This window comes from Perissodus microlepis, chromosome 6, assembly GCF_051167445.1.
Source record: "Perissodus microlepis isolate ML-2025 ecotype Zambia chromosome 6, ASM5116744v1, whole genome shotgun sequence".
Taxonomy (NCBI): domain Eukaryota; kingdom Metazoa; phylum Chordata; class Actinopteri; order Cichliformes; family Cichlidae; genus Perissodus; species Perissodus microlepis.
The window spans coordinates 10,504,498-10,569,835 of NC_140466.1; the positions used below are offsets into that span (position 1 = coordinate 10,504,498).

The window sequence follows — 65,338 nt, forward strand, 5'->3', positions numbered from 1 at the left end:
GGAGTGTTTTAACTCTGATGGCAATCTCTCCCTAACAAGTCCACTTTATTGTGTGCTCATTTTTTCCTATTAGTGGCTCATACGTATATGATTAGGAAACATGCATTAAGTGGACTAATTTCTCACGCTTATCAGTGGCTCATGGTTGCTTAAGGCCTATGTCTGTACTTGACCACAGAGGCAGAGCATCATTCAACCTACCAACTGCCTATCTTGGGAGCTTTTCAAGGATGACAGACTCCACTTTCTCTGCAGCAAGACAGCTCATAACTTTTTTACAGTGTCTCCCTGTCCTCATACTTCTATATATTCTTCTGTAATAGATAACTATACACTATCATTGCAATCTACACTACAGCTCAAAAGTTTGAAGTCAATTTTCCCCTGGTTTATAACCATGTGATCTGTCCACACAAGAGTGATTGTTACTAGAAATGAGCCCATGTATAACTGTGTTGACATTTCCTAATGCATCATTGTTGATTTAACATAAGTGATTCATTAAACACACATCTGTGAAAACATTACTGATAAATTTCATGTAATATTATGTTAAAGTAAATGTAAATTATTAATTAAAAAGACGACAGTTTGAATCTGACAACAAACTTTTGAGCAGTAGTGTGTGTTGTATGCATGTGTCTGTCTGTATCTGATCAGGATTTTGTCATCAGTGTCAACAAAACGCTCATTTTTTTAGCTGTGTCTGTCATCAAAATTGAGTTGGAGTGTTTTAACTCTGATGGCAATCTCTCCCTAACAAGTCCACTTTATTGCGTGCTCATTTTCTCCTATTAGTGGCTCATACGTATATGATTAGGAAACATGCATTAAGTGGACTAATTTCTCACGCTTATCAGTGGCTCATGGTTGCTTAAGGCCTATGTCTGTACTTGACCACAGAGGCAGAGCATCATTCAACCTGCCAGCTGCCTATCTTGGGAGCTTTTCAAGGATGACAGACTCCACTTTCTCTGCAGCAAGACAGCTCATAACTTTTTTACAGTGTCTCCCTGTCCTCATACTTCTATATATTCTTCTGTAATAGATAACTATACACTATCATTGCAATCTACACTACAGCTCAAAAGTTTGAAGTCAATTTTCACCTGGTTTATAACCATGTGATCGGTCCACACAGCAGTGATGGTTACTAAAAATTGGCCCATGTATAACTGTGTTGACATTTCCTAATGCATCATGGGTGATTTAACATAAATGATTCATTAAACACACATCTGTGTAAACATTACTGATAAATTTCATGTAATATTATGTTAAAGTAAATGTAAATTATTAATTAAAAAGACGACAGTTTGAATCTGACAACAAACTTTTGAGCAGTAGTGTGTGTTGTATGCATGTGTCTGTCTGTATCTGACCAGGATTTTGTCATCAGTGTCAACAAAACGCTCATTTTTTTTAGCTGTGTCTATCATCAAAAATTGAGCTGGAGTGTTTTAACTCTGATGGCAATCTCTCCCTAACAAGTCCACTTTATTGCGTGCTCATTTTCGCCTATTAGTGGCTCATAGGAGTCTAACTAATGAACTGTATGCATGTTTCCTAATCTGTCACACTTATCAGTGGCTCATGGTTGCTTAAGGCCTATGTCTGTAATTGACCACAGAGGCAGAGCATCATTCAACCTGCCAGCTGCCTATCTTGGGAGCTTTTCAAGGATGACAGACTCCACTTTCTCTGCAGCAAGACAGCTCATAACTTTTTTACAGTGTCTCCCTGTCCTCATACTTCTATATATTCTTCTGTAATAGATAACTATACACTATCATTGCAATCTACACTACAGCTCAAAAGTTTGAAGTCAATTTTCACCTGGTTTATAACCATGTGATTGGTCCACACAGCAGTGATTGTTTTTAAAATTTGGTGCACGTATAAATGTGTAGACATTTCTTAATGAATCATGAGTGATTTAACATAAATGATTCATTAAAAACACATCTGTGAAAACATTTCTGATAATTTTCCTGTAATATTATGTTAAAGTAAATGTAAATTATTAATTAAAAGACGACTGTTTCAGTCTGACAACAAACTTTTGAGCAGCAGTGTGTGTTGTATGCATGTGTCTGTCTGTATCTGATCAGGATTTTGTCATCAGTGTCAACAAAACGCTCATTTTTTTAGCTGTGTCTATCATCAAAATTGAGCTGGAGTGTTTTAACTCTGATGGCAATCTCTCCCTAACAAGTCCACTTTATTGCGTGCTCATTTTCTCCTATTAGTGGCTCATAGGAGTCTAACTAATGAACTGTATGCATGTTTCCTAATCTGTCACGCTTATCAGTGGCTCATGGTTGCTTAAGGCCTATGTCTGTACTTGACCACAGAGGCAGAGCATCATTCAACCTGCCAGCTGCCAATCAGGGAGCTTTTCAAGGATGACAGACTCCACTTTCTCTGCAGCAAGACAGCTCATAACTTTTTTACAGTGTCTCCCTGTCCTCATACTTCTATATATTCTTCTGTAATAGATAACTATACACTATCATTGCAATCTACACTACAGCTCAAAAGTTTGAAGTCAATTTTCCCCTGGTTTATAACCATGTGATCGGTCCACACAAGAGTGATTGTTACTAAAAATGAGCCCATGTATAACTGTGTTGACATTTCCTAATGCATCATGGTTTATTTAACATAAATGATTCATTAAACACACATCTGTGTAAACATTTCTGATAAATTTCATGTAATATTATGTTAAAGTAAATGTAAATTATTAATTAAAAAGACGACAGTTTGAATCTGACAACAAACTTTTGAGCAGTAGTGTGTGTTGTATGCATGTGTCTGTCTGTATCTGATCAGGATTTTGTCATCAGTGTCAACAAAACGCTCATTTTTTTAGCTGTGTCTGTCATCAAAATTGAGTTGGAGTGTTTTAACTCTGATGGCAATCTCTCCCTAACAAGTCCACTTTATTGCGTGCTCATTTTCTCCTATTAGTGGCTCATAGGAGTCTAACTAATGAACTGTATGCATGTTTCCTAATCTGTCACGCTTATCAGTGGCTCATGGTTGCTTAAGGCCTATGTCTGTAATTGACCACAGAGGCAGAGCATCATTCAACCTACCAGCTGCCTATCTTGGGAGCTTTTCAAGGATGACAGACTCCACTTTCTCTGCAGCAAGACAGCTCATAACTTTTTTACAGTGTCTCCCTGTCCTCATACTTCTATATATTCTTCTGTAATAGATAACTACACTATCATTGCAATCAATCTACACTACAGCTCAAAAGTTTGAAGTCAATTTTCACCTGGTTTATAACCATGTGATCGGTCCACACAGGAGCAATTGTTACTAAAAATTGGCCCATGTATAAGTGTGTAGACATTTCCTAATGCATCATGGGCGATTTAACATAAATGATTCATTAAACACACATCTGTGAAAACATTACTGATAAATTTCATGTAATATTATGTTAAAGTAAATGTAAATTATTAATTAAAAGACGACTGATTCAGTCTGACCACAAACTTTTGAGCAGTAGTGTGTGTTGTATGCATGTGTCTGTCTGTATCTGATCAGGATTTTGTCATCAGTGTCAACAAAACGCTCAATTTTTTTAGCTGTGTCTGTCATCAAAATTGAGTTGGAGTGTTTTAACTCTGATGGCAATCTCTCCCTAACAAGTCCACTTTATTGCGTGCTCATTTTCTCCTATTAGTGGCTCATACGTATATGATTAGGAAACATGCATTAAGTGGACTAATTTCTCACGCTTATCAGTGGCTCATGGTTGCTTAAGGCCTATGTCTGTACTTGACCACAGAGGCAGAGCATCATTCAACCTGCCAGCTGCCTATCTTGGGAGCTTTTCAAAGATGACAGACTCCACTTTCTCTACAGCAAGACAGCTCATAACTTTTTTTACAGTGTCTCCCTGTCCTCATACTTCTATATATTCTTCTGTAATAGATAACTATACACTATCATTGCAATCTACACTACAGCTCAAAAGTTTGAAGTCAATTTTCCCCTGGTTTATAACCATGTGATCGGTCCACACAGCAGTGATTGTTACTAAAAATGGGCCCATGTATAACTGTGTAAACATTTCCTAATGCATCATGGGTGATTTAACATAAATGATTCATTAAACACACATCTGTGAAAACATTACTGGTAAGCTTTGTGTAATATTATGTTAAAGTAAATGTAAGTTATTAATTAAAAGACGATTGTTTCAGTCTGACCACAAACTTTTGAGCAGTAGTGTGTGTTGTATGCATGTGTCTGTCTGTATCTGATACGGATTTTGTCATCAGTGTCAACAAAACGCTCATTTTTTTAGCTGTGTCTGTCATCAAAATTGAGTTCATGGCAAACTCTCCCTAACATGTTCACTTTATTGCGTGCTCATCAATCTACTCTACAGCTCAAAAAAGGTTGAAGTCAATTAGAAACGTCTTTTTTTCTTAAAAAAACAAGATTCGCTTTTAGATTTTGCAAATTAATTGGGAATGCAAATAAATATTATTCCTTAAAACTTGCATAGATCACCAATTATGAATGATGATTGATTAAATATTAACTGTTGTATGGGTTACAACAATAATAGCGAGTGTGTAGATTATATTACCTTTCCTCAGTTTTTCACATTAAATCTCACCTTACTAGTGACCCAGCATTTTTCTAAGTACAGAAGCGCTAACCAACATCATTTTTTCAAGTAATATAAAAATCATCTTTATATATTACCTTTTTAAACATCCCATTTTTCTTTCTAATGTCATTAAAACAAGTTTGAATAACAGTAGTCAGACCTCCAGATCTTTTAAGCTTTCAGTTTTTTTCTCAGTGTCACACATGGATTAGTTTTCGTCTCTTTCAATAAGAAAGTCAAATCTTCAAACCCTAAAGCAATCTTTGTTTCTTTCAATCATTCCAATATTTTTCATCTCCTGTTATATAATTGCAGTTAACCAGGGCTTAGCTACTCTGATCTACAGCAATTTTGGGGGTGTGGATACCTATTTTCTTTTTTTCACAGGTGCGGAGCCTTTTTCTACAAAATTACGAATAAACTGCATTTTTTAAAAGTACCTTTAACATAAATGTAGACTGACAAGTAACTCAACCTTTAACACAGTGATCAGTAGAGAAGAAAGAAAATAACCCATTTCAAAATTTCTAGTTCAGATCAAAATTATTGTTCTGATTAAGGAAACAGTAAATCTGGCCACATTATTGTCCCGATCTTCCAATTTTCCCTTTCCAATGTGACTAAATAAAATTCAACTTTTTTTAAAAATAAAAGCAGTTGCACACCCAGGTATTTCTTACAGTAAGAATCCTCCAACAACCTTTCAAAAGAAAATTTTTTGTCTTTCCTCAATTTTGAGACCAACTGAACCCACAAACCTGAAGCTGCAGACCCCAAACTAACCAAATTTAATGTTTCCTTAATCAGCACAGTAATTTTTAAGTCTTTATGTGTTATGTTTACTCACAGTTTTGATGCTTGCTTCTTCGACTTGATCCACGATTAGCTCTGCACCATCGCTCTGCTGTTTTCTTTCTCCTCATGCTTCTCCTTCGTGCGTCCTGTCCTCAGATATAATCCAACCTGCCTCCTTGTTTCCTCCTTGACTTGTATTCGCAAAATTTCCAGTTAAATTAAGAGTAATCCAGAAAAGTTTTCCTGCTTCAAAAGCTCTTCCAGTTGCCTGTCTTCTTGTCCTCCTTCAAATGTGCATTTTATGTATTTGTATTTATTTGACTTCATATTGCCATGACAACATAACACAGAGCATCATGGTAGATTAAAGCAGGTGGTTCTGTCCTCTACAGAAATGCTGGTGTTCCATAGTGATGTAAAAGTACGCTGTAAAATGTAATATTGTGTTTAATTAAAAATATTAAATAGGCTGAACTCAGTTTTTTATCAATTTGTTATTAGAACTCGATTTAAATAAGTTACCAGCACATTTTATGCAAAAACGCTGATAAACTCAATTTATTTGAGTTGTCTTAACTTAGAAAAACTAAGTAAGATGGAAGTTTTTCTTCTCAGTGCGGAAGGATGAAAGATGTGTAGTGATGCCACGTCACTACCGTCCTCCTCCCTAGCACGGATCAGTCCGCATGTTCATGGTGCCAGCATTTTTTATGGAATATGTTGAGCAAACCTAGAAAAGCGTCAGCTCAAGAGATTATTGTTGTCATTGCTGTGGATCTTTACCTGATACACTGACTTGGTGAGTAAATGTTTACTCTTATTCAAACTGATTTTGTGGCTTCTCTTAGTTTAGCACCAGGTTTATAATCGTGCTAGCTAGTTAGTGTTAGCCTAGCGTTGCTGCTGCGGCTGGGCTCATGTTACTTAAAAATTAACACCACAGCCTTAAAAACCTTATATAAAAATATGTCTGTGAAATTTTCTGTTGATTGTTTGAAATAAAAAAGTGAGATAAGAGCCCAGACAAAATTCTTCGGGGGGGGGGGTGAAAACAATAAGCCAGGAGATAGCTGTGCTCGCGGACTGTTATCAAGCCTTGACCTCCCGGTCAGCTATCGCGCTGGTGGATAACAGAGCTCTCTGAAAACGTGGAGGCACTTTTGCAAATATGTGATATTTTGATAAATTAAGTAGATATTTGAGCATTACACAGCTACATTCTCCGCTGAAAATATCTTAAAAGGTTATTTTGTGACCCAGAAAGGGTAATCTGGGGAAAAGGAGGATCGCATTTGTCGGCCACGGTTGTCGGAGCCTGTGCGTACTTGTAAGCGCTGCAATGGCGGAGGAGCGCGGCTGAAAAACTTATTACTTTTTCTGGGTCACAAAATCAACTTTTAAGATATTTTCAGGCGAGAATGTAGCTGTCGAAAGTTCAAATATCTGCTCGATTTATCAAGACATCACATATTTGCAAAAATGCTCCGACGTTTTCAGAGACGTCCATTTTTTTCATGCTTTGTGGCAGCTTGAACATCTGTGGCATCTATTAATGTCAAATCTAGCCTTTATTTAACAACATAAGCAAACTCTATGTTACAATGATTGCACAGCCATTAAGGATAAAATCGGTTTCTGAAAAATGTTCTGTTTTTTCTCCTTCTGCTTGCTTCTTACTGTCTTTGAGGCTCGAGATCAGCACTCCTGCTGTTGGACAGAAAGACATCAACTCAGTGGTAAGTATTTTGGTTTTCCAATATATTAGCAACTGTCAGTGACATTTATATTAATCAGGCTGAACTTTAATCATACTTTAGATCAGTTTTACTTATACTTTAGTTTTACTTATTGTTTTATTTGTTTTTTGGTTTGGGGAAGTTGTTTCTTTACTGATCTTTTCCTGTCTTCTGTTATTAGACTTGAGATATGACTGCGCTATGCTGTTGCTGGTGACTCCAGTTAATTCTACAAGACATGCTGTGTAAGTAAACAAACAACAACAGTTTGGTCTGCATTTCTTGAAAGATCACATCCCCCAAACTTAGTTTAGAGGGTCTACACTGTATATAGTGAAGTCTGCAAGTTTTCTAACAGCAAAATTTGTTTTGTACCCAAATCATTTTGCACATCATTACAATGAAAGTTATTGGCCATGTTTGCATAGCCCTTTTTAAAATGATGCTTTCATGACATTATTGTGTGTCGGGTGGGGGTCAGGGATATCCAGACTGACAATTGGGACATTGAATGTCACCTCTCCGGTGGGGAGGGAGCCTGAGATTGTCTAAATTGGAGTCTGTTTTATACCAAATGCAGAAAAAAATGTTTTAAGAAAGCAATTCAGCAGTTCATGTTCCAAAAAATATGATTGTTTGCTTGCAGGACACCAGGAAAGATGAGTCCTCCGTCACAGATGGTGTGGTCAGTGAAGATGGTCGCCTGCAGGTTCAAGCTCATTGGATCTCCAACCCACATCCACTGCCACTGTACTTAAGGGAAGTTAAAGACTTTCTTCTGCACCTACATTTGGATCACCTCGATCCATGATAGTCATTCAGGCAGTAATGCCTGGACTGGAAACAAGCCATCCTTAAAATATTACAACATTCCAGCTCCTGTGTTGGAATGCAAAACAAATGTGTTGTTTAAATCAGAGACTGCACTTGTGACAGAACAATAAATATTTTATTTTGATTATATAAGTAATGTAAGTACAAAACAAAGTTGTGGTAGGCCTAAACTTATTTTCAGAATAATTACATCTGTGACTTTGTTTCATTGTAAGATTATACCAGTGATGGCAATATAATTGTTTGTTGTTCAGCAGAACAGTTTCCAGTATGTTGGCTGTTATACTTTGTTGTGTTTGAAAATAAAAGTTGGTCTGATTTTAACATCATTACAAAAAGTGTTGTTAATTATTTTTAATCATATTCAGGTTACCACAAATTGTTTTTTCATTTAGTTGAACTTGAAATGTTTGTCAGTAGGTAAACAATTAGTATTGTACAGTCAGAAATATCAAGTTATTCTTAATACTGCAGACTTGCACTGTATAAGTTGTCCTAACAGTCATCTTAAGTAAGCTTTACTTAGTTTTTTTGAGGCAATGAGTTTCCTTAATTTTTTTGAGTTCTGGGAACTAACAAGGCTGTACAGTGTACTCAAAATGAATAAGTTGCCCTAACTTGGTCATCTTACGTAAACTTGATCCAATTTTCTTGAGTTCTGGGAACAAACGAGCTTGTACAGAGTACTCAAAATAAACAAGTTGTCCTAATTTAGTCATTTTTAGCTAAGCTTTACTCAATTGTTTTGAGGCAACGAGTTTCCTCAATTTTTTTTGAGTTCTGGGAACTAATTAGATTTTACAGTGTGTAAGAGCAGGAATTTAACTACAAACCCTCATAGTTCCCATCAGTATCATTCATTCTGCTCTGCCTCAATGGTCACAGTGGCTAGTTTAAGTACGTTTGCCCCATAGAAATCCATTGAGTCCCTTTGATACATGTTTAGACCTTTATAATTTTCAGGGTGCATGAGTGTTATATCTCCATCTCATCCTAAACATTTTACCAACATGTAAAAGGCATACATCCACAAGATTTTGATTTGTTTAATTTTAATTGAAACTTGTTTTATTCTGAATAAATGTGTGAGATGGCCCTCAGGGCCCTATTTCAGGAAGCCGGTTTAGAAAACTCAGAGTGAAAAATGATACTCAGGGTTGAGTAACCCCGAACTGTCCAACTTGGAATATTCGGTTTCAGAAAGGCTGATAACAATTAGTTCAATCAACGCGGAGTTGCGTCAACCCCAAGTTAAGCGCGCGCACGAGGATACATAAAGCCCTGATCAGTGGAGCACAGATCAAGCGAGTCACCATGGAGACGGAGGGAAAGAAGGTGCGGTCGACGTATTTCACAGCGCTTGAGGCCGAAACCCTGATGGCAGCATATGCCGACAACATGCACATCTTGCAGAAAAAAAGTAACACAGCCACAGCTGCAAAAGAAAGGGAGCATGCATGGCAAAACATAGCCGACAGAGTCAATGCGTGAGTGCAAATGTAAACATTGATCTAGGGATCTCCACCCATTTAACACGGTAATGTACTATATCCTATCTATTATCATTGTATACATTTAATGTTGTGATGTGATGTGAGCGCAGGTGCAACCCAACAGGCCCCAAACGTTCCTGGCAGCAAGTAAAAATGAAATACAAAAATATAGTCCAAACAGGTGAGGTGTAATTGTATTACGAGCCATGGTGCTTGGTCTGTTTGTCCCATGCAAATCAATTGCAGTTAGAGGCTACATTCATTGTCCTTCTGTAAGCACTCATTGAAATTATCTGAGCACATTACAAGTACATATTTGCTTACTCTGTATGCTCAAATGTGAGCCGTTATAGCCAACAGAAAAAAAGCGGAAGCCCGAAAAACAGGTGGGGGTCCTCCACCACCACCACTCACAGAGGCTGAGCAGTTGGCCCTCAGCCAAAACAGTGGGCGCCCAGTGGCTGAAGGCATCTCTGCGGGGACATCCTCTGAGGCAATAACCCCGCAAGACACAAGTGCCTACATAAGGGGTAAATCCAAAACAATACATGATGTGCATACATCCTTTCTTCACAGTCACCTTTGCAGTGCGACACATTCATTTGATGAACTCCTTACCAAAATGAACTATGTTGTAGTGAAGTTATTGTCCTACTGATTTTGCCTTCCCTCAGTGTCGGTTGTCTTTGAGAGCATAATGACAATGAGGTGTACGGTGATTGGTATGTCTGTTAATTGCCAGTTGGGCCCTTGTAAGTTATGAGTGACCTGTATGAACCTCATATTCTTTCAGTTGATGGTGATGGTGTACTGCATCTGGTGCAGCCCCCTGTTGAGCCAGACCAACATGCAGTTGTGAGTACTCGTAATACTCCACAGACTACATGTGTCAACAGTAGAACAGCAATGTTGTTAATGTCTCCACTACAGGCAAATGATGACGAAACAGTGACAGCTGTTACAGAGGAGGAAGCAACAGAGACACACCATGAGGTTTACATCTTACAGTGGAAAATATAACAACTGAATACAATGTGGTACTATGATAACACCATGGACGTACTATGTCCCTGACAGAGTGATGATGGAAATGAAGAGGAAGAGGGTCCAGCCACTCCTCCAACAAACCTTTCCACAGTAGGATGTTCAGCACTGAGTCACAACCAACCTAAGTAGGCATGTACTATGGATGTCAATGCTATGTCCTGTGTTGCAATAGCTCCCTGTAAAGCAGCTGTACAAGACATATTTGGTCAAGAAAATACAGAAGTGCGACATGGAAATGGTACACCTCGAGCAGCAGATCCAAAAGTCCAAGTTGGAGATTTTACTGCTGGAACAACAGTTAAGGGTGGGTGAAGTGGTCAGAGATGGACGAATTATGTCAGTGTTTGTACAACATACTAATATACCTTTTTATACCTTGTGTACAGGACATACAGGGCGACCAATAAAGCCAGTTGACCAAAAAATATGTGTATTCGTCTTGTAACATGTTGAGGTGACGGGTCACAGGAAATGGTTGTGACATATGGTGTCTCTGACTACTCTTCCATCCTTTATGTTCGTGGGTGGGTCAGGATGTACATCGTGTGGATCACTGCTGATGTCTGGTTCAGATGGACAGTGTTCTCCTCTAATTGTGGCAATGTTGTGAAGAATCACACATGCCACAATAATGTCACATGCCCTTTCTGGGGCGACCCTGAGTCTTTGCAGGCACTGGAACCGGGCCTTGAGCATTCCGATGGTCATTTCAACTCTGGCCCGTGTCCTGCAATGGGCCAGATTATATCGCTGCTGTGGGCCCGGTTCAGGGTCAGGGTAAGGGGTAAGCAAATAGGGTAAACATGGATACCCCCTATCACCAAGCAAGTGGCCAGTGAACTCTCCTAGGACAGAAGGATACACGTCAGTGCAAACGTCCCTGTAGCAATTGGTCTCTGTATATTTCAAAGTATTTTCGACCCACCATGTCCAAATTTGGTGCTCAGTGTACATTCACGGAAAATTCGTGAGTCATGAACAGAGCCTGGCCACTTGGCTTCCACATTTGTGATGATGTTGGCAGCATCACATATGATCTTCACAGTGCAGAGAACACAAATTAGCATCCATTACTATAATGACATCACTTGTTAGTGTGAAATGCTACAGGGAACTATGTACCTGTACATTGATGCTGTGGAAAGACTTCCTGTTCACATAGTCCCCTTCATTTACTGAGGGTGCAATGATTGGAATGTGGGTGCCATCTATACAGCCAATCACGCCTGGGAACCCTGAAAATAGCTGCAACATGTAAGTAGTAGTTCAAGTATCACCACATCATGGATTAGGTTTTGTTCATCCTGATACCTGCAATTTTGTGGAATCCCTCTTTGATGAATCTTGTGGGTCTGTGACCGGGGAACACCACAAACGAGTGCAGGAGACGTTTCAGTGCAACTGTAACATTCCTGACTGCCCGACAGACGGTAGCCTTGGAAACGTGCTCAGCGTCACCAATATTGTACAGAAAGCTCCCGTTTGCAAAAAACGGAGTGCAGTACAAATAATATGTAATGAACTGAGAGCATGTCCGCGATGTGTCACATGAGCAATATATGGCCTGAGGATGTTATCCAAATAAATTATGGATTGTGCTGAGAAACGGTAACGTTCACACAGGAAATCATCAGGGAATGATAATATGTCCAAACGCGCTCTAACCACTCTCTCCCGGCGGAGAGCTCTGCGGAGAATTTGGGCTCCAACATCTACTGGCTCTTCAAGGAAGGGGCACGCCATGTCTGACACTTCCTACAGTCAGGTTTCCGACAAAGAGGCGGGGACAGTCAGGGTTAGTTGCAGTAAAGCTGCTAGGGGGCAGGTTAGCTTCACGGAGTGTGTCGTCATGGTGACTCACTCAGGCTTCATCTGAACTCGCTTTGTGAAACCGAAGACCCAGAGTTTTCGTTCACTCAGGGTGTAATTACTCAGAGTTTGCACTAAACCGGCTTCCTGAAATAGGGCCCAGGCCTCTAAATCCACATCCAGGTTTGGGTGACTTCTTGGATTAGGGGAGTATTATTTAGAGCAATGTTTGTCACTTTGGTTAATTGCTAAACTCAGGCCGTTTTTGTTCAGTCTTTTTCTAACTGAACTTTCACATTTAACATGCTAACTGAAGCCTGTAGAGTCTGAGCTGTAGCTCTTTTATTTTCTGTATTGTACAGTCTGACTTAGGGGTGAATTTGCTGGGATTGGTGACTGCGTTGCATGTTTTGAATAATCTTCTTCAGAGTAGACTTTTGGTGTAAGCTGATAGTGAATGAAGAAAACTATAAAAAGCTGCTGTGGTTTTAATTTTCCAAGAGAGGTAATGCACATAATGCAGAGACGAGCGCACGGGGGATATCCAAATTCTAGGAAGGCAGCCTGCTGCTGTACACAGGCGGATTCTTCTCAGTCATAGTTCTTAACAACTTGACTGTTTTCTCAAACCACACAAAGAGTGCTGTTTCCATTCTGGGAAGTCTACTCATTGGTGTAGGCAGCTCTTCAAATTATAAGTAGCTATATATGAGCAGCTATATTAGCTTTGACTTATCATATGTTAAATATTATACTTTCCTGTTTTAAAATTTATGATGGCTCAAAATTCAAACCTTACAAATTAAAACCCTGAATCATCACCACCTGTGTGAACTACAAGGGTGCCATCATTTTTCTTTTCAATCCATTAAGTACCACATTTTACACACTGAGCAAGAAAGGAAGTGAGCTCTTCATGGTGACCCCAGAAATTTTAAACTAGCATACTACTGACACTGCTCAACATCTCTTTTTTTTTTTTGCCTGTCCTGTTTGGTTCTTTTGCCATCAGAATTATTGTGTAAAGACAAAGAAAGATGCCCAACAGATTTACTTTACCAAATGGACCATCCCAGTCTTGCCATATTGATCTATTTGATTCACCTTTGCTTTTGTTGTTTATTTTGTTTTATTTTCACTTGCTAAACATGGGACAGATTTGACTGGGGGAAAGAAAACGGAGAAAGAAAGAGGAAAAGAAAAACAGCGGGGAAGAGTAACATGATAAAGGACAAAAAAGAAAAACCAACAAAACAAACAGACAAAAAAAATACATATATCAATCACCTGGATCACCTGTCAGGAAAGAAAAAAGAGAAAACGAGCAAAAAAAAGAGAGCAATATAATAAATAACATCATCGCGATGATCTATGTGAATATAACAGTAAATACTAAATATTGAATATTATTGTGCAGCACGTAAGATCAACAGCGCACAGTGTGCTTTGAGGTAGGAGCCAGAGTGACCGAGGGGGGGGTGTCACTGCTCGACATCTCACAGTACAGTATAAGAGTCCCGCCACAAGGAGACACTAAAGGCTTTCAAACCAACAGTTTCTGCTTCCAAAGTGGCGCCAACCGTCACCGCCGATCATTGTACTTATGTAACATAGACTGTGGATGCATGTTTAAGTTGATACATCACTTAAAGCCACCACTGTTCAGGCATCACATCTGTCCATTAGGTTTCCCTTTCATACTCAACATTTTTATCCCTGGGTACTAACTTTTTTGTTTTTGCTGACTGTTTATTTATTTGTTTGTTTGTCTAATGCTCTTGTTGCACTGCTAAATAGGCTGTAGCCAACATGATTTATAAAATGATTATAAAATCTAAGAAATTACTGCATTATTTCACCTACTCTTATTAAACTCACTTTCCTACAAACTGATTGCAGCTTCTACTTTGTTTAGTCAATGTTATGTCTCTAAATTATTTCATATCATTCATGGGAGATATGTTTGATAAATGATAAGTTAACAAGTCACTGCTACCAGCCTAATCAATTCATTGGGGCGACCTGCGTGTTGTGTTGCATTGTCTGATTTGGTCATAGTGTGTAAACACCTCTAGAGGCCACTGTTATATAGCTGCTGCAAACTGAACGTGCCCGTACCAGAGGTTATACTTAAAATGGCAGCTGCCAGGAAGTCTCTTTGGACATTTGTGTTCGCCCTTTATGAAATAGATATGTTGTATTACAAGGTACTAATGCACCCTTGCATTGGTAAAATAAATTCTACTAGAATAGCTAATACTCCCTTACAGAAGATTTATTTTGACCTTTCTAAAGCCTTCTTTAAAAATTAGAAAATAAAATGAAAACAGGCATATCAAAAAAAGCCTACTAGAAATACTACTCTGCATTACATCCTAACACTTGGCTAAATCCTAATATGTAATTCTGGTTTAATAGTTTATTACACTAAATGTGATTATGCACTAAAAAAAACATGTTGGGTTTACTTAATTCAATAGTGGACACTGGTTGCACACAGATGTTTTGCTTTGGCAGGAGCTTAAACAACTGAGGTGAAGTTATTCATATTCAATAAACCTGTGCAATTTGTGTTGATAAAGTTTGATTGAAACAAAATATCCAATTTGAGCTCCTGGATATTTTAATCCTTCACAATTTTCACACTTTATTCCAACACTATTCAGTGACTTTTACCCAAATACTATTTGGTCACTGAAATACTATATGTTATCTTGTCTGTGAAGGTTCTCAGTCATCCAGGTCATCGTAGTCAAAGGAGCTTGCAACTTCTTTAAGTTACGTCTTCAAGTAACTTAAAGAAGTCCAGACGCTTTTCTTTGCAAGCTCCTTTGACTATATGTTATCTTCAAATTACATGTTGGTATTACATTCCAAATACACAATTTTCCAATGAAGGCCTTATAACAGATTGTATTGTTCTCTTCCAAGATTGTTGCCAGCATCCACTAGTAACCTTTCAAAACAAAAACGCTAATATCACTGCAGTGACAGTAGGTAAACCAGGGGTCTCAAACTGGCGGCTCGGGGGCCACTTGCGGCCCACGTCACCCCTACTTGCCACCCCTACTGTTGACGTGAAGAAAGGAAATACAATTTGGCCCTTGAAGTTAGTTTTTGTTACGGGGGATTTTGTTGTTGAGTGCAATTTGAAAATAAGTTGTTTAAAAAGCAAAAATGTTTTAAAATGAGGGCAATATGAGCAGAGTAAAAACATGTTGAGGGATTGGCTGTATTAGTTCAGTGAGAGAGTTATATGTGAAGAAAACAATTTTCACTAGCAGTCAAAAACTAATGTGTTCACTTATGTCTACATTTTTATTTTGTTAAATATGGACAAAACTATAGTAGAAATGCTTCCACGTGTCTGGCCAGAAAGAGAGTATCTTTCCTTTTTATTTGTTAGTTCAATAAGAAGGTTTCAGTTAGTTACGAGTGAGAAGTTTTTTGCATTCGCATTTGCAGTTTTGTTATACAATATTTGAAACTTAAAACAAACAAACAAAACACTACATTTTCTGAAAGATTTGTGGGTGTTTTCTTGTTTGTTTGTTTTTGTACTACTTGAACACTAAAGTGGCCCTCCAATGACATGACAGTACCAGCAGTGGCCCACAGCTCATTTAAGATTGACACCCCTGCTTTAAGGTGTTATTATGTGGATATGTTGGTTTTATTTAGTTGCTGTCAACAAGTGGAAGGTAACCTAATGAAGCCTGTTATTTCTTTCTGTGGCTCAGAAGTTGGAAATTTCAATAACAGTGCGTTATCCAATTACTCAGATTGTCAGAGGAGTTCACTATACAGGGAGTGCAGAATTATTAGGCAAATGAGTATTTTGTCCACATCATCCTCTTCATGCATGTTGTCTTACTCCAAGCTGTATAGGCTCGAAAGCCTACTACCAATTAAGCATATTAGGTGATGTGCATCTCTGTAATGAGAAGGGGTGTGGTCTAATGACATCAACACCCTATATCAGGTGTGCATAATTATTAGGCAACTTCCTTTCCTTTGGCAAAATGGGTCAAAAGAAGGACTTGACAGGCACAGAAAAGTCAAAAATAGTGAGATATCTTGCAGAGGGATGCAGCAGTCTCAAAATTGCAAAGCTTCTGAAGCGTGATCATCGAACAATCAAGCGTTTCATTCAAAATAGTCAACAGGGTCGCAAGAAGCGTGTGGAAAAACCAAGGCGCAAAATAACTGCCCATGAACTGAGAAAAGTCAAGCGTGCAGCTGCCAAGATGCCACTTGCCACCAGTTTGGCCATATTTCAGAGCTGCAACATCACTGGAGTGCCCAAAAGCACAAGGTGTGCAATACTCAGAGACATGGCCAAGGTAAGAAAGGCTGAAAGACGACCACCACTGAACAAGACACACAAGCTGAAACGTCAAGACTGGGCCAAGAAATATCTCAAGACTGGTTTTTCTAAGGTTTTATGGACTGATGAAATGAGAGTGAGTCTTGATGGGCCAGATGGATGGGCCCGTGGCTGGATTGGTAAAGGGCAGAGAGCTCCAGTCCGACTCAGACGCCAGCAAGGTGGAGGTGGAGTACTGGTTTGGGCTGGTATCATCAAAGATGAGCTTGTGGGGCCTTTTCGGGTTGAGGATGGAGTCAAGCTCAACTCCCAGTCCTACTGCCAGTTTCTGGAAGACACCTTCTTCAAGCAGTGGTACAGGAAGAAGTCTGCATCCTTCAAGAAAAACATGATTTTCATGCAGGACAATGCTCCATCACACGCGTCCAAGTACTCCACAGCGTGGCTGGCAAGAAAGGGTATAAAAGAAGAAAAACTAATGACATGGCCTCCTTGTTCACCTGATCTGAACCCCATTGAGAACCTGTGGTCCATCATCAAATGTGAGATTTACAAGGAGGGACAACAGTACACCTCTCTGAACAGTGTCTGGGAGGCTGTGGTTGCTGCTGCACGCAATGTTGATGGTGAACAGATCAAAACACTGACAGAATCCATGGATGGCAGGCTTTTGAGTGTCCTTGCAAAGAAAGGTGGCTATATTGGTCGCTGATTTGTTTTTGTTTTGTTTTTGAATGTCAGAAATGTATATTTGTGAATGTGGAGATGTTATATTGGTTTCACTGGTAAAAATAAATAATTGAAATGGGTATATATTTGTTTTTTGTTAAGTTGCCTAATAATTATGCACAGTAATAGTCACCTGCACACACAGATATCCTCCTAAAATAGCTAAAACTAAAAACAAACTAAAAACTACTTCCAAAAACATCCGAGAAGCTTCTTCAGTTCTAAGGTCAAATGGTGGAGAGTCCCAGATATAAACCTAGTGGGAGTATCCCCCCACAGAGGGACAAAAGGACCCCCTGATGATCCTCTAATCGCCTGAGCCAAGGTGTGAAAGCGGGTGTGGGTCCCAATCAGCCAGAGTTTCGGGTGTGTTCATTGTGAAACCTGGCCCCACCTTATCATGCGAATTCCTGAGGTCAGATGGCCCAGGATGTGAGTGGGCGTTAAGGCGTCTGGGAAGGGATCTCAAAACTGGATTATAGATGGCAGAGAGTTGGTGTCGTAAACCCCCGCCTCTGTTCAAAGATGGTCGCTCACAGTGGACATAGATGGCTTCTTTCACTCCTCTTTCAAACCATCTGTCCTCTCTGTCCAAAATGTGAACATTGGCATCCTCGAAAGAGTGTCCTTTATCCTTAAGATGCAGATGGACTGCTGAGTCTTGTCCTGTGGAGGTGGCTCTTCTGTGTTGTGCCATGCGCTTGTGAAGTGGCTGTTTGGTCTCTCCAATGTAGAGGTCTGGGCATTTCTCGCTGCACTGTACAGCATACACCACATTGTTAAGTCTGTGTTTTGGCGTTTTGTCTTTCGGGTGAACCAGTTTTTGTCTGAGCGTGTTGCTGGGTCTGAAATGCACCGGGATGTCATGCTTGGAGAAAACTCTCACAACACAGAAGAGCCACCTCCACAGGACAAGACTCAGCAGTCCATCTGCATCTTAAGGATAAAGGACACTCTTTCGAGGATGCCAATGTTCACATTTTGGACAGAGAGGACAGATGGTTTGAAAGAGGAGTGAAAGAAGCCATCTATGTCCACTGTGAGCGACCATCTTTGAACAGAGGCGGGGGTTTACGACACCAACTCTCTGCCATCTATAATCCAGTTTTGAGATCCCTTCCCAGACGCCTTAACGCCCACTCACATCCTGGGCCATCTGACCTCAGGAATTCGCATGATAAGGTGGGGCCAGGTTTCACAATGAACACACCCGAAACTCTGGCTGATTGGGACCCACACCCGCTTTCACACCTTGGCTCAGGCGATTAGAGGATCATCAGGGGGTCCTTTTGTCCCTCTGTGGGGGGATACTCCCACTAGGTTTATATCTGGGACTCTCCACCATTTGACCTTAGAACTGAAGAAGCTTCTCGGATGAGAGGTGAAACGTCTTCAAGTAACTTAAAGAAGTCCAGACGCTTTTCTTTGCAAGCTCCTTTGACTACGATGACCTGGATGACTGAGAACCTTCACAGACATACTTCCAAAAACATTCAGCTTTGATATTAATGAGTTTTTGGGTTCATTGAGAACATGGTTGTTGTTCAATAATAACATTATTCCTCAAAAATACAACTTGCCTAATAATTCTGCACTCCCTGTATACTCGATTAAAATACTCCATCTTCGATCCATCCCATACAGGTCACCCTGACAACACTGAGCAGTCCCTTCAGTGACAGGCTGCTGCTGCTGTCAGACTGTACACTGCACAACAGCAGTGAATGTACACCACATATGAACACACTGGGGTCTTTACATATATCAGTGTGCAATACTAAATACCTGCTACTATTAACACCCAAACACTGCACTATGTTTCATTCTTCTTCTACTAGTAATCTGTATAATTGCATCATATATGTGTATATATGTATGTCTGTATATGTATGTGTGTGTATTTGTGTGTGTGTGTGTACATGTGTGTGTATGTGTAGATAGATAGATAGATAGATAGATAGATAGAGTGATTTACATATATAAGTACATATCTATTCATTGTACCTGCATAGTCTATATTTCTTCTATTTTTGCAAAGCATTATTGCTGTTAGGTATGTTGCATGTGTTCATTTGTTCCTGCCTTGTGTACTCTGCTGCAGTAACAATTTGAATTTCCCAACTTATCTGAACTGTATCTAAACCCAGCTGATATCTGGCTAAATTTTCTGGTGAGCATCCAAATCACACTGGACTGAAGTTTACACTGTATAATGCCTGATTTCTTGTAAATATTTAACGAAATATATATTGATAAAATGCTTAACCCTTGTGCTCCCCTTCGGGGCAGCTCCGGACCCCGGGGGTCCCAGAGTACCCCTGGGTCGCATTTCACAGGCCGCGCATCAGGGTTGGCTCCCGCGCCCCGTACACCCACGTTTCCCTCCCTGAATGCCACTCCCGTTTCAATTTTTCTCCTAGTTTCAGGCAGGCTCTATCACGTTCGTCCATGGGAGGCCGCTGTTAACCCTTGTGCTCCCCTTCGGGGCAGCCCCAGACCCCGGGGGTCCCAGAGTACCCCACCCTCAGTAGAGACAGGTGAATGAAAATGAAAAAAAAAACAGAACGATCATTTGGGGTCGTCGAGTGCCCCAGAGCGATTCTAACCCTTGTGCTCCCCTTCGGGGCAGCCCCAGACCCCGGGGGTCCCAGAGTACCCCACCCTCAGTAGAGACAGGTGAATGAAAATGAAAAAAAAACAGAACGATCATTTGGGGTCGTCGAGTGCCCCAGAGCAATTCTAATGGGTTTCGTCAGGGGATCGGGAAAGAAAACGTAGCACTTGGGGGCCACGCACAGAAGCTGCTGCGGCAGCGTGGGGGTCATTGATACCCCAGTACATGAAAATGAAGCATAATCACAATAATGATAATCACAATAATGATAATAATAATAATAATAATAAGAAGAAGAAGAAGAAGAAGAAGAATACAACACACAGACGCTCCTGAGTTTTATTTTATTTTATTTGAAATTACACTCACGATACAACTGAGGCAATCTGGAAGGCAAAATAAAAGTCAACAACGGGGTTGAATCAGCCTTTCAAGACAAACGAATCTCAGTAGATATGTCAAGAACAGGTTTACATGAAAAAAAAAGGTTTACATGAAAAAATATCAACAAACTGTCCGTGTTTCAGGCGCTCGGTGCTGTACAGCGCCTCCTGTGGACGAACGTCATAGAGCCTGCCCGAAACTAGGAGAAAAATTGAAACGGGAGTGGCAGCCACAGAGGGAAATGATGACCTATCCATACCATTTAGGGACATGCGCAATAGGGGGGGTGCGTTTTTTTCATGTTGCGGGCGATCAGGAGACGTTGAATGGAAGGAATGAAACGAGGCGTAAGGAGTCTTTTCCTGATGCTGTAATAATGTTCAGCGTAAAAGTCATCGTCCAAGACTCGCAGACACTCGTGTTGTCTCTGGCTGGGGTGATTGGTCTTGCACCCGTTGCACGCTTCGGTGCGGTACTCGTTGATCACTAGGTCGAGTAGGTGATACACCGCAGTTTTCACGGTATCGACGAGTAAAGAAGACGCCCAACCGTCAAGCTTGGCGTCTTGCCGCTCGCCACCGCCGCCGCATCACACTCCGCGTCGGACAGTATCTCCCCCTCTTCCGAGGAACTGTCAGTTGTGCCGTCTGAGGAACGGTCCTCCTCGTCGCGACTTAGGGGTGCAGAGTCCATCTTTTTCTATTTTTTTTGTTGTTTTATAGCAACTTCATAGAACAGCTACAGCATAGGCAAACATTCAGTGAGTAAGTAAGTAAGTAAGTAAGTAAGTACATAGACTGCATTGGAACTAGAAATCCTAGAAAACAAGTGAAATGAAACTCAGCCTTCATAGTTTAACAAGGAGAAACAGGGTGGGTTTAGCTAAGCGAACATTGACAGTGTACAATTTAACTGAGAATATCCAAGGGCTCCACCGAGCCCCATGAGAACATAAGATGTAAAGTACGCTCCTGCGCCAAATAATCCCAAGGAAGGGAGGCCGAAGAATTTACACCGCTCCTTCAATTCGATCCTCTCCTCTTCTTCCCTTTTTCTTTGTTCTTTCTCCTTTCTCCCCTTCAGCCTTTGTCCTTCTAGTTTCCTCTGGGCCGCCTTATACATCTCGTCGGTGTAGTGGTTTCCTCCACTGAAATCCACCATTTCATCTATTTCATCCAGAAGACAGCCCCGGAGTGTCGATCACAGCGATGTTTCTTCCGTCTTTGCCCTCTGCCTCTTTTCTCAGACAGCTGTCGGTGACAGACTCGGGCGAAACGTCTTCTTTGAAAGCGTTCGCATCCCCCAGGATGGTGTTTCCGGACGCACTCTTTCCCGATCCTGTTTTACCGACCAGAAGGAGTCTCAGTTCTTCACGGGTCGCAGAGCCTGCGGGGTTGGGGAAATGATGGTAACATTTGAATCATTCTAGAAAAAACCCCCATAAAACACTACGTTACACTAGGCTATTCTTTTGTTATCTTTCTATTGATGTTGACAGCAAGCAGTTTGTCCACATAAAGCGAGTACCACAAGCAGCACACAACCCTGGGATTGCACTTTACCTTTGTATCGATGTTGACAGCGAGTAGTTTGCCCACATAACGCCAGTAGCACAAGCAGCACACATCCCTAGATCCGGCCTTTGGTCGCCAATATTTTCAGTAAGCTAAGAAAAGAAGAAAGAAAAAAGAGGTGAAATTAAGGCACATTCAAGGAAAGTATTTCAGATCAGATTAGCAAGTTAAACCACACTGAAAATACACATTGAATAAACCATGGCCCCAAACTGGTTGGTTGTCCCATGTGTTTCCCCCGTAGCTGCTCCGGGCACACACACAATGAGCCCTGGTTTCGCGACGCAGGCGTAGCAACAACCTCCTTCTACTCCTCACTGCCTCCTGTGTGTGTGTGTGTGTGTGTGGGAGGTACTGGGTTCCTCACAGACGGTGGTGTTCGCAAAACCCGCCCTCCCCAAAGCTAAGGGCTCGCCAGCGGGGCCTGTGAGAGTGAGGGTCCGAGGTCCAAATGGAGGGTTGTGTTCGCGTAACCCGCCCTCCGCAGACCTAAGCGTACGCTACCGAGGCGCTTGAGAACGATGTAGAGTGCGCAAGGATGAGGAGGAGGCAAGGAGTGTCTGAAGTCCAAATGGAGGGCGGTGTTCGCGTAATAGGCAGGCCACAGAGCTGCTCTTTCACTAGCGAGGCGCTTGAGAACGATGTAGAGGGAGTAAGGAGTACGAGGAGCAATGGAGATCCCAAGGTCTTCACCGAAGGGGGTGTTCGCGAAACCCACCCTCTGCAAACCTAAGCGTACTCTAGCGAGGAGCGTGACAAGGATGTAGAGGGAGCAAGGAGGATGAGGAGGCACGGAGAGCCTGAGGTCAAACTGGAGGGTGGTGTTCGCGTAATAGGCAGGCCAAGCAGCTGCTCTTTCACTAGCGAGGCGCAGGAGAACGATGGAGAAGGAGCAAGGAAGACGAGGAGCAACGGAGAGCCCAAGGTCCTCACTTAGGCCGGTTTACGCGTAACCCGGGGCCCATCCGGCTAAGCCCTCCCCTGCGAGGAGCAGGAGAACGGAGCAGAAGGAGGTCGCAGGACGGGGAGGCAGGGAGAGTCCGAAGTCCTCACTTAGGCCGGTTTACGCAAACACTGCCGAGAAGGAGACATTGATGATGATGATGATGATATGAAGTTGAGAGTTGTTTCCTCCGGCGGTTCGGGGTCCCTCCAGACCCCAGTGTTTGCCATCGTAACTTACGAATGTGCATTGGGGTTGCGAAATACCCATCGTGGGTACACTTTGACCCCATAGTAATCGTGGAGTAGAGAGCATCCCCGGTCCTCGCGAAGACCGGTTTACGCGTAACCCGAGGCCCATAAGGCTAAGCACTCACCTGCGAGGAGCAGGAGAACGGAGCAGAAGGAGGAAGGAGGACTAGGAGGCAGGGAGAGTCCGAGGTCCTCACTGAGGCCCGTTTATGCGAACACTGCCGAAAAGGAGACGATGATGATGATGATGATAATGATGTGAAGTTGAGAGTTGTTTCCTCCGGCGGTTCGGGGTCCCTCCAGACCCCAGTGTTTGCCATCGTAACTTACGAATGTGCATTGGGGTTGCGAAATACCCCATCGTGATTACTAAGGGGTCACACAGTACCCACGGAACACAGAGCGCCCGAGGTCCCCACTGAGGCCGGTTTACGCGTAACTCGGGGCCCATCCGCCTGAGCGCTCGCCTGCGAGGAACAGGAGAACGGAGCAGAAGGAGGTAGGAGGACTGGGAGGCAGAGAGATTCCCCGGTCCTCACTTAGGCCGGTTTACGCGAATACCGCCCTCTGTAAAGCTGAGCGTTCAGAAGCGCGGGGCAGAAGGACCAAGGAGAAGGAGGACGAGAAGGAGGCGATGATGATGATGATGATGATGATGATGATGACGATGATGTGAAGTTGAGAGTTGTTTGCCCCGGTGGTTCGGGGTCCCTCCAGACCCCAGTGTTTGCCATCGTAACTTACGAATGTGCGTTGGGGTGGCGAAATGTCCCCCATTGTGGCTACTAAGGGGTCGGCAAATACCCCCGAGGTGATGAGACAGGGGTAACGAAATACCCTGATGTGAGTAACGCGGGGTAGCGAAATACCCCACCGCAACATCGGTAAAGGTAGCGATATACGAGTTACTAAGCGTGTCGGGGTTGCGGACAAATTGCCAGCCAGAAAGACAGAAAGAGAGCACACCACCGACAAGGACATGTCCCGCACCAGGCCATGGGTGGCGAGGAGGGATCGAGGCGTAGCAGCATCAACGGCATCAACATCTGTGTCAGCGTCGCAAACCTCTTGGGGAAACCGCGGCTCCTTCAGCGGAAGAAACTTAGGCACATCGTGCACTGCTGCTGCTGCTGCTCCTGCTACTCTATTACGACCCGCTACATTTCATTATCAAGGCCTAGCCAGCAAAGACGCAGAAGACAACACGGTCGCCGGTGGTCACGTAATAGACAGGTCCGAACACGAAATCTTCTCCAGAAAGACAGAAGAAGAAGAAGAAGTCAGTGTCCATCTAACTGACGAGGTTGAACATGACGAGAAAATTGCCTTTGTTTGGTCCGAGGCACAAGCATCCGGCTTTGAAATCTCATCGCAAAATTACCAGGGTGACGACTCGGAAGATGACTCGGAAAAAGAGTCGCAAGATGACAACGAGCACTCTGAGGCCGAGCTTCGTGACGAGGATGCTATGGGGGGCACTGAGGATGGCGGTGATGATGGTCGCGATGATAATTACGGTGAAGACGACGACGTAGATTACGACGAAGCTGTAGGTGATTGCCACGAAGGTGACGGCGATGACGGTGATGACGGTGATGACGATTACCACGAAGATGGTAGCGACGAAGATGACACCGACGACTACGATGGAGAAGAAGAAGAAGAAGAAGAAGAGGACGAGGACGAGCAATCGTCGCGGTCGATTTATCCCAAACCCCGCGACCTCGAGCAGCGAAGAGGCCCCACCAAAGAGGCTCTAGCCGCGGTCCGAGACGAGGCGTCCTCGTTCATGGCGTACTTTCCGCCCGAGATAGAGGACGCCGTGGTCGCGATGACCAACCTGGAAGCGTCCAGGCGCCGCACCGCCATCGACGGTTGGAAGCCCATGGGCCGCGCCGAGTTCCAGGCCTACGTGGGGCTGCTGATACTCGCCGGCGTGTACAGGTCGCGAGGCGAGGCCTGCGAGAGCCTGTGGGATGCAGAGAGCGGCAGGTCTGTGTTCAGAGCCACGATGCCGCTCAAGACCTTCCGGGCTTACTCGAGCGCCCTGCGGTTCGACGACCAAGAGACCAGAGAGGCCAGGCGTCGCAACGACCGCGGTCAATACGACAAGCTGGCCCCGGTCAGAGCGGTGTGGGATGAGTGGTGCGGGCGCTTGCCTCTCATGTACCGACCGGGATCCGAGGTCACCGTGGACGAGAGACTGGTGCCGTTTAGAGGTTTGTGTGATGATGATGATGATGATGGGACGTATGGGATGGATACTCGGTTTTCCTCAATGTATTTTTTTTTGTACTTTTTGTATTTTTTTTGGGGGGGGGGGGGCGTTTTTCTCCCTGTGTGCTTGTGAAACTGAGATACGTTCTGAACTTTTTCACTCTCTTGGTGCATGTGTGTCCGACTGTCTCTCTGTGGTGATTTTTTTGTGTACTTTTATTTGGTTTTCTGCCTGCGTGTTTGTGAAACTCGGACACCTTCTGAACTCTCTCTTGGTTTCTTGTCGTATCACCCACAGGAAGGTGTCCGTTCAGGCAGTACATGCCCAGCAAACCGGCCAGGTACGGGATCAAGATATGGGTCGCGTGCGACGCCCGGTCCAGCTACGCGTGGAAAATGCAGGTGTACGCCGGCAAGCCCGACAAGCTCGGTCCTCCCGAAAAGAACCTGGCCGCCCGAGTGGTCATGGACCTCACCGAGGGACTGGCGCCTGGACGCAACGTCACCTGCGACAACTTCTTCACGTCGCGCGAGCTCGTGACGAGGCTTTTTCGCGAAAGAGGCCACACAATGCTGGGCACCCTCCGAGCCAACAGGCCCGAGATCCCCAGAGAGCTGCGCTGCATCAAGGGCAGGGCCGTCGGCTCCGCCGAGGCCGCGGTGCTCCGCGGCGGCCCGGACGGCTGGTCGCCCAACGCGGTCGTCCTGTCCTACGTGGCAAAGAAGAACAAGAACGTGCTGCTCCTCACCACCTCTCCCCGCTACGTCGGGCCCTCCAGGTCGCTGCTGGAGCCGAGCAGCAACCCCGGCGGCGGCCCCGCGAAACCCTCAATGGTGCTGCATTACAATCACACCAAGGGAGGCGTCGACAACCTAGACAAGGTTGTGGGGACCTACAGCTGCAGGAGAAAGACTTCTAGGTAGCCCGTGGCCCTTTTCCACAACATGGTGGACGTGGCGGCCTACAACGCATTCGTCCTCTGGAGGGAGATCCACCCGGACTGGATGTCGGGCAAACTCAACAAACGAAGGCTGTTCCTCGAGCGACTGGGCAAAGCGCTCGTTCTCCCGATGCTCGAGGCCAGGCGACGACGAGGAACGCGAGGAGGAAGGCAAGAAGGAGAGGCCTTCTCCGCTCCCGATTCCCGCTGCGACGAGCCGCGGGAAACCCCGGTCAAGAGGCAGAGGTTCCGCGTCTGTCCCAGGAGCAAGGACGTCAAGACCGATCGTTTGCTTCGCCTGCCGCGTGCATGTGTGCTCGAGGTGCGCGCTCACGTACTGCCCCAACTGCGCCGCGGCCCGCCCTCCGGTTTTGCGACGAGACCCCTCCGACGGCGAGCACCGGGGCCCACCGGTGTCCGCTTGACCCCTCTTTCTTTCTCTGTCTTTCTCTCTCTCCCTCTCCACCACCGAAGATGGTCGAGAAAAGCTACCTATTGACACAACGACTACTCGTAGGCCGAGCGCGTCTGCGTCGACGACTCGGGACATTTACGAGCTCTTTCTCCAAAGCTCACATCACTGGGAATGGACCCGTTCGGTCGCGACGGCAGCAACGACGGCGAGAACGGCGACGAGGGGATCCCGGTCTCCGAATCGGACCAATCAGAGAACGCGAACCGGGGGAGGAGCGATCGTTGCGGAAACCGAACGAGCGTCCCCGTGTTGTTCAGGGGTCACCCGGCAGTCGCTACTGGGACAGACACAAAAGAAACGCACCGGTTCAAGCCGTGGCTCCGTTTGACGGGACGTGCGCGTGTTCCGTTTGCAAAGCCGAGAAAACCCGCCGCGCTTCAAACGCCACCCCAGAAACAACGAGATACACAGCGAGAGACGTCTTCCGACACTATGCGTGGATTTTCGATCCGCGCGGCCGCCGTCGCGATCGATGGAGGGCTACAGACATTTAGGTGTCTTTGTCTGATGCTGCGACGAGACCCGCTTTAGCCGGGGGTCCGCCTGACCCCCACCTCCACCACCCCGAGCCGCCGCCGCAGCCCTTTTTCCCGTTTCGCCTGCGTGACCCCGCTCCCTGAGCGTTTTCTTTTTTTTTCTTTTGGTCCAGGCCCAGGGCTGCACATGGGTTAAATCTTTCAGTAGAAGACGGATTATATTGATAGAGTTTCTGTAAAAAGTCTACAGTGCTTAATTGTATAAACAACCAATTTGGGGCATGATTTATTCAACATATATTTTCAGTGTAGTTCAACATTTACTTGCGATCTGATTAGAAAGACTTTCCTTTAATGCTTTTCCTTTTTTCGTTTCTATGTAAAGTTTTTTGCTAGTTTACTAAAATGTTGGCAGCAAAAGCCTGGATCCAAGGATGCATCCTGCTTGTGTTACTGACATTATGTGGACAAACTGCTCACTGCCAAAGTCAATACAAAGGTAAGCAGAATAATAACTTGTACAGCTGGTTTGCCATGAATACATAAACATAACAAGTGTTCACCTATGTTGTAGTATAAATGACTTAATTTGAAGAAGATTTGTTTATAATATATTTTATTGTGTTTATTTAAATATATTTTTAGTGAACACATATGAACAACTAACCTAGTGTTGGACTTTGCCTCGTTCATCCAACATATCTGTTTTTGGAGTCAGGCTTTTTTTCAGTGAACATCTACAACAACTTTAATTTAAGTGGTCACCAGCATATAAAAGCTGCAAGTATGAGACTACAGAATCACTAGTGTCAGTGAACCTACCTGGAAAGCTTCAACTGTATCAGAGACTTTTCTCACTTTACCCTAAGACAAGTTTTTAAAAAGTCACGTCAGTCATGCACACTCCTTCAAATATTTCAGATGTTACCATTATTTTCCACAGACTCTACAAATCATGAAGAACTGAGAATCATCCTGGTTGGTAAAACAGGATCAGGAAAGAGTGCATCTGGAAACACCATTCTGGGGGATTCAAATGCTTTCAAAGAGGACATTTCACCTGAGTCTGTTACTGACGGCTGTCTCAGAAAAGAGGTAGAAAAAGGTGGAAGAAAAATTGTTGTGATTGACACTCCAGGGCTGTTTGACACAAGCAAAACACAAGATGAAGTGAAAGTAAAAATTGAGGAGTGCATTGAACAGTCAGTTCCTGGACCCCATGCTTTCCTTTTAGTCATCAGCCTGAAGTCAAGGTTCACACAAGAGGAACAGGATGCTGTCACGTGGATTGAAGATAACTTTGGTTCCGAAGCTTCCCTATACATCATAGTTCTGTTTACACATGGTGACCTGCTGCAGGATAAATCAGTGGAAGACTATTATAAAGAAAGCATACATCTTAGAACACTGATAAACAAGTGTGGAGGAAGGTACCATTCACTCATCAATAATCAGAAAGAAAGCAGAAAACAGGTCAAAAATCTTCTAGATAAAATAGAGGAAATGGTGGAATTGAATGGAGGAAGTCACTACACCAATGAGATGTATGAGACAGCCCAGAAGAGGCTTGAAGAAGAAAGGGAAAAGAGGAGGAGGGAGGAAGAGCAAAGAAAAAGGGAAGAAGAGGAGAGGATCAAATTAAACGAGTGGTGTAAATTGCTTGGTATCGCTTCCGTGGGATTATTTGGTACAGGAGCATACCTTTCATCATATGCTCTCATGGCAATAGGGGGAGCACTTGGATATTCTCAGTTAAATTGCACAATGGAAATGTTTACTTAAGTGTATGAGATAGGACCACTAAACCTACACCACTCCTCCAGCAAAGAAAAAAATAAGTCATGCATCCAGTGATGATTGTACTTTTTATTATATAATACTGTGGTGCGATTTCTGACCAATCACTTGACAGGGTTTGTGTTACATAAAACTGACTACTTAATAAACAAATAGTTTGTAGTCTGTTCATATAGCATATTTACTTTACTCTACTGAGTCATTTATATGATCCTTAGTATAACTCAACTTCTATCATCTTCTGTCATATAGACAGAGGAACTTGGAAGGAAATTAAAAAAAAAGATCCAGGAGTGAGTTTAGAAATAGTTTTCAGCAATCACTACTTGAACTACTACTTTGTTAATTTTAAAATAAAATTAAAATGTGCATGCTTTCTCTGTTAGGGGCAGGGGTTTGTTTATTCAAAGGTTTCTCAGTGTATAATTTTGCAACAATAAAATAAATGTTTAAATTATAATGGCTGGTTTTCATTTTCATACTTAGCCTCCCCAGTCAGTCATTCCTCATTGGTTTAAGTAGTGTTTTTCAGTGAAATTAATGTGTGTCGTGAAAGTTGCTGACCTAACAGCTCACTGCACACCCGAGGAAGCACTTGGACCGGTACTTTCAAAATAAAACATTTAAATATTTTGATAGATGAACGATTCCTGCACTGCAATTGAATTCAACAGTTGTTTCAAAACTGGTGAAGCTACCGCTGATACAAACCTATCACCTTCCTGCTGCTGCTGCTTCATATTAAAAGCTTCACAGCGCCAAACAAGCTGGAGGTTTTTTTGTGAAGTGCGGACAGAACTCGTTAGGAACTTTTGCAAACGTGGTGGAAATTAACAGAGGTATGTGGCAACCTGCCGAAACACTTGTTTTATAACGTCTCTTCACCATTAGTGAGTTAAAAGGGCCTGGTGTTATGTTCGTAAGGCTCCTGGCTGTGTTGCACAGCTCTTAGAAATAGATGTACGTCGTCTTTAGTGGTAACACCGTTTACCTTGACGTAGCATTTAGCCCGGATCACTTAGTTCATCAGCTTGTGTGCCCTGTGCGCAATCTCCATTAGGGGAGGAACAAGGTGTTTAATGTTTTGTCAACTGATAGCAGTAATAGTATTAGTAGAATATCAATTTAACAACAGTTCAGACTGCCAGCTTTGTACATTGGGCGATTGGTGCACGCGCATTTAAAGTTCTGTAAGTGAGCGAAGCGGGCGTTACTTGTTTTTTTCAAACATTTATCCGATCCGTGAAGCTCACCTTAATAAATTTTGCGTAAATAGTCACTATTAATTTAGGTTCGGAGGGAAGCATTTGTTGAATAATTTTACGTATTGTCAAATTGCTTCATATTTGTGTATGTGGATGGGTGCACGCATTTGTGAGTCCTCAGAAGTTACACACAAATGACTGTACACATTTCTAAATCTCAGTTTATGCCTGTGGATCATATTGTACGCCAGTGTATGTTCATAAACTTTTACTTGCTATCTGGTTTGAAAGACTTTCCTTTAACGTTTTTCCTTTTTTTCTTTTCTTGGTCAAGTTTTTGAGCGTTTACTGAAATGTTGGCAGCAAAAGCTTGGATCCAAGGATCCATCCTTATGTGGACAAACTGCTCACTGGCAAAATCAACACAAAGGTAAGTAGAATAAGAACTTGTATAGCCGGTTTGTCATGAATACATAAACATAACAAGTGTTCACATATGTTGCAGTATAAATGACTTCATTTGCAGAAAATTTGTTTATAACATGTTATAAACATATATTTTATTTAACACGTTATTAGCAAATTAGTTTCGTACTTTGCCTTGTTCATCTATAAAATCTGTTTTCTGGAGTCAGTTTAATGTTTCTGAATTTGAAAACATATATTTATGTATATAAAACAAATAAAGTTGAATGTTGTTTCTTAAGATGAACAGTCAAACTCACTTTAATGGCAAGTCTCAAGACTATACAGTGAAGTGCCTTCAGCCACTTATTTGTGCAGTTATTAACTTCTACAGTAACATTAAGAGGTTACTAGGACATAAAAACTGCAAGCACAGAATCACTGTCAAAAGTCGTGTCAGTCATGCACACTCCTTCACATAATTCAAATGTTATCATTAATTTTCCACAGACTCTGCATATCATAAAGAACTGAGACTCATCCTGGTCGGTAAAACAGGATCAGGAAAGAGTGCGTCTGGAAACACCATTCTGGGGGATACAAATGCTTTCAAAGAGGACATTTCACCTGAGTCTGTTACTGACAGCTGTCTCAGAAAAGAGGTAGACAAAAGTGGAAGAAAAATTGTTGTGATTGACACTCTGGGACTGTTTGGCACAAGCAAAACACAAGATGAAGTGAAAGCAAAAATTGAGGAGTGCATTGAACAGTCAGTTCCTGGACCCCATGCTTTCCTTTTAGTCATCAGCCTGAAGTCAAGGTTCACACAAGAGGAACAGGATGCTGTCACGTGGATTGAAGATAACTTTGGTTCCGAAGCTTCCCTATACATCATAGTTCTGTTTACACATGGTGACCTGCTGCAGGATAAATCAGTGGAAGACTATTATAAAGAAAGCATACATCTTAGAACACTGATAAACAAGTGTGGAGGAAGGTACCATTCACTCATCAATAATCAGAAAGAAAGCAGAAAACAGGTCAAAAATCTTCTAGATAAAATAGAGGAAATGGTGGAATTGAATGGAGGAAGTCACTACACCAATGAGATGTATGAGACAGCCCAGAAGAGGCTTGAAGAAGAAAGGTAAACGAGGAGGAGGGAGGAAGAGCAAAGAAAAAGGGAAGAAGAGGAGAGGATCAAATTAAAAGAGTGGTGTAAAATGATATTATATACATCTGCAGCACTTTTGGGTGCAGGGCTGTTTTATACCTCACCTTTTCTCGTGGCAGTAGCTTCAGGACTTGGCTTTAATTGCATAATAAGTATGCTTACTCGGGCCTTACACCTTTACAAAACAAAAAGGCCAATATATAATGGCTAACACACTGGGCATCAAATCTTTGTCATTTGGGATTAGGTGGTTTTAAATTACGTTTCAATTCACTTTATATTTACTTTATGTTGTGTTTATTTCTAATCTAATGTGACTGTTTTTTAATAGAGTATTTTTTGTCAAATCACAATTTAAGAATATGTGAAACAACTGTGAAACAGATTTGTAGATATATTAATATTTTAAATTCATCGCACCGTAACAATGTACCACAGTAGAACCATCCTCATTTAGTTCAGTTCAAATTTATGTATATAGTGCCAATTCAAAACCGCATTTTCCTCCAGGTGGTGTATATTCTAAGACAGTGTTTCCCAACCATTTGGAGCCACTGCACATATTTCACATTAGAAAAATCACACGGCACACCACCAAACAAATATGTAATTTTTCTCTGCACACCAGGCATAGTGAAATTGGCTTGATTTGAAAAAATAAGCTTTTATTTGTATATTTTGAAATAGGAATAGATATTAAATAATATTATTGTATATTATCTTACATTAAATCTGAAACATAATGCTACAAAATGTCTTTAGCTTTACTGTACATTTTTGCTGTGTGAAACAAACAGCGGTGGTAGGGAGCTGGAGTAAAGAGGATAACAGTGGAGGAATTATATCCTTGAACTTAATTATAGCACTTTCAGAAAGACCTCTAATGTCTCCGCCACTCATTTGTACTAGTTAGGGCACACTGAGCTACTTTTTATTAAGATGATTCATAAGCTTACACTCTTTGTAAGTGATGATATCTATTTAATTCTAGATTATATTTGGTTGGTTTTTTAAGTGTATCAGTTCAACAGTAGAGTTGCAGACTTTCTGAATTATTCTGTAGCACACCATTCAGTGGCAAAGATGAAGTGACAGTAAACACTGAGGAGTGTATTGAGCAATCAGTTCTTGGACATCACACTTTCCTTTTAGTGATCAGTCTGAACTGAGGTTCAGACAAGAGTAGCAGGACACTGTGAAGCGGATTCAGGATACTGTTGTTGCAGATGCTTCCACATAAACCATAGTCCTGCTTACAGATGCTGTTTTGCTTGAGGGTAAATCCTTTGATGGTTATGTGAAAGAGAACAAAAATTTAAAGAAACTAATATGTGACTCAGAGAAGATATTCTCTCTTTAATGACCCGAGTTAGAATCGATTCCAAGTCAGGGAAATTCTAGGTTAAACAGAGAACATAGTAATATTCAATGGATGGTATTACTACATCAATAAGATAGGAAACCTAGAGTAAATGTGCAGGGGGAAGCAAAGACTAGAGCGAGGACTTGCCAGGGACCTTTTGGTGTAGAAGCATGTTGCCCCTCATATGTTCTGGTGACATTAGTTGAAGCACTTGGACACATTCAATTAAATGGCACAATGGACCTTTTTCCTTAGGTATGAGTTCTATGATGGAAAAAAGTGAAAATAATGGCTAAGAATGTGGCAAATAATAACTTTCAATAACATGTACTTTTAAAATGTTTGTGCATTCCATCCATCCGCATGAAAGTAATTTTTGAATACACTTGTTTTCCATTCTTATTTACCTATTGACTGTTTGTTTATAGTTTCGCTTTTTTTGTCAATTAAAATGGGAAACAAAAAAGAGACTGATCGTGGCTCAAGAGTTGGCAGTTCATCTTGTAATCGGAAGGTTGCCAGTTCGAGCCCCGGCTCGCACAGTCTCGGTCGTTGTGTCCTTGGGCAAGACACTTCACCTACTGCCTACTGGTGATGACCAGAGGGGCCGATGGCGTGATATGGCAGCCTACCCCAGGGCAGCTGTGGCTACAACTGTAGCTTGTCTTCACCAGTGTGTGAATGAATAGTGGAATTGTAAAGTGCTTTGAGGGTCTTGAAAAGCGCTACATAAATGCAATCTGTCATTATTATTACTTCAAATACCAAACATCTACCAAAGTAAAACCATTTTCATCTGTACTGACCTACAACTCTAGGCTCAGACAGATCCTTTTCTTTTATTTTAAATTTCTTTACATTTATATTTTAAAAAGAATAAGATGCACTTGAGAGATATTCTTGACCCCCTCATGCTCCTTTAAAAAGAGAGCAAAGTCATTATAGAGTTATTGTAAAATATATACATTTTATATAAATAATAAAATATTCTTATGCGATTAAATGAGAAACCTTAATATTTTTGTTGGTTTGCTATGAAAACTTCTCAGCAATGTCTAAACACAAACCTGTTAACCATATTTAGAGGGCTGCGGACAGCCTACACAGACAGTTTTCACATTTCAAACTGAAGACAATACAAGGAAATGGGAAGCCCCCAGTGCCTAGGCTTCCAGAAGTTTCCCACAAAACTAATGTGAAATGTGTCGAGACACAGTCTACGTTTGTCTTGTCTAAGTTCAGAACTCAGGTCTGAAAAAACTGACTTGGCCACCTGGGACATATAAAGGAAGATTTGAAGTAATGGCTGAAGGTAAGATCATCTCTCTGAACTAGTTTAAAAATGCACTAATTATTTAATTAGTCTAGGATGTGATATTGATACACTGAAAAGGGCAAAAGAGGCAAAGTCAAAAAGATACAGACCTTCTTAAAGATGTCAGTGACTAATCTTACCTTTTTTCTCTCTCAATGGTGTAACTTGTGACAGAAATACAACTCAGAGAAAAGAAGCAGAAAACTCTACCTCGGTCTGATGGGTGTGGTCTGAAAAACTTTGATGGTATGCTCCTTCATTTTCTCTCTAGTCACTCGACTCTACTAGTAGCTGTTCTACTCTAATTTCAGTAATTATGTATCAGAATCAGAATACTTTACTAATCCCAGGGGAAATTATTTTGTCACAGATCACAGGAGCTCCAAGACAGTAAGAACAGTAACTAACAACAATATATAAATGTTGTTTTGTTTACTATTATTATTTTTTTAAAAACAACAACAACAAATGAATGACTAGTATATTTCAAGGAAAATATGCTAAAGGCTTTTTTTTCTCCAGACAGTCCAGAGATTAAATTAAAAAAACAACAAAAAAAAACAAAAAAACCCACACTAACTTAAGACTAACAAGGCAGAAAAGAAAGGATTCATTTTTTTTTTGTAAATGCCAGTAATTCTGTGTCTGTTGTTTCTACCACAGGTCTGGATTTGTCTGGAGGTTTGAGGATAGTCTTAGTGGGAAAGACTGGATCAGGGAAGAGTGCAACAGGAAACACTATCCTTGGAAGAATTGCCTTCAAAGAGGATCCCAGCCCTGTGTCTGTGACCAAACACTGTGAGATGCAGAGTGGGGAAGTGGATGGGACTTTGGTGCAGGTTATTGACACTCCGGGTCTGTTTGATACAGGCATCTCAGAGGAAGAATTAAAAGTCAGAATAGAGGAGTGTGTCAAAATGTCAGTTCCTGGCCCTCATGGTTTCCTACTGGTAATCCGGCTTGGAGTAAGGTTCACGGAGGAGGAAAGAAATGCTGTTAAGTGGATCCAAGATAACTTTGGAGACGATGCTTCCATGTACACAATCATGCTGTTTACGTGTAAAGACCAAGCTAAAGCTGACAATGCTCTGAAGGAGTGCAAGGAGCTGCGGAGACTCTCGATCACATTTGGACGCAGATATCATGCTTTCAACAACACTGACGTGGATGACCGCGTACAGGTAAAAGAGCTGATCAACATGATCAAGGAAATGGTACAGGATAACGGCGGTAAGCACTACACGAATGAAATGTATGAGAAAGCCCAGAGGAAACTGAGAGAGGAGGAGGAGCGGAGGAAGCAAGAGGAGGAACAGAAGAAAGAGGAGGAAAGGAAAATATGGGATGCAGAGAGACAGAAGCAGGAGGAAAAGAAAATCAGGAAGAAAAAGGTTCAAAGAAAGAATATACGTGTGGCCGCAGCTTCTGCTGTTGTCTTGGTGTTTGCTGGGGTGGTCATTGCAGTGGGAGCTAACACCACAGTGGCCCTGGCTCTAGGCGCCCCTGCACTTGTCCTGGGAATCTTATGCGGTTTATCTGCCATTTTCATTTGGAAAGGCATAAAATGCAAGGCTAAAGCAAGCGTGCCTGTATAACAAGATGGAGGGTAGTGGCAAGGATATGGTTTGGCTACAGTTTGTGTCACTGAATAAAAAACAGAAATATTCCATATACAGTATTAGTATCCCACACATTATGGTTTGGAACGATGCGTAAGTGACTTGTTTAGGTTCTGTTTCTGTTTCAAAACAAGTATGTGAATTTAAAGCTAATAGTAAACAAATGGTATGAAATGTACTTGTTTGTCTTTTTTATCGTTTAAATCTTATATATGAATGTGAGTATCACTTCTTTTGGCTCATTAGTAGGATTCAAAATAATTAATATTAAAACCCAAATGTAAAAAGATTTTTCACCTATGGATTATACCTTGGTAACTTATAACTGTTAAAATGCACAGACACTGACACACTGCTTCCTTTACTTTTTATTAGTAGCATTCTGAGCTCATTTCCCCAAAGGAAATGAGAAACAATGGTAGACGTCCATTGACCCATCACGTCTGCGGAAACAAAGCAAGTCCTCATTGTCCTGCCACTACAACAATGTCAGTGCATACCATCAGTACAAACATGACCAGCACAGATGTTAAATGAATGGTAGTCAGTTTCTGTCAGCCATAAAAGGATCAAAGTAAGGACACTGCTACTTGTTCTGCAATTAAGAACAAAACACACTGAAGCTGAACATTATTTATTTAAAATTACAAATGAAAGGAGGCTCAGTATCAAATAACGGGTGTGTTCAGATGTGAAAAGGTTGTAAACTGAGTTGTGGTGCTTCAAATGTACAGGTTATATTTTAAATGCCAACTACACCTACAACCTGTATTACAGGTTAGATTGGTCTATTTAGAATAGAATAGAATAGAATAGAATAGAATAGAATAATCCTTTAATTGTCCCACAAGGGGGAAATTTGGTTGTAACAGCAGCCAGAAAGACACATATACAAACAAACAGTACACAGGACACAGAACAGAAACATACACAATTTTTCTTACATATTTACATTAAGGACAATGGTTACTATATACAGAGAGTACTGTACAGTTATTAAATTAAATAAAAATAACTACCGATAAGAGGCAAACCAGGTTGTAGAGCGAATCGGTTAATTAACTTATTGCAGTTACAGCGCAGATGTAAACATCTATGATTGTTGGGAGCAGTTCTGATTGTACAGTCTGACAGCTGCAGGGAGGAAGGACCTGCGGAAACGCTCCTTCATGCATCTAGGATGCAGCAGTCTGTTTGAGTCTGGTCTGTTTGAGTAATACCTGCAATGGAAAGAGTGTTATGTATTATTTGCTAATGAATCTTACAAGAAAACTTGTACCAAGAATCATTTCTTGTTTCAGTTTCATTTGTCATAAGTGCGGTTTGTTTAGTTATTATGCATTTTGTGTCTATTTCCATCCATTTATGCCAAGAAGACCATATGACCTTTCATATAGCCTAAACCAGACATAGTGTAAAATCAAATTATTTTAATGCTGTTTGAATGTGATATCATAACACGGTAATTTAGCTGTCAGCCAGTGTATGATTAGTGTTGTATATCGGCAAGACTGATGAATTTCAACTTGGAGGTTTTTGCACAGTCTTGGCGGTGGGGCATGAGCAAAAAAGAACTAATGACATTCTGGTACAGAGTGGATGACTTTATTTAAAACAATGAAAGAAGGCATTAGCACAAGAAATGGCATTGATTTTAGTGGAAAATGTACTTTCAAATGCCCTTTTATAGTAAAATGAAATATAAAACTGTAAATCAGATCATACATTAAATTTAAAAACAAAAAACCCAATCCCGACAAGAATTTACAGTAAATATCTATAATGAACCGTAAGTATCAGATGACTTCAGATGACTTCAGGTACATAGTCCAGCTGTCTATCATTACACAACAGATGATTTGAATAAGTCGCACCCTTCAAGAAAAACAAATTGAAAAAAGAAAAAGAAAAACTATTTAAAAAGTGCTGTAAATGTTGTAATACAATACAAAGATGAGAGAGTAGTGACAATGCAGATTAAAATATGATTAAGTGATGTTGAATCATTTTCTTTTTGCTTCACCTCTACATAACTATATGTTTTTAATAAATATTCTCTTTTTTTTGATTATCTATGGAAACAAACTATTGCATGATAAAAAAAAAAAAAGCATTATGAAATAAACCATACACTAAACCTGATGATCTTCATAAAGTTTAAAACAGCAGGTATAATATCAAGCGTGAATTTGTCCTTGTATACAAAAAGCCTCTTCTTCATAAAGAGACTTCATAAAGGTCATGGCTTGGCATAACTTAGCTGTTCTCTATTTTAGGTCTGATCCAGCCCCCAATGCCTTTAACAATCCCTGCTCCTACAAACATTAATAGAGGCCGAACGGATGCGACTGCTGCTTCCTCTGCAATTACAGCAGCACCAACTGCAGGTGCAGCAGCTGCTGCTCCTGCCGCTCCAGCCACAAGCAAATAATTACCTGCAGAGTTCAATGTGTCTCCACATTTGCGCCACCATTTGTTCCAATTCATCTGTTCCTGGGCCTTTTCGTATTTGCTGCCGGTGTAATGGTTCCCATTTAATTGCACTGTCTGATCTATCTTTTCAAACAGATCAGCTACCTGAGTGCGATTTTTCTTGCATGTGTTGTCAAATACAACATACCCAGCTTTACACTCAGCGATGAGCTCCTTCAGATCAGGACTTTGCTCTAAGTAGTTTTCAATGGATGTTTCTTTTAACTGATCACCCCTTGTGAAAAGCACTGCTGTATACTTTGAGGCTTCATCCCCAAAGTTTTCTTTGATCCATTTAACAGCACTCTTCTCTTCTTTTGTGAAGCGCACATCCAATCTGATCACTAGCAGAAACATATGGGGTCCTGGGACAGACAGCATTATACATTTTTCTATTTCCTTTTTCAGTTCCTCTTCTTTAATTGATGTGTCAAAGATTCCAGGGGTGTCAACAACACTCACAGTTCTTTCATCAAAATGTCCAGTCTCTTTCTTACACATCTTTGTTACAGAAGATGGAGATATTTCTTCGTCAAAAGCTTTGTAACCCAGGATAGTATTCCCTGTTGCACTCTTTCCTGAGCCAGTTTTCCCCAGCAGAACAATCCTCAAGTCGCAGATCACTGGAGAGGAGTCTGTGGGGATAAATTTTAAAAATCAAAACAACTCATGGGTTCCAGATCAGGTTACATAAGCAGTGTTAGAAAATGCATGCATGCATAAAAGTAAAAATAGCAACCTTCTGTTATGGTTAAACCCATCTTGCTGTAGGGAAAAAGAGGAAAAAGAAAAACCACAAAACCTTTCTTCTACAGCAGGTATGTTTGTACTGAGGCGTGCCAGTCACCCTCTATAGTTCTTTGTCTCTGGCTTTTTCCAACACAGTGTTTTCCAGTAAAATGAAACTCTTGCTCACCACAGTGGGTTTCAGTGAAACGAAACTATTCAGCTATGACAAACATGTTTAAAGAAGATCTGGAAACTCATTTCCATTTTTTTCACTTATGTGTCCAGTCATTGATTGACAAAATGATGAAATAAAATAAATAAAAACAAAAATACATGGATGTGCAAATAAAACAGAAACATATTACAGGCACTGAACTAAAATTACAACTCAAACAATGCCTGCAGTTTTTCATGTCCAGGAGCTCAAAGGAATAAGCTTTTCTGGAATCTGCTGATAAAACAGCATAAAAACCTCTGAAGAAAGGTCAGCAACAGAGTAGCCCCAATTCTTGGCTTCTCTCTCTATCCATAGAATTGCAAAACATATATCATAATCTATGTTATTATATTTTATGCTATTTAATTACATTTCACATCATGGTAAAGCTACTTTTTTATGTGTGCAAGTGGTTTTATGGTGTTCTTAGTATATTTTAATTATAATTTAATGTTAAGTATACCTTTACAACTTCAACTGCACCAAGCAGGAGGAACACACCTAATCCCATTGTATCCTGAATACAATGACGACAAAAGGCTTTCATTTCTGTACTAAACACTGTTTCCCAGGCTGTGGGCGGTAGTGATCTTTATTATTGAGGGAGCTCTTTGCAGACACCTTGCATTGTCAATATTAATGATATTTGGTACAAATATAAAAAACAAACATAACAAAGTAAATGTTATAAAAGCTGAGACTTATATGTCTAAATGTCAACAATTTGCTCTTAAATGTGGCCCTTTTTACCATTTTTTCTGATATTGTGGGAATTAAGTATGAACCAACCAAATGCAAAAGGGCCACTTTCACTCAAATAATAGAACAAGACAACTGTGTCATGTAAAACCTTTACATCAACACTGATTATTAACTGGGGTAATGGGTTATTCCTATAAGTAATTTCTGTATACTGGTAGGTGGAAATCTGTTCTGAATATGGAGTCAGATTTTCACATCTTAAATGTTTTTTTTTTTCAAAAGTGTTAGCAAACATTTCTCTGCTAACACATGTGACATGTGTACCTGTTATTTGTATGTGTCTTTATTGCTGTGAGACACGTCAAATATGGATTTAGTTTAGTTTTTCCTATCATCAGTGTGCAGTTTACCCTCATAGCAGGCACTGCACACTGTCAGCTCATACAAACATTACCAGACACAGCATTACTCTAATTTCATACTAAAATTTAAATTAAACAAATAACTAAATTAAACTGCACTAAATTACCTGTTACATGGTGTATTAAATTGCCTTCGTTATCACTCATTTTGTCACTTTAACACTAATTTTATGTAGAGTTATAACTGCACCAAAGGTCTAAAAGCTGATTCGATTTTAAGGTAATTAATTCAGAGACAGTGATTATACTCGCAGAAAGTGTGGCGTTATTTAGCAGGTTTAATTTGAGCTGGTAAAGGAGTTTGTGAAAAGATGGGTGAAGAAGCAGTGACAACAAACACAGGACCTCATGTTGAAACAATGAAACCAGCTGTGTCAGAAGGAGTATAAGTCTGTGGTCGGCATGAAGCTGGACACTCTGGTGACAGTGGCAGAGAAGAGGACCTTAAAGAAACTGATGGACATTATGAACAATGCCGGGCATCCTCTGCACACGGTCGTAAACAATCAGAGGAGCCTATTCAGCGACAGGCTGCTTCTCCCAAAGTCAAAAACCAACAGACTTAAAAACTCCTTTGTCCCACACGCTATCAGACTGTTTAACTCCTCACTGGAGGGGAGAGGGAGGAGAAACAGGGGGACAAGGGAGGGTGGGAACAACTGAGTTGTAGGTGCTTTTCTACACTGTGCAATATTTGTTTTTTGTTTTGTCTTTTTTCTTATATTTGACTGTGCAATAATCACTGTGCAATATACTCACTCAAATGAGCAATCCTATTTATCCATATTGTATATTCTGTATCTATATATGTGTATATGTGTATATATGGTGTATTTATGCTTATATCCTTACTCTCATTCCCCTTAATGTATCTGTAACATGCAACTTCTTTCGGTGCTTTGCTACTGGAAACTGAATTTCCCGGAGGAACCCACCCGAGGGATAAATAAAGTTTCATCTAATCTAATCTAATCTAATCTAATCTAATCTAATCTAATCTAATCTAAAGTCAGTGCGAAAAGGATGCTGTTAAAACTGTTAATAGGATGTCACCATCAGGAAAGCCTGCGAAGCACGGAAATGATTAGAACATAGGCCTCAAATGGACCTTATGCCAGTGTGGTAGTGTTAGCAGTGTCTCTAATGCCATCTAGTGGCTGGCTGATCATAGAAAAACTTATAATTTAAACTCCCATAAAAAACAAAACTAGTGCTCAAAAAACATCTTTTTGTTTTTTAAAAATATAAAAACATTTTGTTACAAAATATATAATTTAATATGACACTTTTAGTTCTTATTAGAGTTTTTCCATTTCTGTAGTATCCCACTACAGTCAGTTTGGCATATGCTAATGAGCTTCAAACTACTCCCTGACTTCATCCTCCGCCTCATTCTGCCCACTCAAACTCAAAGAGATGAGAACATAGTAGCAAGCAACAATGTCTGTAACAAAGTGTCCTAGTGTCCTCGTGCTGTTATTTCATTTTTTGCATAACCAGCTCTGTGTCTGTGGTGTGTATTTAGTATGCACTATTACACTGCTGCCCTCCTACATCTCTGTGTGTGAGATCTAGTGAGACAAACTCGTCAGTCACAACAGAAGAAAGACATCAACTACTTCCATCATATAGCTACTCTGTATCACTAGAAACACACAAATGATTATGAAACCATCACATCGTCTGTGGACAAAAGATTAAAGTAAGTGTTGAAGAAATTTGTGTAAAATATGTTACTGACAGGACTAATTTTTGACTGCTGTACAAATTTTCTGATGCTGTTTTATGTCTTAGCAAATTTTAAATGTGTCTCTATGAAATTAATTTCCTGAAGTTGATTTCATCTTTGCAGCATACCTATTGGAAGAAAAAGAAAGGACACTGAGTAGAAGAAGTGCTTTTGAGGCAACTGCTGTTGTGATTTGGAGCTATATGAATACAATTCAATTGAACTGAACTGAATTGAAGGGACCCATTCGAACAGCTTAAAATCCCTTTAAATGACTGGAATATAGTGGAGAAGAAAAGAAAAAAAACTGGACCAGGATATTTCATAGAAAATATCACTTTGAGGCATTTTTCTAAAAGAAAAGTAACAATGGCATCAACAGGTCTTCAGCTGATGGGTTTGGTGCTGGCTCTGCTGGGTTGGGTTTGCGGGGCGCTGGTGTGTGCTGCTCCTCTGTGGCGTGTATCTGCATTCGTAGGTGGAGAGATAGTCATTGCCCAGGTGTTGTGGGAAGGACTGTGGATGAACTGTCTGTCTCAGACCACAGGACAGATCCAGTGCAAGACCTATGACTCCACCCTGGCACTGCCTATGTTTACCCAAGCAGCCCGGAGCCTCACAGTTCTGTCTTTACTTCTCTGTCTTCTGGCCATCATCCTCGGGGTGTCAGGAGCCAAGTGTACTCACTGCATGGGAGACAATAACCAGGACTCCAAGGCAAGACTGGGAAGGATAGCAGGGGTGCTCTTCATTGTGGCTGGGCTTGCCTACTTGATACCCATCTGTGGAACTGCCTATGCAATCATCAGGGACTTCTATGATCCTAATGTTGCTGCGCCTTTGAAAAGAGAACTGGGGCCGGCATTGTACCTGGGTTGGGGGGCCAGCATACTGCTCCTGGTGGGGGGAGCTCTGCTGCACATCGGCTCTCCTCCACCAGGAGCAAGAGCTCTGCCCATTATCGGAAGACCAGCAAAAGACAACCAACAAACAGTAGCAACAGGAGAGGTAAAGCAACAAGAGAAATCCTTTGTATGAAACCAGTGGGTATTTGAACAGATACAGAGGTCACAACTTTATTATTTAAGTTTCTGGAAACTGCAAGGTCATTATCTACAAGGGGATATTCAGAACATAATAGGTTTCATAGTATTATAAAGTTAAGTTTGGTTTGTTAAATTAAGTTTATTTAATAAGGTGGAAGGCTTATGACTTTTTTTTACCCTCAAAAATGATATAAATTGCATGACAAATATTTAATGACTAAATTGCAAAAATATGGCTTATGTAACAAATGTGATACAAATTAAAACTCATATATGCAGATTAAAATTTGAAATAATGTTATATTGTCTAAAAGTTCAACAAACACTCCATTATCAAAAAAAAAAAAAGATTTCTGGCAGTTATTTCATGATTCAGGTTTTAAAGAACTAATTAATCCTAATTTGAACAAGCTGCTAAGGAAATGGATAGAAGGGTTTTTTAAAAGAGTAGAAAGTGAAATGAGTTGTGGGTGGATTGCAGATGTTTACTAATGCATGCGACTTACATTTGTCAGATTCCAATCAGCCTCTGCTTGTGTTAGTGCGTGTGTGTGGGGGCTGTCTGTGTACAGAAGACCAGTGTGCATATTGTAGCTGTGTGAGCTGGTGTTTGCACTGAAAATATGTGTGGGCAGTTGGAGCAATGCCATTTACTTTTAACACACACAAAGAAATTGTTAAATTTCATTTTAGTCTGCTATTATTATATATACATTTTATAGCTTGATGACAGTTGGGACTTTTTCCACTAGTAATAATTATTGATCTAAATGTTATTTCCAGTAAACACAGTTTTTCTAATTTAGTATAATAAAACAAATACATTTTTACTTGTGTTTTTTCTGATTGTGTTTTAATACTGCATTTTTTTTCTGTCAAGTCAGCAAATGCAATGAATATAATACAATATACTTTACTAAGAATTGTTTTATTCCTATTGTTTTTAATTAATTATTTTATTTGGATTGTAATAACCTATGCACAGCAATAAATGTGTTTGCCATCACAACAGCTGGTTGTCCTGTTCATATTTGATATCTAACGAAACTGAGTAAACATGTATTGAATGTAACCATCCCAGAAAAAGACGTTCACAAAATTCTATTCCCAGTGCTCTTTATTGTCAAGACTTTACCACACATTGTACATTTCCTAATCTAATAAATAAATTCCAAGCTGGGTTTGATTTAAAAAAAAAAAGGCTTCAAGAGCAACACACATTCTCGCTGAAGTACAGCTGCAATGATATGTTAATGATTACCTCACGTGTCACCGATTATGAACACAGAACAAAATTTGTCCTTTGAGGCCTTTTCAGTCTAAACTTGAAAATTATGCAGAATCTAGATTATCATTTAAGCATTTGGCTCACATTGTTCTTGTTAACCATTTCCTGTTTACTGCATGTTTGTTCTACCACGTGTGTGTGTGTGTGTGTGTGTGTGTGTGTGTGTGTGTGTGTGTGTGTGTGTGTTTAACCATACAGAGTATGAGTAAGAGAAGAATGAAATGAACAGTGAGTCAACCGCTGCTGGATCTTAAAGCACTTTGAGTAGTAATAGCACCCAAAAAACACAAGGGGGCAGTAAACTGTAAGGAAACAATGCACTATTCCAACAACAACCTTTATATATTACTTTTGGGACCGGTTTAGGTGTCATTATGTGTTATGTGATCATTTTTAGTTTTCCATCAGAAAGAAACAAAGCACACATTACCTGAGAAGATGTGTCTCTATGTAGTGTTTCCTTTATGCTGCCCTCACAGCAACATATTGAACTTTTGTTAAAAAGTTTTTTTTAAAAAGGTAGGCCTGTTTTGTGCAATTGGGCAATATATTGACGAGGAGTTCTTCCTTCTTGGAAAGGAACAAACAGTGAGTTTATTTTCAGTCACCCTTATCGCTTTTGTATTGACAAAACATAATTCACAGTCTAATTATTTCCAAGCACCCTCAGCTGCAATATGATACAATTTGTCAGAGGAAAAATTGTATATAATGTGATCAGCTTCATGAGATGTGCTCTTTTTATTGATCACTAAGCAATCTACATGTCTACGTGACTTTTCACCTAATAACTTTTGTGACTATGAACTTATTCAGCTACTAACCGCTTCCTGTCTTCAGAGAACATTCAGATGTAGAGAAGAGAAACCTCAGCTCTTTTACGAGAACATACAGATGTAGAAAAGGGAAAAACCCGTTGCTCTGAGTGACGTTGTTATCTTTGTACACACACACACACACACACACAGACAATCTTGTATAAATAAAGAACGCAGACAGTGATGGGGCGCAAGTCTTGCGTTCCATGACTGCCCTCGCGAGTGAAAAACTTCTGCAGTGTTTGTGTTTTCTAACTCAGGTGTCTCAGCTGAAGAACTGCGGGGTGATTTTTAGAAATCCCCTGTCACAATTTAAAGAGTAAATGGAGAAGAAAAAATACAAAAGAAACATTTAAAAAAATGCAATTCAGTTCAGTTTGGCTCAAATTACACTCATTGCATGTTATTGTTTGATTTGAGGCACACTGTAAAATGTATGTCTCATAAATTAGTTTCAATGCCTCTAACAATCCTCCCTCTCAGCAAACAACTCGTGTAAGAAGCTATTAGCCTCATTGCAATCACAACAGATAGTTTGGGAAAGCATGGGAACAAGGAGTTAAGGTGAAATGTAAACATAAAAAATGTTAAAGTCATTTTAAAACTGAAAACTACCTGAATTCTAGTCAACTTTTTTCACACCTTTCTAAAGCTTCTTTTCTCACAAGACTAGAAGAATAAGTTCTCTGCTAAACTCGGGGTCAGCTCTGGAGCCTCAGCATAAAAAGTTAAACATCAAGCTGCAAAGCTAGAGTGGCCTCAGTCATGATTACCTCTCCACAGGTAATTCATTAAGAGTGTTCTCACCAGTGGATTTGACAACAACACGCTAAATGCAAGGAAATCTTTACAATTAGTCATTAAATAGCATGTAGCATGTGTGGTTGTCTATCTATGTTATGGACTGTTATGGACTCAAAGCATGTACAACCCTGTCATACTGTCAAAGCTCTTTCCTGTGCCTGTACAAACAAATATATTCTGAAATGGAGATTATGTTTTAAAAAATCAGGTTCATGTTCAATATATGGGAATAATTAACAAAACCAAAGGTAATATTTATCTGTCTAGGGATTAAATATTTATGTTAAGGCCTGCTATTACCCACACTACGCCTCACTTATATTTCGTTTATTTTACAGTCCTTTAAACGTATTCTTTCTCTAAATATTAATATTTAATTGCCTGAAAAACAAACAAACACCAAACAACCATTCAGAGACACGTGTTTGGACATGCTACCCCCTCCTGCATGACTAAATTACACTTTTTAATCACCTGAAGTGGTCTCGCGTGATAAAACGCTGTCTTATATGAACACATATCCATCACCAAACTCTTTTTTTTTTCATGGCTCGTTACCGCTCGAGTGAGAATGTCGACAGTTGTCTTCTTAAAGGGACAGTGCGACACTTCGTCTTGTTTGCAGCTGCGCAGAGGACGCCTGTCGCTTTAAAAAGCGTGACAGCTCATAGATGTAAAAGTGGGCTATGTGAGTTTTTGCTGTGTCGGGGCTGTAGCGTTCTCATACCGCTGTCGACCTTTGGATCTCGACCCCCGGGGACAGTAGGCAGATCCGCCGTCCTCACTGACAATTGGCTGTGCTCCTCTTCTCTTGAGAACTGCTGCTTCCTATTACGCTTCAGCTCGAGACCAAAACACAGAAGAGATGTGGCGCGAGTGTGCGCGATGCTGCCAAAGTCCCCGGTCCTTAGCGCAGGCCCTTATCGCAATGTTTGAAGATTAACGAGGTTATCCGTGTCCTCTAGACCACCAGAGATACAGCAGCTGTTCCCAGCAGGCCACGAAGCCACCCTAGCAGCCGGACAGCGTGTCGAGTCGGACTGACAGGAAGGAAGTAACCGCTGTATCTGCACGGGACAAGCAGAGCCTGGTAGCATGACTGAAAAACGAATGTCGCGGTGGTATTTCGGTGGGCTGGCATCATGTGGAGCCGCCTGCTGCACGCATCCTCTGGATCTCCTTAAGGTGAGCGGCGTAAGGGGCACAGTAACCTTCCGCCGCGTGTGCAGGCCTTGACACATGGGTACAGCTGTTCCCAGAGGCAGTACTGGGGAACATGACAGATTAGTTATTCGCGGATAGCTCATCACAGAGTGGTTTTCAGATATAATCTGTGCTTTCTAAAGCTGCACACCTTCAGCCTTTATTAAAGACAGACAGACTTCGAGGTACCATGGTCGAAGACAGGTGTGTTAAACATCCGGTCTGGGAGCCCGAACTGGGCCGTCGGATTGTTTGCCCCATCGAATGAGTCTTTAAAGTGTGAAACCTGCAGTTAAGGCATCGATTACCCCAATGTTTCATTTAAATACACTGCTAACCCTTCAGTGGTGATGTTGGGCTTAATTACAGGAGTAAAATGGGATGAAAATTAAAGTATTACAATATTTAAACAACTTGATTAAAATAAAATAAAAATGTACTATTGATTAGCTACGAAAACTACACGTGAAGATGTTGTTCCTGTCATCTGTAAACTGTAAGCATTGTGCTGTGACAGTAGTCTCATTAAATGCGGAAAACTGAAATATATTTTGGAAATTGTATTTATCTCAAGCTGCTAATTGTTTTGTAAATGGATAAATTATACTTTTTGTTTTTATGACAAATTTTAGAAGAGTGGCGTTATTGTTCAGGCCCACTCATGACACATATGTAACTTATGAATTAAGATAAGTTGGCACTAGACTTCCAGTCTAGGATATACAGGTCTAATTAGCAAAATGTGTTGATTACTTGAGTAAAATTATAAAAAAGCGGTGTTACGACAGGGTGGCATTAAGTCCAGGGGATACTCCTGCCTCTCGCTTTATGGTAGCTGAGTTAGGCTCCAGCTGCCCCAACTGTGAAATGGATAAGTGGAAGAGAATGTATGTTCGGATATCAATAGATTAATTGCAATTTAAATCACACTGAGAAATAAAAAAAAAACAACTTTTGCCACATACTCTCCTTGGTGGAGAATGCAGATCTGTGAGTGTTTGCAGGGACATGCTTGTTCACTCTTGTTGATTTCGTCACATTGCTGCATAGAGAAGTAAATTTGTACATCTCTAACAGATTACTCAAATTCTTTCTTATGTTACTCCCTTTTGATTGCACAGAAAAAAGCAGCATGTGACCCTAATAAGGCCAACTGGTCCTCAGGAAGTCCTTTGGTGTGTAATTATGTAGTTAAGGCTTGCAATTACCCCACTGCAGAAAATGCCCTGAAGTGCTCTATGTGTGATAGCTTGTGAACTGGTCGGAGATGTTTTTGAAGTGTAGCTTCATTTTCGTAGTTGGTACACAAATTATGGGAAAGATTAAAATACAAGTTTATGGCAGAGGAAACATCAAGGCACCTTTCATGACAGTGATGAACCTTTGACCTCTAAAAGTATTATTTAAAAGATAAATTATAGATGCTTCTGTTCAGTTCAGTTCAGTTCAATTGTATTTATATAGTGCTAAACCAAAATAAAAGTTGCCTCAAGGACTAGTTTTCAGGAAATGATAAAGCCCCCATTCCTCCATGGGGTTTTTGTTAGTAACCTGATTTTAGTTAGTTTAAGGTGATTTTGAGATTTATTACTGACAAGCTATTCTTGCCTAATATGATAGTCTACATTAGTGAACTACAAAGTGATTTCACTGTGAGACAATAGAGTGACTGTGCAAGTTTTTATTGTGTTGTATACAGTACTGTGGTTATTTCCATAAACTGAGGGCAAGTAAGGGCAGCTTATTTCCTTGTTGTGGAAATGAAAGGGTGTGTTCTGAAAGCTAATGGTGATGCTGTTTTGCTCCATTGTTATTCTTTGTGTCAGAGTGAATTGGATCCCATGTGGGAGAATTGTTTGTTTACTTAACAAAAGTGAATTTCACTGAATCTGTTTACTTTTGATATACGGTTGAATTGAGTCGCGTTCCATGTTTGCTTGTCACTGCTTGTCTTGCTATCTTTTAGCATAAAAACAGATTTAAAGTATTCAGTCTGTTGTTCAGAGCATTGAGCGGTGTTCCACTGCAGCCTAAATATGTCATCTTTACTCCTCTGTAATAACCTTCATTCCCCCACGAATTAAATACCATAATAACAACTTTATAGGTTTTCTGGGGAGCTGTCATTGGATAAAGAAAAGAAAGGATACACTTATAATTAGAGCATATCATTCACAAAAGAACTGGGGGTTTATTCTGTAGTTTGTAACCCAACATTAAGGCAGTTTGTGACTTTGCAACTTACAAAGCCAACGCATACCAACAAACCGCATTTCCATAAACGTTAACAGCAGGACATCTGCATTTAGGAATGACGTGTATCACCAAACCCACGTCAAATAAGAAAACTGCCTGGTCATGCCCTATCAGCATACTTTTTTTGTATGTGTGTTAATCAGGAGATCTATTACACCATCAGATAAACTGTTTTTTGTTTTCTGAACCTGTACTGGAGAGTTGCTAAACAAGATTTTTCTGACCTCACCTAAAAAGACAATAATTTAGCCAGACTCTTATCACCTCATCCTGGTGTAATATTTCAACACGATGAGTGTGCACAAGTGTTTCTTGGCTTGTGAATGCGTGTTGATTCACTGATAGCTTAAGTATAGTAACCACTGAGGACAAAGCACGTACAGCAGTGTTGGCATAAACAAGGAACAGAATGGAAAAGTTCCTCAAGTGCAGCCATGCTTAAAAAAATTAAAATAAGATTCCAGAAACATGCAAAATGTTGTCGAGTCCAGTTTAACTCAGCTTAAGTCGGGGTAGTGATTGTGCAGTTAACACCCCAATACTACACCGTATTACCAAAAGTTTTCACTTACAAGTCATTGAATTCAGGTGTTCCAATCACTTCCATGGTCACAGGTGTATAAAATCAAGCACCTAGTCAGGCAAACTGCTTCTACAAATGGTTGTGAAAGAATGGGTTGCTCTCAGGAGCTCAGAGACTTCCAGGGTGATACAGTGATAAGCTGCCACCTGTGGAACAAGTCCAGTCAAAAAATAAATAAATATTTCATGTTCAACTTCTAGTGGTATTGTAAGAAAGTGGAAGCTATTTGGAATTGCACCAACTCAGGCCACAAAGTGGTAGGTCACGTAAAATCACAGAGCCAGATCAATGGATACCGAGATGCATAGTATACAGAGGTCTGTAATTTTCTGTAGAGTCGATAGCTACAGACCTCCAAACTTCATGTGGCCCTCAGATTAGCTCAAGAACAGTGCGTAGAGATCTTTGTGGAATGGGTTTCCCTGGCTGAGCAGCATGGAATGGAGTGATGTAAAGCATGCTGCCAATGGACTCTAGAGCAATGGAGATATGTTCTCTGGAGAGACTAATCGTTCTTCTCCATCTGGCAATCTGATGGACAACTCTGGGTTTGGCTACTGCTAGGAGAACGGTATTTGTCTGACTGCATTGTGTCAAGTGTAAAGTTTGGCGGAAGGGGGATTATTGTGTGAGGTTGCCTTTCAGGAGTGGAGCTCGGCCCTTTAGTTCCAGTGAAAGAAATTGTTAATGCTTCACCATAACGAGACAATTTTGAGAATTTCATGCTCCCAACTTTGTGGGAAGAGTTTAGAACAGCAAGACATGACTGCGCACCAGTGCACAAAGCAAGGTCCACAAAGACATGGATGAGAGAGTTTGTGGTGGAAGAACTTGGCTGTCTTGCAGAGAGTCCTAAACCCAACCCAACAGAATTCAGTACAGACTGTCAGTAGTTCTCCATGTCACTGCTGATACTTTGAAAAGCAGTGGCCTGTGATAAAGGAGATACTGAGAGCGCCAAAGTAAAACTAGGAAATGAATATTAAATTTCCCATTTCACTTAAACTGTGCTAAAAACAGTCTGTCAGTGTAAACCAGCAGGATGGTGATTAAACAAAAAAGTGACTCAAAGAATCATAACTATTTATACATCTATTTTACTGCAGTAGACACTGACAACAGTTTCATTTGAAGGCTCGGTGACCTTCATGCTGTAATCTTGGTAATAACATAGGACGCCACATTTTGGACCATTGACCTTCTCTGATAAGAAAAATAAAACAAGTACATCTTGGTAACGCATTTGGAAAACTTCTTTATGATTGCCTAAATTGCACATATTATCATGACTTATCCTCCTCTTACGACTGTCTCATCAGAGCTTGGTGAGTGTTTTAGAGCTTTACTAATACCAGAGAATTCAGATTATATAGAGTCACACCTTGTGGTACAAGTTGTTCTGTAAAACTAAAAGTTTGTGAGGTTGCTGTATCAGCCACAATAAACACACATTATATCAGTTTCTTCATTATTTGCTGTGTATTTACTGTGTGATCTTCATGACTGTCTGTCCAGGTACACTTACAGACGCAGCAGGAGGTAAAGAAGAGGATGATTGGAATGGCTGTTCATGTGGTGAAGAACGACGGAGTCCTGGCTCTATACAGTGGTCTATCTGCTTCACTATGTAGACAGGTATGGGTGCCTGTGTGCATACCATAGGATTTCGTGTGTTTGTGTGTGTTGTTTTCTTCATTGGTTGTTTCTCTCACTAAAACAGAGTGAGACATTTACTTTAAGCACCTAATTTGGTACCTGTAGCACATGCATAGTACTGAGATTAAAATGTTACTCTTTAAACTTACTACACTGTAGTGCTGAATATTATGTGAAGTTAACTGTGGTTGATGAATAAAATAACTGGTTTATTGCAGCAGGATATGATCAAATACGTCACTGGTGAATTGCAAGTCTATAAATGTTGCAGAGGTGTGACCGCGGTGAGAACGAACAGTTGTCAATAAAGGGTTGTTAAAGTTTGATCCTGTTAGACCGTAAATGAACTAAACTCTCCTCTCAACCACCCTGTAATTAAAGGCGCACGCACCTAAGCCATACCAAATACACCCAAATGTTTAAATGAATTAGTAATTATGAAGTTCAAGACAATTTTGAAAATGTTTTATGTAAGTAAAATAAAATATAATATCTGTATTCATTACAAATAAAGAGAAATATTTCAAATATTTTTGTTTTAACTTTAATTATTATGGCTAGAGGCTCATAAAAATCAGAAATCCAAATTATCTCAAATTATTAGCGTATTTTATTTAGAGTTTGTGTAAATTTAAACAGTAGTAGTACTGTGCACTCTATCACATTCAGCCACAGCCATGGGAAACCTGCTGACTTGACAGTTGTCCAGTTGACAAAGGTGACAAAGCCTGGCTGCAGAATGCTGTGTCGATGCATTGATCAATAGAAGGTCAATAGAAAGTTGACTAGAAGGGGAAAGTGTGGTATCAAAAGGTCAACAAGCAGCCCGAATGACCACAACTGCGAGAGGATTGCCAGGAAAAGTAATTTCAGGAACTTGGAAAAGCTTCAGAAGGAGTGGACTGAGTCTCGTGTCAATGCATCAAGGGCCACCACGGACAAACATCTTCAGGAATGGAGCTGCAGTTCATCCTGAACCAGAGACAGTGTCAAAAACATCTTACTTGGGATAAAGAAAAAAGAGCTGGACTTCGGTTTAACGGTCCAAAGTCCTCCTTACAGATGAAAGTGATTTTCATTTTATTTCCTTGTTTTATGTCAAGGTCATACAGTCTGGAGAAAGTGCAGAGGGACAGAATCTAAAGTGTTTGAAGTCCAGTGTGTAGTTTTTGCAGTCTGTGGTGGTTTGGGGTGCCATGTCATCTGCTGGTGTTGCTCGTGGTTTTATCAGCAGAAAGACTTGAGAGGACTTCATGCTTCCTTCTGTTGCCAAACTTCATGGAGATGTCAGTATAATTTTCCCACAGGTCTTAGCACCTCTCTGTACTGTCAAAACTCTTAAATGGTGGTCTGACCATGTGATTACTGATTGACTCGCCTGATATCAGTCCTATGTGAATCCTGAAAATGAAAAAAACAAAACAAACTAAAGGTTTGAAATATTTTACTTGGGACATAATAAATGAAGAATATATGAAAGTTCACTAATGTAAAGGCTGCTTTTAAAACTACTTTGCTTTAGGTAGGTAGGTCTGTCTGTCTGTCCGTCCGTCCGTACTAGTCGATTTACAAAAGAAAACAGGAAAGAAAAAGGGGGGAAAAGAACCAGAATACAAAATTTTCAATAATTAAATAAATTGAAATAAATTCTTTCTCTTCTTGTCTTTTTCTTTCTTTTCTTTCTCTTGTCAGATGTCATATTCCCTCACCAGATTTGCCATCTATGAAACAGTGAGGGACATGATGGGCAGCACGAACCAGGGCCCCATGCCTTTTTACCAGAAGGTCCTGCTGGGAGCCTTTGGAGGTTGGGACGGACACACACACACACACACACACACACACACACACACACACACACTTTGTTACTTTTTTCTATAACTCAGGCTTTCACAAACACTCATTCCAACAAGGTTTCTCTGCCAACAGGTTTCACTGGTGGGTTTGTTGGGACCCCTGCAGACATGGTGAATGTCAGGTAACTTACAGTTCTGTATCCAAATGACTGCAATCACTAGTTATTGAAATCAGAATATATGAAATGTGCTTGTCCCTAGGATGCAGAATGACATGAAACTACCACCAGAACTGAGAAGAAAGTGAGTGTTGTAATTCGTAGTCTAAAAAGTTCGGCTTGAATGTTTTTTATTAATTTAATGCTTTTTCTTTTTTCTTTTCTTCCAGCTACAAACATGCCATTGATGGACTTTTTAGAGTCTTCAGAGAAGGTAAATACCAAATAGGATATACTATAGCTTCATGTTTAGCTCTCACAGGTATCACGTGTGACTTCTGATTTCTATCCTGTCATGCAGAGGGCATCAGGAAACTCTTTTCAGGAGCCTCCATGGCCTCCAGCAGAGGAGCAATGGTTACTGTGGGACAGGCAAGTTACGGTAGTACAAATGTGCTCGCAGGCTACAATTTCTTATCAGGAAACATTGTCTGTATTTTTTTTAACAATACCAATTTTAAACAATTATCACAATGTCTGAAAATGTTAGAGACCTTAATAGTTCTCAGGTCAATGATGGGCGATTTGCATCTATTTTATTTTTTATTCTAATATTGTTGGGTTATTGATGTGATATTCTTATTTCCTGATAGAGGACATTATTTGTATTTAAAATCATTCAGTCATTCGTGATCTGAAGAGTGTATTATGTAAAATTCAGTTTAAATGTATTTTCACTGCATTTAATTAATATTCTTTCACAGTCAAGGGACTAAAAAAACTGTTAAGATTGGTGCTTAATTGATCAAAAATTTTAAATGAATTATTCAGACATGACTTAAATTGTTGGAATAATCAAAATCGGTAACTATGAAAAGTTTGATAGTTGTTTAGATACCTGAAATAATTTTGTCCAGCAATTTGCATGCATTCTAATGTCAGAGTAGCACAACCATAAACATTTCTGAATTATTTTAATTAAAAGTAACAAGGTAAAAAGGATATTTCGTCATACAGTGGACCCAATTTGTTCTTTTCTGGCTGAAAAGGTTTGTAACTCTCACTTAAATAACATTCAAAAAGCAATGTAGCGCTGTTCTAACTGCTCACATCTAATTATTCTAAAAGTGTAATCAGAAAAATGTAAACTGTAAGTCACAAAATGAGTATAAAGTACATTTTATGTTCGAGACAGATCATTGAAGGTCTGCAGCAGCAAAACATCAAGCAGTATTTCTGTTGTATAGAGTGTAAGAAGAAAGCAAGAATATTTTGACAACATGCTGTGCTTGTTACATTACATTCTCCAAGCATGACTGATCGCTGTGTAACTGTTACAGCCAGCTGTCTTAATATTTTTACTCAACACTCCCACCTGTTGACATCGTCTTTTTTTCCTGTACTACCACTAGGAGGAGCCAAACTCAAAATGTTAATTTTTGACTGTATTTTGGACTTGTTTGTTTGTTTTTTGTAAAACTAAATTATAGGATGTCACTATCTTTTGGGCAAACAGTGTTTTAAATAATCCAAATTGCAGCCAACTATTTAATTTGAAAGTTGTAGGAAATTCAGAAGGGGGACATTATTTCTTTTTACCACTAACACTCATTTTCTTCCTCTTATTTTCTTCTTCTGTAGTTGGCATGTTATGACCAAGCCAAGCAGCTGGTGTTAGGAACAGGCATGATGGGAGATAACATATTCACACACTTTCTTTCCAGCTTCATTGCGGTAAGTATCTGGTTTTATTTTAGTCTAATTCAGTTGGTATAAAGTCTTGAGAGCTTTAATAAGTAAGTGGACTTTTTAGGTTTTGTCAGTTTTTAGAACTGAACGAGCCTTTATCTTAAGATGCAAAATGTCTTCATCCAAGAAGTGAAGTGTCTTCACAAAGTTAAAGTTCAGTGGCTTCCTTTTCCAAGCTCTCAAGACTACCATGACTGATCACACAAACATTTTGCAGATGTTTTGCACTTACATTTTTGTTGATTGATCTTCACTCATATGAACTGCATCTACATCATTTGCAGGGAGGCTGTGCTACATTCCTGTGTCAGCCTCTAGACGTACTGAAGACGAGGCTGATGAATTCAAAAGGAGAGTATACAGTGAGTGGATCATTCATTATCACTTTTTAATTTCTCATACTTTCATCCCTCAATCCTGGTATTTGCTGGTATTCAGTTTTAACTAATGTCTCTGTCTTCAGGGGGTGATGCATTGCTTACGAGAAACAGCCAAACTGGGTCCACTGGCATTTTACAAGGTAAAAGACACACAAAACAAAATACATTTAAAACCTAAATGTATCACTTCAGTTATTTTACTCTCTTTTAAAACAAACATTTTAGAGGTGGTTGTATGACCTGAAATAAACTTTATCAACCGCAGAAATGTCTCCGTTTTTAATTTTTCAGAAATCCCTCAGTCACAACATGGTATATTATTTAATCTTATTTTTTGGGGGGATACTTCCCGCGTACCACTAGAGGGAGCACATGTACAACCGGTGGTACGCATACCACAGTTTGGGAACCACTGACCTACAGCAGCTGAGGTTAACAATGGCTGCTACCAGAGGATATAGAGACATGACAGACTTTCAGGTTTCTACTTGCTGTACTTCCGTGCATTTCATCATTTCAGGGCCTTGTATTGATTATGTTGCTGAGATCTGGTGGATGCGGGGGCAGATAATCTTTTACAGTACTGCTTATTCTTGTTGTTGCTGGAGATAATTGTTGATGACATTGGCATTATGCATAAACACAAACTGCAACATTTTTATGTATTAGTTTATTCAACAGGGCAGCAAAGATGAATAAAGATTGCTGCAAATGACTGAGATCACCAAGAAGCTATTTTTCATCTACAGCCTCATCTGTACCTGTGACCTCCATGAAATTAAAATACGAAAAAAGAAATACCCTTACAAAAATAATAAATAAAATATTTAAAGCATTGTTTAGTTTATTGCCTAATTTCATGAAGGAGCTCTAATTGAATAGATTTGTTAGAGGAAACTTGCAAATAGTAATCTCTTGGTAACTTTTGTTTACAGGGACTTGTTCCTGCAGGAATCCGCTTGATTCCCCACACAGTGCTCACCTTCATCTTCCTTGAGCAGCTCAAGAAACACTTTGGCATTCGTATCATCTCCTGATTGCCCTCTGACCAGCCACTCTTAAGCCACCCTTACTGCCTATCACTACACCCACAATCACTCTGCTGTTCATCAAAGGAAAGAAGGGAAGGAAGGAAGACACACACAGTTTGATATGGCTTGTGTATGCTTTCCCTCTCCTTTAGCTCTACCTCTACATTACAGCTAGTAGTTAAATTGTTTTTTTTATTTGGAGCACCAACTTCCAGTAAGGAGCTAATCCTCTTCTGATTATTCATAAATGCTAATGATATGATATTAGTTAGAAATGATTTAATCAAAAAGGTCTGTAATGGGTTATTAGAATGACAGATAATAAAATTAATGGATATCCATGATCATTTTAGCTACAGATGGGTACGTGATTGTAATAATTGAATTAATAATTGTTGCTTAAATAAGTCCTTTTCTAACCTTTGATTGTTATCATATTATACCAAGACATGTTTAGGATTTATAGAATTGTAAAATCTACTTATGAAGCTTAAAAACAAACCCAGCATGGCCTTGTCCTCAGTGTAACTCTGATAGACAGTAACAGTAAATACCAAAGCCATTACTGAAGCATGACTAAACAAGCTGTTACGTAATTCCATAATAACCATTCCAACCAACGTTAACCATGTGGGCTGTACTCTTGGTACTGATTTATTTGTTATCTTCCTTGTTGATTAATTTATATTTTAGAACTGGAAATCGACTTTTCGCAGGTTAAAGTTACATTATCGTTTACCAGATATTTTGTATTTTACTTCGTTCCTCTGTTAGCATTTCACTCTCAGATCAAGAGAAGATAAGGACCAGTCTTGCTAATGCTGCATTTTCTAAGTGAGAAGGAAATTAGTGGAGAAAGTGTGAACCAGAGGAGGAGGCTGTTAAAATCCTAATGAAGATAGAGGCTGTTTTGTGCAGAAGCCCTCGTGGCAAATTGAGGGCTTTGCACATTATCTAAAGTCTTAACTCTCCTGTATTTGACTAATTGGAATTTCTTTTGCCAGAGTAATCTTTCTTAATTTGTTATTTTACTGGGGGAAAAAAGTGTTTTGCAGTACTAATTTTGGCCACTAGAGGTATCTCTATTCCATGTTATAAATAAAACTAAAGGCCCTCATGTTAATTTCAGCATTTAGTATAAACATGAGGCACTTACATTGTGTGTTGGCACATTTCTAACATTACTTTTATGAATTTCCTTTGGATAGAAATGTATCATAGCTCGTTAGGGGTGTGTTGGGTTTAACTTGAAGTAAAATGGGTCTAAATCACCACCTTTTCTCATCTGATACAGTCATCAGTGTTACTGTTCTTTGCACTCATTCTCACATAAGAGTTTATATTCCATTCAAAACACAGGGACAACCTCTTGACCAAAAATCAAACACATTGTGAATTTGGGGCAGATTTAAAAAAAACAACCCAAAAACCCCAAAACAGTTTTACCTTCTAACACAGTCTGTTTTCTTTCATCTGTTCTCCCATATGAATAATATTAAATATAGAATATCATTCTTTTTTTCCTGCCTGTTCTTAAGTCATAAATCAATACATTCTCATTCACAGGTGTCAGATAAAGCATTTATGGGAGATACTGCTAGTGCTGCAGAGATACCCATAAAGTGTCCTTTTGGCATCTGTCCCTTGATGCACTGGCTGAGGCAATATTAGGTGCTGAGACATAATGGGTCCTCTTTTAAAAGGCGACAAAATACGCTTTCTGAGGTTAGAGGGGATGTGAAAGAAGTCATGAGTTTGTCACCCAGTAGATTGCAGTTCGTGCCACATTTCAGAGCTTGGTGTCTTCCACTTCCTTCTTCACATTTCAAAAGAAAATACATTTCTAAGCTTTTGCTTTTTTTCTAAATGCTATCACCCACTGGTTACATCTAACCATCAAAAACTACTTGCTTTGGAATGATCACAGTTTTTACAAGATGACCCTTCACATCATTAACACTCTACATTCAAGAATAAAACTTACCAAGTACATTCAGATGTGAAAGGAGTAGTTTGTTCATCCTTATGTGACAAGCTGGGAACGACAGCCACTAACTAATGCCATAATCAGTGTGTCAGTACATCAATGCCAACGGACACTTTGTGCGTATTGTGTAAAATGACTGCATTTGAAGCCTTGGGAATGAGTTGCTTTAACACAGGAGTGACAAAAAAGAAATAGACCACCCTTTTAAAAGATCACTAGATTTTTTCTTTATTTCTGTCTGACTGGCTTCTCAGAGCTTCTGTAGTAAATTTTTCAATAACCACTTGATATCTTACAATTCTTTTTAAATCTATAAAGATGCCTGTGAAGAACTGCTGTAGCATTCTTTAATTCTTGTGTTTTGTCTAATTAGATGCATGTCAGAGTTTGTCTCAGGATGCTTCTCTGTTTTATGAGATGACCCTTGAAATCATTATGATTGACCTGCTGCTTAGAAACACATGCTGTATGTTAAAGCATGTTCTAAAAGTAAAGTTCTAGTTAGCAACGTTAATGTCTTATCCCAGTTACTGTTCTGTCACATCTTTGACTTCGGTTCAGAGAAATGATGCATCTGAAGTGCTGTGCCTGCTCTGTTAACAGAACTTGTAAAGTCATGTTGCCTTAAAGTGTCTGTCCTGCAGAGGGCAGCATAGAAACGTGTGAAGCGTCATCCAAGTGTGCATCCAAGTAACCCTGCATCTTCATCCTAGGATGAACTGTGAAAAAATGAAACTGGAGGAACAGTGTGATGAGTTCTGATTTAGATTTTAACAAATGTTTTTTGGAATTAAAGTACTAATTTAAAATTGGTGTTTTGTATTGATTACATTATAGTAAAGCTTTATTTTGGAACAAAATTAAGGTGCTGTTAGTCATGCCGTATTTTTTGTGATTATTATTTTTGACATTTGATAAATTAGCTGCAGACCCACTGGGCTATATTAAGTCTATGTCATAAAACAAACAGGGTAGTCTTTGTGTTGATGCTTTTTCTTGTGCCATAGGCTCACACTGTGAAATAGCAGTGGCTGTGATTGTAAAATAACTTCATCTTCAGGGATTTGTCCTCATTAGAACAAGGACATAGTTTAATGCCTCTCAACACCCCCACCCCGAGGCTTTAGATCACTACTTATTTTGCACAATTATGTGGTTAAGTTATTATATTCGGACATACTCATTAACGAACGAATGAATCTAGGTGCCCTTTACATTAATAATACCATCCTTCACAGTAGTGATTATGATCTTTAACCTCTGCGTTCTCCCTGCTCACGTACATATTCAAGAGTGTTACTTTTCCACAGCTGTGTAAGCCACCTGTGTGTACAGTGGTGACAAAAATCCTTATTTATTTTCAGGAGGCCCATCACTTCATTAGCTCTCAGTCAATAAACACTGTTCCTCACAAATGTATTTGTTCAAAAAAAAAGATTCAACATTTTGACTAAAGTACATTTTGTACAGGACATTCAGTACTTTCAGCATCACCCAGTGATTCGATTGGTTATTTTTCTCTTTGGGGGACAGCAGATACTTGTGATAAATGAGTCTTTCTAAACAGTCAGTTTATATTTTTTTAGCAATTCACTCATTTGTATTCTGTATTTCTGGCTTTTCATTCGTGTCCAATTTATTATACTGTTGTGTTATGTACCTTCTAGGAACATTTCCCCAATTGGAGGACATAAAGTACAGCATCTATTTTTCTAGCAACAGAGAAACTTGATGGAAGCTACACAGGGCGAGAGGCAGGGTACACCGTGAACAAGTCGTCAACCTGACACGGGACTAACAGAGAAACAGGCTGACATTTACACTCACGTTCACAACTACGGGCATTTTAGAACCACCAATTAACCCAAATCTCAGTAACTGCATGTCTTTGGACTGTGGGAGGAAGAGGAAGCCGGAGTACATAGATGGAGCATATAAAATGAAAATTAAAAAAGGATCTAAAATGGATCCTTGAGGGTCGCCACAGTGAATGGAAGCTGAGGATGATGAGCAGTTTCCTATTTGGACAATAAAGGTTCTATCTTTAAGCTAAGTTGGAAATTGGTGTCGAGCGTAACCATCAACAGTACAAGAGTCAGAATCAACAATGCACAGATAGATTCATTCAGCTAGGAGGGTTGGTTTTCTGGAATTTAAGTGGAGCTATGTTGTTGATTATAATGGAGCAAGACATGTTTTTTTGGGGGGTTTTTTGTGTCCCGTTTGGATCTTTAGCCATCAGAATTGTTGTCTTAAGGCCAAGAAAGATGCCAAGCGGATTTATTTTACCAAGTGGATCATCATGGCCTTGCCATATTGGTCCATTTGATTGACCTTTATTATAATTATGAATTTATTTTATTTTCGGTTGCTACAAACGGGACAGACATGACTGGGGGATAGGACAGGGAGAAAGAATGAAAGAAAGAGGGAGAGAAAGAAAACCAAAGGGGAGAAGAGACGGTGAGAAGGGGGGGAAGAAAGAAAAAAAAAACAAACAAAACACCTGGATCACCTGTATGGAGAAAAAAAAAACAGAAGAGAAAGCAAACAAAAAAAAGAGCAACATAATAAAAAAACAGCACCATCACAATAAACTAGCTAGCAGTAGATAACGTTAGATACTAAATAATAAACGATATTGTGCAGCACGCAAGATAGACAGCGCACAATGTGCTTTGAGGCAGCAGCCAAGAAAGGTGTAGTCCGCGTCTGTGAACACCCGTGTGTACACCTGTGTGCATATCTGTGTGCATATCTGTGTGGATCAGCATGCTTGTATTCCAAAGGTTTCTCCATGTAACGATCTGCTAGGGAGTGTGGGGAGCCATAGCCCCGTCCACCAGGGTATGAAGCAGGTATGGAGGAGATCCAGGCCCCAGATATCCAGAGGCCCCAGAGTACAAGGACCCGAGGAGGACCACCAAAGGGGGGGGAACCGTGCCACCCTCCTGGGAAGAGCTGGGTAGAGCCCCAAACGAGAGGTCACCCCGCAGCTACGGAGCAGAGGCCAGAGGGGGTTGCAGTGGCGTGCCCGCGGGCTCTGCCGGCAGCTAGCTGTGCCAGAGAGGACCGAGCTTCAGGCCCAGAGGCCAGAGGCCTGAGGGCATCCCACCCCCCGGAAGGAGCCCAGCCGGGCCACAGGTGCCCGGCCCCGCCAATCGGCCACCAGGAGTGAGCCGGTACATACATGAGCGCCCAGCCCCAGACGACAAGGACCACCAACACACCAACGTCTGAGGGCATCAGCCACCGGCAGGGAGTGTGGTGAGGGGAGATAGGCCTCCGTACTTTAGAGGGCCTGAGATGTACCCAGAGAGGTTGAGTCTAAGACCCAACCTGACATATAGACACAGACGAACAGGCACACGCGGACACAAACGTGCATTCCCACCCCATATGCACAACCAAATACTCGGCACTCACCCAACGTGTAGACAGACACAAATAGACACTGCACAGACAGTCGCACTCCCCAAACATACTCTATATCCCAGGTCCAGGTACCCCCGCCCTCAGAGGGGCAAGCTGCACCTAGACCCAGGAGATGTAACCCTTCTTTCTGGGGTGGAGGCAAGCGGACCACCTCCTTATCTGCAGTAGCAGGGAGGCCCCGCATCCCAGACCCCAGTCTGACGGCCAGCACCTCCTCCCAGCCCCCCAGCCCTGACGGCTAACAGAACCGGGGTGAGTGAAGACCTCAAACCTCCCTACGCCCGCTCATATGTAGTGTTGCTGTGTGCTGTTCTAAAGTGCATTTAAAACTCAGGAGAGCATGGTACTAGCTTCCTCTCAGAGAGCAGCACGGCTCCTCCCAAAAACCCTTAGTGTCTAAATGCATTTAAAATTGAGGGTAGGGCACCAGCGCCAGAGGTGGGTTGGAGTACACCGACCATCCTCTGGATGCTGTAAAACGTGCCCACCCCCAAGGCCCTATATGTATGTGTTATGTGAGAGTGTGAGTAATGTGGGTGTCTAGGTTGCAGAATAAAATTGAGGCACAGGTGGCCAGAAGGGGACAGAGGGGGAGTGCCTCCCTTGCACCCTGGTGACATACCTGCACCCCAAGCCCTGCGTGTGTGGGTGGGTGTGGTAGAGCGGGAATAGGGAGGCAGCTGAGGATGGGGAGGGAAGAAAGGGAGGGGCAAGCGGCCCCTCCCTGGGGCCAGCTCCCCCGCTGACCCCAGTAGGCACCCCCACACTCTGGAACCCACCAGGGCAAGGGGGCCCAGGCCCATCCGGACCGGGGCTCGCAGCAGCAGCACCGCCCAGCCCCACAGAGTCCGGGGCAGCCCACCCGACTCCACCCCAGAGAAAACTGCACCCACCCCATCATCCAATCATCTCCCAAACTACACAAGACAATAGACACCCAGGTTGAGTTCATTCTCCACCTCTCCTATATCTCTCCCCCCACCTGCAGAGTGAGCTCCTGTAGTGAGGAGACCACCTGCAAAGATATAACAACCTCCCCACCAGTTAGAGAGCCCCCTAGTTGGGCCGATGCACCAGAGGTCCCCTGCACTGGGGCTGAGCCCCCCTGCACCCACCCGCCCACTGCTCTGGCGACACAACAGCCAGGACCCAAGCCCCCAAGGCCCGGCCAGCACCCCAGACCGGGGGGCGGAGCACCCCCAGACCCCCAAGCCTCCACGCCCGTCCCGGACCCTCCCAGGGGCAGCCAGGCTACCAGGCCAGTAACCAACGTCCGCCAGCACAGACCCTCCCCCATCTCCGCTGTACGCAGCCACAAGGAAAACACCATCTAAGAGCCCCCAGAGCTCCTAACCAGGTCATGGCCACATCCCCCAGGTTAGGCCCTCTAGGGAAACGTCCCTAGGGACTCCCCAGATGCCCTAAGGCCGTCCCTACCCCCATATCAACCACAATAGCGAAGGCAGGACCAAACCATGACCCCCCACCCCCACTAGGTGATGAAGCCAATCAAAAGAGCCCAAAGGGATTGATCAAATGTGATGGCAGAGGTTGTAGCAAGACTAATGTGATCTATTAGATGGTTTTTATATTGGTTAGAATTATGATTATTTTTATTTTTCCAGTTAATGAGGACCATTTTCTTGGCAATGCATAGGGCCGTAAAAACAACGTGGGCTGTGTTTATTTCTGCAGTGACCTCATCCAAGTTGCCCAGCAAGCATACTAAAGGGGAGGCTGGAATGTTACATTTCAGACACTTTGATAAGTCTTCACATATCTCACGCCAAAATTTCTGAACTGGTGGACAGAACCAAAGAGCGTGGATGTAATTGTCCGGTGTATTTGCTGTGCAGTGTGAGCAGTTGTTGGAAGGCGTATAGCCCATCTTGAACATCCTATGACCAGTATAGTGCACTCTGTGTAATATTTTGCAACTGCATTTCGTTGCCCTGTACCTGTGCATGTGCAATGACAATAAAGTTGAATTCTATTCTATTCTATTCTATTTTGTATTGTATTAATTGCAAACTGGGATTTCTGATCCATTGAAAGGTTTTTAAGCATATCTGAGACCAAAGGTTTGGGTCTAAGTTGATTGATAAATCTGCTTCCCATTTTGCAATAGGAAGTGATATTGATTCATCTATTTTAGAAAGTGTTCTGTATATTTTAGACAATAATTTGGGGGGTTTTAGACTAAAAAATTGTACCACACTTGGTGGTGTTTGTAATTCAGCTTCACTAGGATTAAATTTATTTTTTACTATGGATTTAATTTGTTGATATTCCAAAAATCGTTTCTTGTTGATCCCATATTGTGTAACTAGTCTGTCAAACAAAATAAAGTCTGTTCCTTCCAACATATGTTCCAAGTATTTAATTCCTTTGCAACTCCAATCTGGAAAGTTTATCATATTATTCTTTTGTCATATGTCCGGATTGTTCCAGATAGGTGTACGTTTGCATGGGATTAATGAAGACTCTGTCATTTTTAGAAACTCCCACCATGCTGTCAGAGAAGAGCTAATATTGATGCTTTTAAAGCATTCATGTCGTTTGATGTTTGAGCTGATAAATGGTAGGTCTGAAATTTCTAGGTTATTACATAGTGCCTGTTCTACATCTATCCAAGGTTCATCTAAGAGGGTGTGTTTAAACCATCTAGAGATGAACTGAAGCCTGTTGGCTAAAAAATAGTGATTAAAGTTAGGC

General features: G+C 40.9%; 7 protein-coding genes across 7 annotated transcripts; 6 read left to right on the forward strand and 1 right to left on the reverse strand.

Annotated features, from left to right (window-relative positions):
• Positions 1–9,205: 9,205 nt before the first annotated feature.
• On the forward strand, positions 9,206–10,989 carry LOC146385120 (uncharacterized). The gene is made up of 7 exons (XM_084929918.1): positions 9,206–9,491; positions 9,608–9,678; positions 9,851–10,027; positions 10,291–10,352; positions 10,428–10,490; positions 10,575–10,634; positions 10,717–10,989. Exons 1-7 carry the CDS (start codon positions 9,319–9,321, stop codon positions 10,987–10,989), a joined length of 879 nt encoding a protein of 292 aa, XP_084786044.1. The 5' UTR covers positions 9,206–9,318.
• A 16,700-nt stretch (positions 10,990–27,689) lies between these two features.
• Positions 27,690–29,066, forward strand: LOC146385121 (GTPase IMAP family member 9-like). Its single transcript, XM_084930700.1, has 2 exons — positions 27,690–27,783; positions 28,228–29,066. Exons 1-2 carry the CDS (start codon positions 27,690–27,692, stop codon positions 29,064–29,066), a joined length of 933 nt encoding a protein of 310 aa, XP_084786826.1.
• Positions 29,067–29,621: 555 nt separating this feature from the next.
• LOC146385122 (GTPase IMAP family member 9-like) lies at positions 29,622–33,402 on the forward strand. The gene is made up of 4 exons (XM_084929920.1): positions 29,622–29,684; positions 29,830–29,920; positions 30,621–30,716; positions 31,202–33,402. Exons 1-4 carry the CDS (start codon positions 29,622–29,624, stop codon positions 31,840–31,842), a joined length of 891 nt encoding a protein of 296 aa, XP_084786046.1. The 3' UTR covers positions 31,843–33,402.
• A 78-nt stretch (positions 33,403–33,480) lies between these two features.
• On the forward strand, positions 33,481–36,449 carry LOC146385123 (GTPase IMAP family member 9-like). The gene is made up of 3 exons (XM_084930699.1): positions 33,481–34,540; positions 34,718–34,789; positions 35,207–36,449. Exons 1-3 carry the CDS (start codon positions 34,531–34,533, stop codon positions 36,136–36,138), a joined length of 1,014 nt encoding a protein of 337 aa, XP_084786825.1. The 5' UTR covers positions 33,481–34,530; the 3' UTR covers positions 36,139–36,449.
• A 426-nt stretch (positions 36,450–36,875) lies between these two features.
• Positions 36,876–39,659, reverse strand: LOC146385124 (GTPase IMAP family member 4-like). The gene is made up of 2 exons (XM_084930702.1): positions 39,374–39,659; positions 36,876–39,269 (listed from the first exon to the last, which is right to left on the reverse strand). The coding sequence occupies exons 1-2, from the start codon at positions 39,393–39,395 to the stop codon at positions 38,419–38,421; spliced, it is 873 nt and encodes a 290-aa protein (XP_084786828.1). The 5' UTR covers positions 39,396–39,659; the 3' UTR covers positions 36,876–38,418.
• Positions 39,660–42,261: 2,602 nt separating this feature from the next.
• LOC146385125 (claudin-4-like) lies at positions 42,262–44,353 on the forward strand. The gene is made up of 2 exons (XM_084930704.1): positions 42,262–42,406; positions 42,557–44,353. The coding sequence occupies exon 2, from the start codon at positions 42,803–42,805 to the stop codon at positions 43,469–43,471; it is 669 nt and encodes a 222-aa protein (XP_084786830.1). The 5' UTR covers positions 42,262–42,406; positions 42,557–42,802; the 3' UTR covers positions 43,472–44,353.
• Positions 44,354–47,001: 2,648 nt separating this feature from the next.
• Positions 47,002–59,997, forward strand: slc25a10b (solute carrier family 25 member 10b). Its single transcript, XM_084930703.1, has 11 exons — positions 47,002–47,574; positions 51,947–52,066; positions 53,780–53,894; positions 54,017–54,065; positions 54,145–54,186; positions 54,272–54,315; positions 54,403–54,473; positions 55,683–55,775; positions 56,075–56,152; positions 56,254–56,310; positions 57,106–59,997. Exons 1-11 carry the CDS (start codon positions 47,485–47,487, stop codon positions 57,205–57,207), a joined length of 861 nt encoding a protein of 286 aa, XP_084786829.1. The 5' UTR covers positions 47,002–47,484; the 3' UTR covers positions 57,208–59,997.
• Positions 59,998–65,338: the final 5,341 nt, after the last annotated feature.

Bases quoted from the DNA above. Each gene is read 5' to 3' on its own strand.
- LOC146385121 (XM_084930700.1), top strand. From the start codon at position 27,690: ATGTTGGCAGCAAAAGCCTGGATCCAAGGATGCATCCTGCTTGTGTTA. The intron at 27,784-28,227 runs GTAAGCAGAATA...TATTTTCCACAG, and splicing joins CTGCCAAAGTCAATACAAAG to ACTCTACAAATCATGAAGAA.
- LOC146385124 (XM_084930702.1), bottom strand. From the start codon at position 39,395: ATGGGTTTAACCATAACAGAAG. The intron at 39,270-39,373 runs GTTGCTATTTTT...TTATCCCCACAG, and splicing joins GGGTTTAACCATAACAGAAG to ACTCCTCTCCAGTGATCTGC.
- LOC146385125 (XM_084930704.1), top strand. From the start codon at position 42,803: ATGGCATCAACAGGTCTTCAGCTGATGGGTTTGGTGCTGGCTCTGCTG.
- LOC146385123 (XM_084930699.1), top strand. The intron at 34,790-35,206 runs GTATGCTCCTTC...TTTCTACCACAG, and splicing joins TGGTCTGAAAAACTTTGATG to GTCTGGATTTGTCTGGAGGT.
- LOC146385120 (XM_084929918.1), top strand. From the start codon at position 9,319: ATGGAGACGGAGGGAAAGAAGGTGCGGTCGACGTATTTCACAGCGCTT. The intron at 9,492-9,607 runs GTGAGTGCAAAT...ATGTGAGCGCAG, and splicing joins ATAGCCGACAGAGTCAATGC to GTGCAACCCAACAGGCCCCA. The intron at 10,491-10,574 runs GTTTACATCTTA...TGTCCCTGACAG, and splicing joins CAACAGAGACACACCATGAG to AGTGATGATGGAAATGAAGA.
- LOC146385122 (XM_084929920.1), top strand. From the start codon at position 29,622: ATGTGTGTCGTGAAAGTTGCTGACCTAACAGCTCACTGCACACCCGAG. The intron at 29,685-29,829 runs GTACTTTCAAAA...TCATATTAAAAG, and splicing joins CCGAGGAAGCACTTGGACCG to CTTCACAGCGCCAAACAAGC. The intron at 30,717-31,201 runs GTAAGTAGAATA...AATTTTCCACAG, and splicing joins CTGGCAAAATCAACACAAAG to ACTCTGCATATCATAAAGAA.
- slc25a10b (XM_084930703.1), top strand. From the start codon at position 47,485: ATGACTGAAAAACGAATGTCGCGGTGGTATTTCGGTGGGCTGGCATCA. The intron at 47,575-51,946 runs GTGAGCGGCGTA...CTGTCTGTCCAG, and splicing joins ATCCTCTGGATCTCCTTAAG to GTACACTTACAGACGCAGCA. The intron at 52,067-53,779 runs GTATGGGTGCCT...TTCTCTTGTCAG, and splicing joins CTGCTTCACTATGTAGACAG to ATGTCATATTCCCTCACCAG.